This window comes from Setaria viridis, chromosome 5, assembly GCF_005286985.2.
Source record: "Setaria viridis chromosome 5, Setaria_viridis_v4.0, whole genome shotgun sequence".
NCBI classification, from domain to species: Eukaryota; Viridiplantae; Streptophyta; class Magnoliopsida; order Poales; family Poaceae; genus Setaria; species Setaria viridis.
Genome location: NC_048267.2, coordinates 2,116,885 through 2,185,666, shown reverse-complemented (window position 1 = coordinate 2,185,666; position 68,782 = coordinate 2,116,885). Strand labels below are relative to the sequence as shown.

The 68,782-nt window shown below is 46.8% G+C and overlaps 7 protein-coding genes across 12 annotated transcripts; 3 read left to right on the top strand and 4 right to left on the bottom strand.

The window, feature by feature from the left end:
- Window positions 1-10,408: 10,408 nt before the first annotated feature.
- LOC117855595 (acyl transferase 4) lies at window positions 10,409-12,150 on the bottom strand. Its single transcript, XM_034737976.2, has 2 exons — window positions 11,594-12,150; window positions 10,409-11,512 (listed from the first exon to the last, which is right to left on the bottom strand). The coding sequence occupies exons 1-2, from the start codon at window positions 12,041-12,043 to the stop codon at window positions 10,655-10,657; spliced, it is 1,308 nt and encodes a 435-aa protein (XP_034593867.1). The 5' UTR covers window positions 12,044-12,150; the 3' UTR covers window positions 10,409-10,654.
- An 18,462-nt stretch (window positions 12,151-30,612) lies between these two features.
- Window positions 30,613-35,911, top strand: LOC117858554 (CBL-interacting protein kinase 1). Its single transcript, XM_034741636.2, has 13 exons — window positions 30,613-31,130; window positions 31,288-31,350; window positions 33,467-33,538; window positions 33,653-33,760; window positions 33,920-34,000; window positions 34,093-34,146; window positions 34,234-34,359; window positions 34,447-34,653; window positions 34,753-34,854; window positions 35,100-35,216; window positions 35,305-35,376; window positions 35,465-35,539; window positions 35,645-35,911. Exons 1-13 carry the CDS (start codon window positions 30,942-30,944, stop codon window positions 35,768-35,770), a joined length of 1,392 nt encoding a protein of 463 aa, XP_034597527.1. The 5' UTR covers window positions 30,613-30,941; the 3' UTR covers window positions 35,771-35,911.
- A 1,631-nt stretch (window positions 35,912-37,542) lies between these two features.
- LOC117859328 (uncharacterized) lies at window positions 37,543-39,028 on the bottom strand. The gene has a single exon (XM_072293662.1). The coding sequence runs from the start codon at window positions 38,841-38,843 to the stop codon at window positions 37,707-37,709; it is 1,137 nt and encodes a 378-aa protein (XP_072149763.1). The 5' UTR covers window positions 38,844-39,028; the 3' UTR covers window positions 37,543-37,706.
- Window positions 39,029-46,236: 7,208 nt separating this feature from the next.
- LOC117858553 (nuclear envelope-associated protein 2) lies at window positions 46,237-50,316 on the top strand. Of its 2 annotated transcripts, XM_034741634.2 has the most exons (6): window positions 46,240-47,720; window positions 47,802-48,001; window positions 48,069-48,176; window positions 48,840-49,301; window positions 49,394-49,495; window positions 50,009-50,316. In XM_034741634.2, exons 2-6 carry the CDS (start codon window positions 47,804-47,806, stop codon window positions 50,180-50,182), a joined length of 1,044 nt encoding a protein of 347 aa, XP_034597525.1. In that variant the 5' UTR covers window positions 46,240-47,720; window positions 47,802-47,803; the 3' UTR covers window positions 50,183-50,316. The 2 variants fall into 2 exon arrangements, with proteins under 2 accessions (XP_034597526.1, XP_034597525.1); XM_034741635.2 differs by having other exon boundaries at window positions 46,237-48,001; window positions 48,084-48,176.
- Window positions 50,317-50,665: 349 nt separating this feature from the next.
- Window positions 50,666-55,589, bottom strand: LOC117858552 (pto-interacting protein 1). Of its 3 annotated transcripts, XM_034741633.2 has the most exons (9): window positions 55,403-55,588; window positions 52,998-53,101; window positions 52,599-52,846; window positions 52,396-52,522; window positions 52,008-52,281; window positions 51,796-51,928; window positions 51,592-51,678; window positions 51,057-51,171; window positions 50,666-50,884 (listed from the first exon to the last, which is right to left on the bottom strand). In XM_034741633.2, exons 2-9 carry the CDS (start codon window positions 53,080-53,082, stop codon window positions 50,880-50,882), a joined length of 1,074 nt encoding a protein of 357 aa, XP_034597524.1. In that variant the 5' UTR covers window positions 53,083-53,101; window positions 55,403-55,588; the 3' UTR covers window positions 50,666-50,879. The 3 variants fall into 3 exon arrangements, with proteins under 3 accessions (XP_034597524.1, XP_034597522.1, XP_034597523.1); XM_034741631.2 differs by lacking the exon at window positions 50,666-50,884 and having other exon boundaries at window positions 50,891-51,171; window positions 55,403-55,589; XM_034741632.2 differs by lacking the exons at window positions 50,666-50,884; window positions 55,403-55,588 and adding an exon at window positions 55,082-55,277 and having other exon boundaries at window positions 50,891-51,171.
- Window positions 55,590-58,489: 2,900 nt separating this feature from the next.
- LOC117855532 (squamosa promoter-binding-like protein 1) lies at window positions 58,490-63,940 on the top strand. 2 transcript variants are annotated; one of them, XM_072294277.1, is made up of 12 exons: window positions 58,490-58,912; window positions 59,016-59,663; window positions 60,558-60,739; window positions 60,847-61,059; window positions 61,155-61,219; window positions 61,308-61,382; window positions 61,485-61,592; window positions 61,746-61,863; window positions 61,955-62,096; window positions 62,174-62,315; window positions 62,391-62,996; window positions 63,324-63,940. In XM_072294277.1, exons 2-12 carry the CDS (start codon window positions 59,134-59,136, stop codon window positions 63,783-63,785), a joined length of 2,643 nt encoding a protein of 880 aa, XP_072150378.1. In that variant the 5' UTR covers window positions 58,490-58,912; window positions 59,016-59,133; the 3' UTR covers window positions 63,786-63,940. The 2 variants fall into 2 exon arrangements, with proteins under 2 accessions (XP_072150378.1, XP_034593799.1); XM_034737908.2 differs by having other exon boundaries at window positions 58,493-58,912; window positions 61,152-61,219.
- Window positions 63,941-64,684: 744 nt separating this feature from the next.
- Window positions 64,685-67,748, bottom strand: LOC117855533 (S-adenosylmethionine synthase 3). 2 transcript variants are annotated; one of them, XM_034737911.2, is made up of 2 exons: window positions 67,593-67,748; window positions 64,685-66,151 (listed from the first exon to the last, which is right to left on the bottom strand). In XM_034737911.2, the coding sequence occupies exon 2, from the start codon at window positions 66,139-66,141 to the stop codon at window positions 64,951-64,953; it is 1,191 nt and encodes a 396-aa protein (XP_034593802.1). In that variant the 5' UTR covers window positions 66,142-66,151; window positions 67,593-67,748; the 3' UTR covers window positions 64,685-64,950. The 2 variants fall into 2 exon arrangements, with proteins under 2 accessions (XP_034593802.1, XP_034593800.1); XM_034737909.2 differs by lacking the exon at window positions 67,593-67,748 and adding an exon at window positions 66,657-67,556.
- Between the last annotated feature and the right edge of the window lie 1,034 nt (window positions 67,749-68,782).

Genomic DNA, 68,782 nt, shown 5'->3' with positions numbered 1-68,782 from the left:
TATACCCACTTGGGGACCCACCTGGCAGTGTCCCGGATGAATGGCGGTGCGAGGGGAGGTGCCCGTGGGTCCCCCCCAGTTCTGCCGAACCCTTGGTGATGCCCCTCGTCTCCAGCTGCCATGTCTCACCCCCAACCGACATCCAGAAGGCGGTTAGGGAAGATTCCCTAGCATATTCCTCCTCGAAACCGCCTCAAGACCACTATAAATAGAGGGGTAGGGGCTCTCTTCCAACACACACCAAGAAGAATCACTCTTTCCCTCATTTAGGCTCTTAGCTAGTGGAGTTAGGCTAGATTAGCCCTACTCAGGTTCCAGGTCCTCTTGGAGCTGAAAGTATGGCGCATTTATCTTTATTTTCTTGTTTAAATTTATGCTTATCAATAGAATCATCTTGTTTATATAGTGTTGTGCTTGGCTCATATGCTTCCTTGCTAGTCATACACCCTTGTCATATTACTATGCTAGGCTTATATACTCTTGTGATAGTCATATGCCCTGGCCATGGTTTATATGTGTTTCATATGCAATGCATGTTGAGGCTAGTTGATCTATGCCACGGCATCGGTCCAATGATTTTTATGGTTGCTCTGGCCCTACGCTTTGCCATTGGAGGATGGGAGTCCTAGGGGGGTTAGGGTATTGTTCATCAATGCAACCATGGTGCTTCGGTTGTATGAGTGCCATTGGATATGAGTTTGCCCCACGGGCTGCTAGGGGTAGGTGGCAGGTGGTTACAATCTTATCCGTTCTTTGTAATCCCCGACGTTCGGGTACTGTCTCCTCATGTGCGCCTAGGTGCATAGGCCTAGCCCTAAATGTGTGTATGTTGTGTATGCATACTAGTATAAGCTGTGCAGTATATAGGAATTACATATGAACCTAGAGCTATCTCTTTGTCTCTCTCCCTAGCCTTAGCATATATTATCTTGAGTTTGGTTCTCTTGTGTGTCACACTACCCTGCTATTATCCTTACCCCCTATTTGAGCTTTGATCTATTCAATTAAGATACACTCATGAACATAGTACTCTTTTGACCTACCCGCCTTCCTTTGGGAAATACGATACCCTTGGATAGGTAACCAGCAGGATCTTCAGAGTAAGGCTCCCACAAAATTAGAGTGCAGTTTCCAACAAGTATAGTTATGATGGGGTTTATTCATAATCCCGTGTGGATGCTGATCAGCTGTGTGACCATCCTATACTAACTCATTCTCTGAGCTACGGCTAGATTAACGTGGATCACATTATTTATATTTTTTTTCATGAAATATGTGCTTGTGTACGTTCGCAAAAAACTAAATGAGATAGGGTATGTGTGCCAGGTCACTTCCATGATAGCTGACACATTTGCATCCGTTAGATGTTCATACAACAGCTTACATTGATCCTAACAAAATCGCTCAAAGCAGAAATATTCCGTCTGTACCAGCCCGTTAAGCACTATTGGGTTGTTTTTGCCCGTGGCAGCCCAACTCCGTAATGGATCTATTCTCAGGCGGTTTGTGAGCCGCCTACACAGCCCACTGTTTATTTTTGGCCTGTTGTCTGCCCGTCCGACCCATTTGTGGCTTGTCTAGTTGTTTTTTCTCCCTACGATGTATCTTTCAGCCTACTGCATATCCATCTAGTTTAGTCATTGTACCCCCAACAACTTCCCATCGTAGATGTTATTCAACATTTTTTATACTTAATTCAACAATCTACAAACTCTTTTTGATCAATATTTCAGAGGGGATTATATTAGGTATGCATGTATACACCTTGCTCCCTCCACCTCACTTAGGTTGTCTCCCACCTGATGCATGTTTCAACATTTTTTATAACCAATTTAATATCAGCGGGCCTGATTCAACATTTTGGATAGGCTAATCCATCATTTTACGAGGATCATGTATATATATGTATGGTTTGCTTGAAGGATCAGGTACAACGCAAGCCCATTAAAACGTTATTCACAGACCCCCTAGACACACATGAGCAAATGAGACGAGCACTTCCTTCACGACAAATCGAGACTGTAAAAAGACAGACTTTTTCTTCTCTAGTAGGAGAATAGGGAATTAAAGCACAGCACACAACGTGATAGTTTCAGGCCCAGCAGGATGGTAGCTAATGGCCACCAGGCCCGCTGGGCGGGCTGAGGCCCTGCCCTAAAAAGCCCGACCCTAACACAGTCCGGTACGAGGGCAATAGTGCCCGGACCAGCCCAGCCCTATGCACGGAGGCAGTGCAGGCCGCCGCGTGGGCCTACGCTGTGGGGGCAGGGCCGGCGGCCGCGTGGACCCCCTATCGTCCATTTATCTATGGGCCCACCAGAAGGTTTGGACAATCCTAAATATGGGGCTGTACAGCGAGACGTGTTAGACATGGAGACTACGGTGCAGGACGGCGTGGTCTACGTGGAGGACAAGAACTAGTCAAGGATTACGGAACTACTCGTAGCAATTAGAGTAGAACTCACTAGTCGAATCCAACTAGTATTTTTGTAAACAACTAACCTGTAACCCTACCCCTGGCAATATAAGGCGAGGCAGGGACCCCCTTCAAACAATTTCAATCAATACAAAACAACCAACACACAGGATGTAGGGTTTTACGCGATCTAAGCGGCCCGAACCTGTCTAAATTGTCTGTTTGAGTTCACATTCGAGTTCCTGATCTCGGCGAGCCCCACGCATAAAACACTACCTCGGGCACCCCCTCGGTAGGTTGCCGGTTCTAAACACCGACAGCTGGTGCGCCAGGAAGGGGCTCTCGTTGAGAATCCACTAGCGAACTCGATGGCTCAAGTCATCATCAAGCCTACCATTGCGTTCGAAGCGGGCGTGATATTCATCTTCAGCTCCTGGGTTTGCGTCACAAATGGCGCTGGAAACTTCCACCACCACATTGCGCCGGCCCTGGAGGAGAAGCAATACGACATCAACCTTCATCGCCGAGCTCTGCAGGATTTCGTCAGGAAATTCAATGAAATTTTCAACCTATTTCAAGGCTCGGGGGACGAGTTTGAGTACAACTTGACTTCTCCCATTAGTCGAATTGGTTCCCACGAGTTGTCGCTTAAGCCATCGTGCGAATCGGTCTACAATACAAGGCGATTCCCGTTCGGAGTCGGGTGCTGCCTACCAAGCTACCCTATCTAGATCACAATCCAACTCAGATTTGATCGATGACCTCAACTACTAGTCGAATCCGGACGAGGAGACTCCATTATCAGGTTCACAACAGGGCTTAGTGATTACATCAATTCCACAAGACATATTCGTTTACTAGCCTAACATAAAGCCACCTGCTCTCGCCAAGGACGACGAATCATGCCTTGTTGCCTACCCTGACACTTTCCCGTACCAGGAGGGAACCCCTCTGTCACCCATCTACGAAGAAGACGGCTCCACAGAGGTCATCACATCAAGTTCGGGAAATTTGTTCTCCGAAGCGGGAACTATTCACCCTCTTGACCGCACAAGAAGGTGACGGTGAAGATCCCCGAGAAAGGAATCCGTGACGCGAAGGTTATCCACACGACATCTCACAGGATGAGCTCACCGCCAACATAGAAGGAGAAGAAATTGAAGCTCAAAGGAATCGACGGCAAGCAAGAAACGCTGCAAGAGCAGAGCGTCGCCGCCGCTGGTAGCTGACCTACCCATCATGAAGTTGGATCATGTGTTTGAAGTAGTTCAGACACGTCAACATCATACTCCTCTTGCCACCATCGCATCCATTGATATGATTACTCGAGCAATGCCACAAAAAAAGTACACTAGGTAACTGGCTCAGCTGGCAGAACACGCATACGAGCAACTCGATCAACAAAGTCCAATATACTCAGTTCGACATACCTCATCCCAGCATTGCAGTAGCCATAGGCGACCAAGTCAAAACGAGGGTGCCAGAAACAAGGGCGCCAGAATTGAGGGCACCAGACCAAGTCAAACTGGAGCAGAGGGTAGTCGGATGGAACCCTCGTGAGGCCGTGGCCACCGTGGGCCCCACACAAAGCCTGAACCCCCACTACGTGACCTTCATCAGAAGATCAACAACAGCCGCGATGCTCGTACAATCATTGAAGGGTGCCGTTGCGAGCGCAAACAAGAAGTAGAGTACCTAGGAGAGGATTCTGATGGGTTCCCTGCCTTCTCAAAACGAGTACGAAAGACAGTTCTACCCGACAAATTCAAACCTCCGGGTATCACCAAGTACGACGGCAAGCAGGACCCAGTCCAATGGCTGCGGTGCTACTCGTTGTCAGTTCAGGTGGTGGGAGGAAACGACGACACCAAAGTAATCTATTTCCTCATCTGCATGGAGGCAGAGCCACTCGCATGACTCGAGTCCCTAGCGAAGAACTCCATCGACATGTGGAAGCACCTCAAGGAGGCATTCACAAACAACTTCACAGGGGCAATGAAGCGTCTTGGCAACAGCATTGACTTGTCTCAAGTCAAGCAGCAATAAGGCGAGACCCTGCACAGTTATCTACGTCGTTTCTTCAACAAGAAGGCCACTATCATGGACATCACGGAGCGGGGCGTCATAGATTGATTCCAGAATGGTCTCTATGATCGCCGGATGTTCCAAGATTTTTGCAGGAGATGCCCGGAAGATATCAAGTCTCTCAAGGTCATGATACAAGCCTGGGCAAATGAAGAAGATAAGGAGATCGAGAGGTTCGAGTCTAGCTGTAACAGAGGCCAGAACAATAATAATCAGAGTAATAGTCAACGCAATGACAAGAACCATAATGATTGCCCCAATAATGACAACCGAGGCAACTACTCAGGTGGTCAAAATTGCAAGAGAAAGCTAGACAATACTGTCACGATGATGTCCCAGTCTTCCAAGAAAGGCGGCGGGAATCAAGAAAGAACTCCGTTCAGAGAGCTTCTGAAAAAGCAGTGCCCGTGGGAGCCACACTCTAATTAAGCACCCTTCGATGGATTGCTATAATTTGCGCAGAGTCATGAAAGATTTGTCGAAACCTTCTGGAACAAAGAAGAAGGGCAAGGCCAAAGAAGACGAAGACGATGGCGACAACAGCAATTTCCAAAACCCGACCAATACCGTCAATGTCATCTTTGGCGGCACACCGGCTACTGCTATGAAGCGGTCCTAGAAATTAACCCTCCAGGAGATTATGTCCATTGAACCAGCAACACCAACGTTCCACAAGTGGTCCGAGGTGCCAATCACCTTCTCCAGGAAGGATTAGTGGACTAGTTTCTCAGACCCGGGACGCTACCCTCTCCTCCTGGACCCAGTAGTCACAAGCTCTTGACTCACAAAAGTACTCATCGATGGTGATAATGGTCTTAACGTACTCTTCGCCAAGACTTTGAGGAAGATGGGCCTCGACATTAGGGATATGCTCACCCAGACGAACTCTCCATTCTATGGGATTGTCCCAGTCAAGGCGGTTGTACCCCTTGGCCAGGTGATTTCGCTAGTTACCTTCGGGATCCAAGAAAATTACCAAACAGAGTACATCCGATTCGAGGTAGCTAATTTCAAAATTTTGCATCACGCTATTCTCGGAAGATCTGCATTGGCTAAATTCATGGCCATCCCGCATTACATGTACTTAGTACTCAAAATGCCGAGACTCAAGGGAGTACTCTTCTTGCGTGGAGACTTGAAGAGATCATACGACTGTGACACAAAAGCTGTGGAGCTAACAATGACTACTCAACTGCCAAATTCGACGATGCAAATCTTCGCCCTACACGAAACTGTCCTCGATAGAACTCGAGATCCCAAAGAAAAAGTTGGGGCAACCAAGGTCAAGCCGACAAGTGAAGTCGATATCAAAGCCATTGACCTTGAGACTGGTGATAGCTCCAAGACAGCCCTGATTGGCTCAGGGCTGGACCCCAAATAGGAAGATGCGCTCGTCAGCTTCCTCTGGGCCAATCGAGACATCTTTGCATGAAAGCCATCAGATATGTTGGGGTGCCTAGGGAGTTGATCAAGCACTCGCTAAATATGGATCCTAAAGCTACGTCAAAATGGCAACGACTACGTCGATTCGCCCAACACAGAAGAGAAGCAATCAAAAAGGAGTTGGCCAAACTACCCGCAGCTGGCTTCATAAAAGAAGTCTATCATCCAGAGTGGCTAGCCAATCCTGTCTTGCTGCGAAAGAAAAATAACAGCAAGTGGAGGATGTGTGTCAACTATACAGACCTTAACAAGCACTAGCCAAATGATCCCTTAGGGCTCCCTAGGATTGATCAAGTCATCGACTCAACAACTAGATGCGCCCTACTCTATTTTCTTGATTTCTACTCGGTGTATCACCAGATAGCTCTCAAGGAAGAAGACCAAATCAAGACTGCGTTCATCGCCTTATACGAGGCTTTCTGCTACACTACAATGTCCTTCTGGTTGAAAAACGCAGGCACCACCTATCAACAGGCAATCCAGGAGTGCTTCAAGAAATAACTACACCGCAACGTAGAAGCGTACGTGGATGACGTGGTCGTAAAGACCAGAAATCTCGACAACCTTATTGCGGATCTGGAAGAAACTTTCGCAAGCTTGTGAGAGTTCCGGTGGAAGCTCAACCCAACAAAGTGTGTGTTCGGTGTTCCCTCCGGAAAACTACTCGGTTTCATCATTAGTCACCGAGGAATCGAGGCTAACTCTGAGAAGATTGCCGCTATCACAAATTTGCATGCCCCATCGTGCATCAAGGATGTCCAGAAGCTAACTGGATGCATGGCGGCTCTCAATATATTCATCTCACAACTTGGAGAATGGGGACTACCCTTCTTCAAACTACTCAAGCCGTAAGATAAACTCCAACTGATCGAGGAGGCAGATCAAGCCCTTCAACAGTTGAAGGAGTTCCTCTCAAAGCCACCGTTCTCACGGCGCCAGATCCCAATGAAGACTTGCTGCTCTACATTACCGCGACTACTAATGTCGTCAGCACGGCGATCGTGGTCGAAAGACCAGAACCAGGCCATGTATACAAAGTACAGAGGCCCGTCTACTTCGTTAGCGAGGTGCTGTCGGATTCAAAAGCTAGGTACCCGCAAGTCCAAAAATTGCTATACGCAATACTACTCCCCTCGCGGAAGCTACGCCATTACTTCCAAGAACACAACATCTCTGTCGTCACAGACTTTCCCTTAGAAGAAATTATCCACAATCGAGATGCGGCAGGAAAAATCTCCAAGTGGGTAGTAGAAATTAGAGCATTATTTCTGGAATTCAAGTCAAGGACTACCATCAATTCATAAGCACTAGTAGATTTCATGGCAGAGTGGCGATAAAACAAAGTACCAACACCGGCAGAGCGCCCAAAGCATTGGGTCATGTACTTCGATGGATCACTCAAGCTCAAGGGAGCCGGCGCAAGAGTACTCTTAATCTCTCCTAAAGGCCACGACTTCCATAGTCATCTTCTACGCCTCTGTCTCCTCCCCGGCTACCTGTAATCCACCAATGTCATAATGAGTAGACATGACGGTAACGAATTGACTTACAAGTACTCGGTCCTCAAGATCTTGTCCTTCTACGAATGTGATTACCGAAGGAGGGACTTCATCGGCGGTGAGCGGCTTCTTCGCCACATGCTTGACGGTAACAGTGTACCTCTTCTTCAGTGGTGATGCTAGTCCGACTTCCAGGTCATCTTCAGCAGTGCGCTTCGATGTCCTGGAGGAAGACCCAGCCTTGTCCGACAGCCGAGCCTTGATGACAAATTCTTCAACAGCCTCTGAGTCAGAGCTGTTGAAGGAAGAGAAATCCTTCGACTCCTCTTCCTCTTTAACTACCCTCTGTACATCGACAGTCATATGTACATGAGGAGCGGCATCAGAGCCATCCGATCCAGGTGAAGGAGGGGCGGAGCAAAATAAGTGAACTTCTTCCTGCAAAAGACGACAATTCAGAAAATCGACAAGTACAAAAATTAGTACTCGGAGGCTGAAGCCATGGGTACTTACACTACTTGGCGGGTTCATGACGCAGAACTCCCGAACAATAGTCGGGATCATTCTAGCGTGCTTGAACAAGTGCCTCAATCGCACCATGACCTTATCCACAGACAAGTCATCTGATGTCATTCGGGATGGTTCGTTGGGGCCGGAGTAGTCGTATCTCCATGTGGATCGCAGCTGTAGTGGTTGGATCCGTCTCCTCATAAAACTGAAGGCTACCACAATTCCGATCAGCCCTTCCTGCTTGAGTACGGCGATCTTCTCCAGAAGCTCGGGTAGCTGAACGCTATCTCCATGGGTTGGCTCGTCCAACCACCGGTTGTTCCAAAACGGGTGGTGACCTGTCACCTTGGGTAGTCGTCGCTCATGATTTCCAATATAACACCATCTCTCCTTAAAGCCAGAATGGGAGTCAATTAGCTCATAATCCAAGTACAAACCTTTGACCTTCTCCCGCAATTGAATGCCTACCCCCCCCCCCGACTATTTTGGTGTGATCCATCCTGGGCGGGGGCTTGACTTTGAAGAACTTGTGGAAGAGTTGAAAGTGCGGCTGGATTCCGAGAAAAGCTTCGCAAAGATGCACAAAAATAGCAATGTGCATAATCGAGTTGGGGTTGAGATGCACTAATTCCAACTTGTAGTATTCCAACAAACTGCGGAAGAAGTCCGAAGTGGGCAAAGTCAAACCAGGCTCAATGAAGTGTGTGAAGATTACCGTCTCATTGGTGTAGTCCTCCATTGGCTAGGGTTTGCCGCAAGCTTCTATCCATATTGATGAAGTCTTGGTCTTAGAGCAGATTGGCATCTACTAATGTTTGGATGTCCGCCTCCTTCAACACAAACTTATTCCAGGCACACGTTTGGGTTGGCGGGGCCGTCTAGTCAGTCTTCCCATACTTTGGCGCTGGCAGCTGGATTTCCTTCTTCGCGGCCTTCCTCTTCTTACTCTCCGCCACCTTGTTGGAAGTTGCCTTCTTCCCCATTCGTGTTGCCACAAGGGTCTTCTTGTGCATGCACTTGGGGGCTAAGTGGTGGGGGAAAGTGGCGCTCGAGCTCAAGGATCGGGCAAGTGGCGACGCTAGGGCTACAATGTGGAAGTTGAAAGAGCAAATGGCTCGGGTGAAACGGAAGAGATGATTTCCTCTGTTATTTATAACCGTGGCACAGTTAAAACAGAGGCGAGATTAACGGGAATATTCTATTTTTAAACGTCCGAAGTTATCGCTTGCATTTTCTAATTTTCTCGGCAAAAGATAAGGTTACCGTTGGCGAATGACCACGTTGACTAGTGGTTAACCCTTATACCCAAACTAGTCATGTAATGGCTCGGGGGCTGTGTGCCACGTGCCCATCAGGTAAAAGTTTTTCTTTGGGTTTTAAGCAAAAGAGATGTGAAATTACAAGATTGACCCTCAGTCTGATTCTACGATTCAACCTAAGACTCGGGTGCTACTCCATATGGAGTGGGATTTTCATTGCACTCCCATATAAGATTCAAAATTGAAGATTCAAGATCAAGTTAAATGAGGCTTGAACACATTCTAGCCGCATGGTAGTACTTGAGTATGTTCGAAGTCTCAATTCGATGGAGTACTCAAAGAGCACCACAAACTAGTCGGAGATGGCTAAAAAAGTACTCAGGACTGCTACATTTGACTAAAAAGTACTCGAGGGCTTGTCGTTCATACATCTATAGGCCTACAAGAAGGTTTGGACAGTCCTAAATATGGGGTTGTATACTGAGACATGTCAGACATAGAGACTACGGTGCAGAATGGCGTGGTCTACGTGCAGGATAAGAACTAGTCGAGGATTAGGAAACTACTCATGGCAATTAGAGCAGGAATCACTAGTCGAATCCGACTAGTATTCTTGTAAACAACCGACCTATAACCCTGACCCTAGCAATATAAGGAGAGGCAGGGACCCCCTTCCAAACAAGTTCAATCAATACAAAACAATCAACACACAGGACGTAGTGTATTACGCGATCTAAGCGGTTCGAACCTGTCTAAATCGTGTGTTCGAGTTCACCTTCGAGTTCCTGATCTCGGCGAGCTCCACGCATAAAACACTACCTCGAGCACCCCCTCAGTAAGTTACTGGGTCTAAACACCAACACCCCCACCTGGCAAGCGGCCACGCGAGCCTCCGCCATGAGGCCATGGCAGGCGGTTCCGCTGGCTTCCGCCGTGGGGCAGGGCAGGCGGCCGCATGGACCCCCGCCTGGCAGGCGGCCACGCGGGCCTCCACCATGAGGACATGGTGGCGGCCCCGCCGGCCTCCACCACGGGGGCATGGTACGCGGCCGCGTCGGCCTCTGCCGCCATCGGGTACCACGGCCGGGAGTCACACCGCCCGTCGCCGATGGGGGCACTGATGGGGATTTGTTTTGTTTGATTTGTCTGATATGTGTATATTCATGTGGTGAATTTCTTTGATTTTGGCATCTTGATTCGATTGATACTCTCTTGATTTTATTGATCCTTTCTGGTTTGTAGTGCCGGACCTGACACTAGCACTATAGTGCCAGCCAGGCTATCGGCTGGCCGGTACTATCAAATGGCCATAGTGCCAGGCCTGGGCTAGCAATTTGGCACGCAGTGCCAGCCCGATCCGGCACGAAAAAGCCATCGGACCTGGTAGTGCCGGGCTAAGGTCGGGAGCCCATCTGACCATCTATAACGGTAGCAGAGAAGAGTCATTCCCGTGGTGCCTTCATCTCCTCCCTGAACGCCGGCATGTGCTCCTCCTCAACGCACTGCGTCTGGATCCGGACGCCCATCCTCGGCGTCGGCGGCGCAACGATGAGGGCTACGGGCATGAACTGGAGGGCCGCCAACGGCGCGACATGCAACGGCGTGCCCCACCCGTAGTCCGCCTCCAGGAACCCCAGCCGCCTCCAGTCCGAAACGAACAGCGGCTCATGCCTCCACCACAGCTCGTACGGGTCCTCCTCCTCCGCGAGTTCCCCTGCCGCCCACCTCGCGAACTCCGTGGCCAGCTGCGCCTTGGCGTCCCGGACTATGCCAACCACGCCGGCAACGTCCGCGCGCTCCACCGCCCCGGCCTCGGCGGTCACCGTGACCGGGTAGAAGCAGTTTCCGTAGAACCCCGCGGCGCCGGCGCCGTCGTCCTTGGGCAGGACGTGGCGCGCGTTGGCGAAGAAGCAGAGCGTCACGGGCACCGACGGGTCGGGTAGCCGCAGCGACCGCGTCCGTGCCTGCCATACTTTGGCGACGGCGACGTCGAACGTGGAGCAGCGCTGCCCCGTCGCCGCGTGGAACTGGGACCTGACCCTGTCGACGCTGTCGGAGGTCAGGTCCACGGTGAGGTACCGGAACTGGGACGTTGGCGGGCCGGGAGATGGCCCTAAGTGCAGCAGCTTCCGCGGGCTCGGGACGAGCTCGCGTGCCCAGATCGGGCTTACCCGGGGCTTCGGGAGGCCGCGGGCGTAGTCGGCGATGGCGTTGATGAACTGGCCCGCGCCCAGGCCGTCAGTGAGGGTGTGGCTCGAGCTCAGGCCAACCACGAAGCCGCCGCAAGTGAACTCCGTCACCTGCAGGTGGTAAAGTAAAATCATCGGATCCAACAGTGATGCCAGAAATGCAACAACCATGGAACTGGCATGGGCATGTACCTGCATCATGAGCGGGATGCCGACGGGCTGCACGCCCGGCGCGGCGTCCGGGAGAAGATCATCCGCGGGGATGCCGAACGGGTGATGGTCGAGGAAGGCAACGTCCTCCAGGCTGCAGGCGGCGACGGCCTCCACGAACCACGCGCCCTCGCCGGTGCACTCCACGCGGGCGGTCGCCGGCCCGCCGGCGCCGTCGACGAGCCGGCCCGCGAATGGGTAGTAGTCCACCAGCGCCTTCGCGAGCGCCTCCCGGACCACGCGCGCCGGGGAGCGCTGCTCATCTTCCTCCTCGCCGCGGACACGGTGCCGGGGCCTGAACACGTGCAGCGAGCGCACCATGTGCCGCATCCCCACAACGCGGTCGACGGCGGAGAGCTCCAGCGAGCCGGACGGGGTGTCCGCAGCCGGGCGCACGTACGACCTGCTCGTCCTCCGCACCGTTGACTCCATGGTCGTCGCTAGCTATCCGAATGCGTGCTCCTCTCGTCTCTCGATCCACAGGCGAGCAAGATCGAGCGTACGAGCTCTTGTAAGTGTTGGAGGGATAATGACTTGCTCTCAGGATCTTATACTCGGATAACGAGGTCCCGTTTGTTTCTTTAGTACCTCCTAATATTTCTATCGCATCGAATGTTTAGATACTAATTAGGAGTATTAAACATAGACTAATTACAAAATCAATTGTACAGATGGAGGCTAATTTGCGAGACGAATATATTAAACCTAATTAGTCTATGATTTGATATCGTGGTGCTACAGTAAACATGTGCTAATGATGGATTAATTAGGCTTAATAGATTCGTCTTGGGAATTAGCCTTCATCTGTGTAATTAATTTTATAATTAGATCATATTTAATTTTTCTAATTAGCCTCCGAATATTCGATGTGACATAAATTTTAGTCGGGACTAAGATCCAAACACCCTCTCAATATTCTCGAGTTAGTGGAGGGAAGTCATATGCCGTGTAAGGTTGACCTTCGGGCTTAGCACTGTGATGTGTCAGACACACTAACAAAAAGAGAGACTCGAATGTGACGCTATTTGTTTGACTTTTTGGCTCTTGTTACCGTTTAACAAACCAAATTCAAATGGCTCGGGTAGGGACGTCTATATTTTGTGTCAACAAAAACGGCCGGATTAGCAAAGAACTTCCTTAACTGACTGCAAACCAAAACAACAAAATCTACGGCTTTTAAAGAACCGTCGGATAATAGTCACCAAGTTTCAGTCATTCATTCATGGATGCCGTTAAACTGCCATCCGTTAGCATAGAAACTGACTATTTCACTTTTTGTTTTTTATAAATGCCAATAGAAATTTCTTATACAGTTTTATTTAGGGGAACATACTAGCTTCATCACTGGACAAAGCTGCTGCAATGAGGATCAAAACGAGATGATGATCAAGCATGGCAGTCGCTAGAGATGGTGGCTCTTCACTTCTTCGCCTCTCATGGATGATCTTTTAATTTACGGATTGGTTTTTAACAATTTTGTTGCTGTCTTGAAATTAAGTTTTTGGAGCATGTAGTGTGTTTAACTGTTGCGTGTAACAGTTGTGTAAAGTGATTCTCCCTTAACGAGGGGTTTGAAGCCGTATACTATTTCCATTATCAAAAGAAAGAGAGTAAACTTGATTAACTAGTTTTGGTGGAGTTGTGCATGGCAAATCAATGACCACAAAAACGACTAGCTGAAGGGGAAACTCATATGGTATGGCGCAACTAACAGTCCACACTATTCCTCCGGAGATTGACATTTCTCAAGGATATATTTGTTTTGCTTTTGTGAAACCTCTCAAGGACATATTTGTTCAAAACCTACAGGCCCAACAAAAAAGAAAAGAAAATCAAATCGTTAGCACAACACACGTATACATACGCAGCCTCGATCGATGTTTGCTTCCCGTTTCAAACTTCAAAGCCTGTCATTTTCTGCATGGTACGCAGGCACCATGCATGCGTGATGAGCTAGAAAATGGTACGCATGATTGTGTATACATCTGCCAAGTTCTGAACTGGTCGTAGCAACAGCAAGTAGCAATATACAAAACACCATGCGCACATGCCGCCAATAAGAAAGACAAGACTGGGCATGTGCAATAGTTAGCTTCCGGATAAACCGTTTGTTTCAGTACGCAGGAATTATTTTTCAAAGGAAGTACGCAGGAAGCCAGCGTTGCGTAGAAGAAGAACCTTGCCGAAATTCCTAGATAATGCAAACTTCATAGGCTACGATGATTATATACTGTCTCTTACTACATGATTTTAATTTGCGCCGGACTTGACTTTGACCATTGGCTCCCAATAGTTTTAGGGGGAACACCCAATTAAAGTTTAACACCTGTCACATCGGATATTTGGATGCTAATTAGAAGTATTAAATATAGGCTAATTACAAAACTAATTGCACAGATGGAGTATAATTCGCGAGACGAATCTATTAAGCCTAATTAGTCCATGATTTGACAATGTGGTGCTACAGTAACCATTTGCTAATGATGTATTAATTAGGCTTAATAGATTCATCTCGCGAATTAGCACAGGGTTCTGCAATTAGTTTTATAATTAGCTCATGTTTAGTCCTCCTAATTAGCATCCGAACATCCGATGTGACACTGTTAAAGTTTAGCACCTCGTATCCAAACACCCCCTTAGAAAACAGGTTTTCCCTGTATCCTTCTTTTTTACAGCTCCTTAAGGGCTTTACTAGATTAGTTCGTAGCGTCAGCGTGATTATTAACAATATTTTAGGGCTTGTTTGGTAGAGCTCCACGCAGCACCAGATCCTCAAAAACAGCTCTGCTCTAGATTTTTTCAGCCAAACGGTTTTAGATCCAGCAACTCCACCACAGATCTGCTCCACGAAAATAGTGGATCTACCCCCAGATCCATGGATTTGGTGGAGCACCTCAGCGGGTGCTCCACGAAATCAAATTTGGTGAAGTTGGAGGAAATTACCCACCACTGCCACTCATTAGTGGAAAATGACCGGTTCGTTCTATTTCTTCATAGCTTCCTTCTCTGCTCGCGCTGCCATGGCCGCGCCCCACTCGCCGCCGCCCCGCCGCGCCCCGCCCGTCGGAGCACCGCCCCGCCCGCCGAAGCCCCACCCCGCACCCGGCTGCCTGACCGCCGGCGAGGCCACGCCCGCCAGCGCGCGCGAGGTCGCCTGGCTGCCGGCAAGGCCGCGCCCGCGAGCGCGCGTGAGGCCGCCTGGCCACCGGCGAGGCCGTGCCCGCCAGCACCTCAACCGTGCGTGCAACAACGCCAGGAAGGAGATTTTTTTTATTCTGATGCATGGTCCCAAATTGCCAGTGAGATAAAGACATGAATGGAGCTGTAACAAACACTTTTTGAGATATTAGATCCACGGTGGAGCAGCTCTATGGTGGAGCTAGCTGGATCTATGGATTTGAAGCTATTTTTTCAGAGCTAGAGCTCTACCAAACAGGCCCTTATTGTTCGGAACATTGACGGCTGACGTGGAACTAGAGCACTAGTCGTGCCGAGCCCACCAGAGCGGACCCGCGCCACTCGAGCCGAGCCGCGTCAATCAGAAGCCAACGCGACAATTCGCTCCTCTCCTCCCTCTGGTCTGTGCGTCACAAGAACTGGAGATTGGAACTGCGTTGATGCACCTAAACAACGATGATATTGAGGTGAGTAATCGAACCATAGCGTATCAATTTGTTCCCAAATTTGGTTTGCGACTTCTAGGGTTCTGTTCATGCGGAGTCAGGAGATAATTAGTTCGCGAGATCGATTGATTCAAATCACGGAGGGCTTTACTCGCATGAGGCATAGGGGAATTTGATCGCGACATGGATTCCCCTGTTGTAGCGCATGCGACGTTTACAGACAAGAGGCTGGGCTTACTTGGGTGGCTTGCCTCTTGCAGTCCTATAAGAAAAATGGTCTTCTAAGCTATGATTGTGATTTTGGTGATTGAATGATAACATTATCATTATGACTAATATGTATATCAAGAATGAGCACTTGTAGAATTTTCATAGGTTACATGGATGCAATGCAAAGAAAGATACCGAAGCCAGGACAAAGAGAGAAATGAATTGGACTGGTCCCACGAATAATTAATTTTGGATGGATCAAATGTCCTGGATATTTGCAGAATCATTTAGAATACTTCACAAGCTTTCCATAGAGTTCAAGATCATCAAAATCGAACTTCAAAGTAGAAAGTTATACCCAAAATAAGATGTGCTAATAAATAGGCATAGGAAGATCCGATGGTACCATCGGACCAAGCAGGGGAACATCCGATGGTTACAAAAATGCACTCAACAAATAACTCGATGAACATATAAGGGCATGCACCAGATCATCCGATGCTACCATTGGATTTTGCATATTTACTTTGACAAAATCTCCAGAGAGGTTGGCAAATGGATGAGAGGGGTACCTGAAGGTTCGACGCTTGAAAAATTGTATGCGTCAAACATTTAGGTCATTCATCCGGTGCTAAAAGTTGATCAAAAGGTCTGGATTTTTTGGTAATCATGTGTAAAATTTCACAAACTTTCCAACAAGTACAAGATCATCAAAAATGGATTCGGAGTAAAAAGTTATGACCAAAATACGAACAGTAGCGACGTGATGACCGGAAGGTCCAATGGTACCGTCGGACTTTGTGCATTCATCCGATGCTCAAAATTTAATTGAATGGTCTACATTTTTTGAGAATGCTGTGTAGAATTTCATAAACTTTCCGACAAGTACAAGATCATCGAAATCGGAGTTCGGAGTTGAGAGTTATGGTTGAAATATGGAGGCAACGGCTAGTTGCACCGGATGTTCCGATGCTACCCAAAAACACACCATCAGAACATCCGATGGTACACTTTAACTAGCCATTGGAGCAACGGCTCTTTGATGCCTTGGGCTATTTATACCCCACCCCACTCCACTCGCCCATTTGATGTTGCTGGAGTGTGAAACTCACGCAGTCTTTTCAGATCCAATCTGAAGGTCCACCCGAAAACACCCAGTTTCCGGACTGTGGCAAATTCCAGGTCCCCCGCATCGTCCTAACTCCAAACCCTTATGGAAACGATACCACGCCAGATCGCGAAGCCTTCATGGTCTCCGCCGACGATCCACCCAAGGATGGTGAAACCTCTTCTCAGGAAGCAGGCCGCAATGCCAAGAACCAGGAACATGCAGTACAACACCAACAGGAGCAAGCCAACACCCAGCAACACCGACAACCTAACACGGGAGCCGAGGCAGCAAGCGACCAGCGCCAACCACCGCTAGCTGCCAACGCCGACCCACCACGCGTCAACGATGGTGACAACGCCAATCAGGACGGTGCCCGGGGCAGACGCAGGCGCTGTATACGCACCCACAATCGACAAGCCGACCTAGAGGAGGCCAACCGCTATGTTTCCACCACACCCTAGGCTAATCTGGGGGCTGCCTCCGCCAGCCTGGAAAACCTTCTAGATTCGGAGCCACTTCGACGGATCCGGGCACGTATCTGCGTCGCCAATGCCCAGATCAAAGAGTAGGCCCGAAGCCTGTCAACACACTCCTGGTCTACCTCTACCCGGCATTCTCCAAGCTGATCCGCTTATAGCAGATCCAGTCTCCACGGATACGACCACGGTAACCGCACGGGAGACGGGCTTGGAAGGTCGGCTGGAGCCCATGTTCATAGAGGAGGTGGAATCCTCCCGACTTCAAAAAAGGGCCCCCAAGGTCCTCACTGCCGAAGCCGATCCCGCCAGACCAACTACCGTCCTTTGAGAAGAGTTTGATGACACCATGAATGCTCCGTGCCTCTTTCATAAGGACGCATGCCACAATTTCTAGGACTACATAGTTGTCAAGAAAGAGCTCGGCGTGCTGGTGAAGTACAAACGACCTCGCCGCAACAACCACTACAGGGACGACAATCACCATGACAACCGCCGCCGTGATGACCGTGATGCCCCTTTATCGTCTGAGGGGTCACCCAACCAGGCACCTATTGACTCCAATGGTGGACGACTCAGGTGTCCCCAATCCGTGGAACATCGAGCACCTATGGCACTTCTATCCTTAAGGCTTAAAAGCTATGTATTCTATTTTCTCTTTTTTTACTGATTGAATAAAACCTCTGAGGTTCTTTGCGTACCTACTGCCTTCTTGTTCCTTTGCCCGATCTGTTCCTGACGCTCGGGGGCTGTCCGAACTGTTCAACAGTCCGTCCGCTTTCAAGATCGGGGGCTTCCCCCAGGCGCCAACCTCTGGGTCTCGCATCCTTCTCCTCCCCCTCTCAAGGCAATACAACTAACTCGTGTGGTCGGCGTCCTAGCTCGCGGGACCTAGATAACCTTGCGTTCACCCCTCCTACATGCTCTCAGCAGGGCGCTGGTCAGGCAAGGCTAGGCGCTTAGCGGCTACAGGCCTTGGCTACACGTTGTCCTGTCGTATACACCAAGGGAGGGATGGAGCTTCTTCTTCTCCATATACGATTAAGTCAATTACATCACATATCCTGTCATACAATTTAATACACCACAGAGTTTCATTTTTACAGGTCCAAGTCATTGACAATGTTTTCTGCTATATCATGATACTGGTTGACCAGTCCTGGAAGCACATCCGCATTGAAGTCAGCTGCAACCCCTGTTCCAGCACGCTCCAAGGGGATCCGTGGGAAGTGTGTCCCCAACACCGACAAGGCGTTCTTGATGCACTCTACCGTGGTGTCCTTCAACAGGTCCCGATGACGGCGGTGCTTGACAATGACTCCGTTGCTCGGGGAAATCCGGCGAGCGCGCGGTGAGTGGGGAGAGAGGTGGAGTGGGGCGGAGAGTAACGGGAAGGAGAAAATAAAACTACAGCGGAGTGGGTGGGGCCTCCTTGGGGAGTTAATGCCAGATGGGTTTGGTCCGGGCGTGTGAGGGAAGGGGAGACGGTTCGCTTCCGAGTGCAGTTGCACGCGTGATTAATTGGCTGGTTGGGCCGGTTGGCCAGACAGGGCGCGCTAGTTGGCCTAGGTGCATTCCGTATAAAAAATACACCCAGGTGCAATATAGATATACAGTGTGTGGTGTGTGTACATACACACACGCAAAAGACGCGTGATGCGTACGCAGCCTGTTGCTTCCCGTTCCAAACTACCACCGCACGCACTATTGCGTGATGTGCTAGAAAATCATACGCATGATTGTGTACACGTCTGCCACCACTCTGTCCTGTCCGATACTCCGCGCCCATGCCGCCAATTAAAAAGAAATAAACAAAACTGTATACTGCATGCCATGTGCTAGGTTCCGGATAAACCGTATAATCTGCGGCGCATTATATTATATATGCGAGATCATCGCAACGTAGAACATACGTACAGAGAGAGACGAATGATTATCTCCATCGTGGCCTACATTATCCATAGGTCAGGGAGTATGCAAGGATCTGCATCTCCCGTGATACTGTCGCGGCAGGCGGCACGCACGTTAGCGGGGCCGGCCGGGTCATCGGCAGGCACGTACCTTGTCGATCAGTCTGCCGGTAAACCCATGTGCTGGTAGTAGAGATCTAGCGCCATGCAATGCAAGCATGCATGCATTATTGGCCAGCAACAACAAGAGCTACTAGATAGAAGTGGGGTTGCCTGGTTGCAACTTTGCAAGGACGTCGCTAACACGCGGGCGCCACCCCCGCCCCGCCGCCCGCCCCCGCCCCCCCCCCCCCCCCCCCCCCCCCCCCCCACCCAACCCCCCACCCCCCGGCGGTGATGTAGTCCGGTCGTCCTTTCCTTTGGGCTGCAATAATTCTCTCCGCTGGTTGAAGAGACTCTTTTATGGAAGATGGCGCCGTGCATGGCATCAATGGCATGGCCAAATGCTAACCTAACCATGTAGATATGTCCGGCCGCCGCTTGTTTGACGAAGCCCCGGAAATGTGCGACGTGTCTCCTGTCTCCGTGACACGTTTGATCTGACGAAATGCCTGCTATACGACGATCTTTATAGGAACAAATCATACAATGTCCAAACAAACAACTGTGAAGGATGGGAGAGCTATCTAGATTGATTGTTCGTTAAGTTAACACACGAGCTAGCTGACCGATTCCACAATGTCTGTGTGCAAGTTGTCGCTCGCTCCAAGTGCAGGAACACAGTATATATATAGCTTCACGTTCCAGTCAGTCAGTACACTGCACGTTAGAGAAAGTCTACAATGCAGGTTAGCTAGATGTCGCCGGCACACTTGGCATCGGCAGACTTGTTTCGTATGTACGAACCGCGGCAAGGTACACACGCAACCTCGCAGTCGCGGCACTCGTCACAGGTCAACCAATGCAAAGAAGCACTAATCAGTCACGTCCATGCGCTATGTAGCAGCAGTAGTTTTGAATGATATGCCCATGCATGGCCAGGTGTGTCGGTGTTATTACGCACTTGTACGTCGATCGCGCCAGTGCAGCGCTGTGCTCCTTTTGTTTGACCTGTATCTGACGATTACAACACCTGAAAACTTAAACGACCTATTTTGTTTGTCTTGTATCTGACGATTACAACACCTGAAAACTTAAACGAGAAACGACCTATTACAAACGCTCATGATCAGATAGCTAGCGAAGAAGCATGCGCTGCGCTGTCGGTGCTACTTCGTTAGCTTGACCCGCGAAATCCGTCAGAATTCAGACCAAAATCACTAGTATATATGATTTTTTGTTTGGACACTTGAACACTAAACTGCCACCTAGCGCGTCCGCCTAATTCTCACTTCAAACTACATGGTTTGCTCTCACCGATCGATTTTCACGTGGGGATAATTCGGCATGCATGCAACGTGTGTACGAGGAAATTGAAGTGTGAACGTCATGCGTGTTGCATCCCATCGGTCTGACCTGAGTTATGTGCGACGCATGCTTGAAAGTCTTCACACGTAAGGAAGGGAAAAGATATGATCATGATCTTCCGGTGGAAGAAGCCATAATATATTGATATATTGTACATAAGACAGCCTTGTGCAGCCGTGTGTTTGATTGATTTCAGCTCAACCAACTCCGGCCATTAGCTAAACCACGTGTTGGGTTTCACGCACTTAGGTTAGATGGTTAACACATACTAGCTAGGGCAATAATGCGGTAAAAGCTACCGAATGATAGATGCAGCCAGCTAGCAATGCAAGCCGACGAGAACTTGTCTAGCTGCGTGGCATACCAAGCATGTGGATCGTGTGCCATACAGTATATATTGGCGAACGCGCGTCCTGCCTAATAACCACATTAGGACACAGTTTAATTTGCTTATTTTACTTACTACTAGTATAGATTAACCATATGCACTGCTTCAGTCCAAGTCTAGCTAAGAAATGGAGGGTGGTGCTCGATTATTATTGAGTAACCCTTTCTACCTGCAGAAAGAAGAGAGCAGCTCCCTCTGATCTGAAATGAATAATATAAGTCGCGCATTTAGAGTATTGACTTGGTATATGTAAAAGACGGCACGTTGACTTGTGGGTTTCTATCAAAATGATATTTTCAATCAAATTAATTAATGATATACTTGGAAAGGATTTTTCATGATGATTCTAATAACATAAATCTTATGTTGCCGATATCCTCAGTATAATGTCAAAACTCAAAAAGTTTGGCGGCTGGTCAATCTAAGAAATCAAGTCCTCAATATTGTGACAACCATTTTCCGTAGAAGAATATTGGATTATATCCGACCAGTATCAACCAATCAGCTGCTACCTAGTTTCAGATCTTAAGAAAATTAAACTATTTTTTCTCGAATATGTATGAGAGCCACATATCTTTGTATTGAGAAAAATAAATAGTTTGAATAAACCTAGAAACTATATACTATCACTAGTGTACACTCTAAGATAAAATTCTAAAGAGGCATCTCTCACATCATTGACTGTTTGGTGGCAAAAAAATAGACTCATTTTTTATGAGCTCCTAATGCACTCTTCAAATCTTACACTTGTTATTTTGTAATTTGCCTAGCAATAATAAGTACAATATCTGTTTTCGTCGTGCTGCCTACTTGTTTTGTTTGCTTGGGACATTTCCAAGGTAAACTATATGGACATGCTGAACTAGAACTATAATTAATTATTAACTGAGAACATAGCCATCTTCACTTCTTGTTTGCTTTTTATTGGGAAGCTTACTTTGTTTTTGTTGTTTCAGTTTTGCTAACTGTAGCTACATAGGAGTATATACTATTGCCACAATATTTTTCTCAAGTGAGCATTTTTTGTCTAATAGTTGGACCTATGTTCGTTTATATGATATATATTTTACGACTCCATGCTTCGGAAAGTTTGTTCCCCTTTGTTATACAGATAACCACACAAAAATGAAGTTGGTTACATAGGAGCACTAGAAATAATCTATCAGGATGTATATTAGGCCACGCATGAAAGGCAGTTTGACATTGTGAATTTATTGTTAAGTTTAAGACTTCACTTACAGAATTACCGGACTATATATATACTGCAATTGGTCCGTAATAAAATATAAATACTGTTCCACCTAACGTGTCTGGATCATGATGGACACAATCCATCTGTAGTAGCTAGTATAACCCAGCGTCTGTAGAGTGCCAAGGTATGCATCGTGAATATTTAATTTGACTTGAACAAACTCGCTCTTTGCTTGATTCCTCATCATTATAGTAATCGATCGAGCCGCCATTCCGTTGAGGCGTTGAACCTTATGTATGGCCTAGAATTCCATCAGGATTCAAGAACTCCATGTATACACATGCATGATGAATCAGCTGCCAGTCAATTCATGGAACGGTCTTCCGAACGCGCGCAACGACCGATGAACTCTTCTGTAATTTCCGGGTGATGAGGTTGCTGTCAAGTTCCTTAACTATGTTTTGCGTGACGAGGCACATGCATAGTTTACTAGCTAGGCAACGTAAGAGGAAGTGTGTTTTTCTTATGATAAGCTCACCGCACAGCCGCCGACCCTTCAGCAAATGGCCACGCCGGGTGACCTCATGCTAGTAGAAGGGAGTATCTAATTCAGCACAAGGAACCTGAAAAAAGTACGTTTTTTTTTCGCTTAGCATTTAGCGAGTGCTAACGCGCGGGTGCTCATGGTCAAACAAGAGGATGTGTGGTTCATCGGGGTAGTTGGAAAGAGAGGACGGAGGGAAGAATGGAAACTGGCGCTCTCTCTCTCTCCCCCCAAGTAAGATGCTTGTATTTGTATGATGGATTTGGTTGAAGGCATGGGCACACATAATCACTGTTCATAGACTCGGTTCACTGTGCGCATGGGTCCAAGATACTACTCTAAGCATGCATGTATCACGAGCGCGTCAAGCGTCAAGCAGCAGCAAACCTACAAGAGCATGCGCCACGAGCAAAACGAGACTTCCAATCGTGTCTCTTTTTGACGCGGTACGAGTAACGAGTGCCGATGTTGGATCCCAAAGTGGTAGCCCCACGAGATGTTTCCACGTGTTAAAGTTTAGCACCTCGGATGTTTGGATACTAATTAGGAGTATTAAAATAGACTAATTATAAAATTAATTGTACAGATGGAGTCTAATTCGCGAGATGGATCTGTTAAGTCTAATTAGTCAATGATTTGACAATGTGATGCTACAGTAACTATTTGCTAATGATAGATTAATTAGTCTTAATAAATTCGGCTTGCAAATTAGCCTAGGGGTTCTACAATTGGTTTTATAATTAGCTCATGTTTAGTCCTCCTAATTAGCATCCGAACATTCAATGTGACACGTGCTAAATTTACACCTGCTATCCAAACACTCCCTCGGCAAAGTGGTATCTATCGTTGCTAGCTCCAGAACTTTGTGCCGCCTGTGCGGGTGCGTTTGCGGTGTGCCACTGTGCCGCCTGCAGCAGATAAACCTCTGGCCACTATGCGTGCGTGCCCAGCCACTACTTTTACAATTTCCTGTGGACGGGCACGGGCCAGGCGGCATCTCTCTCACACACACACACCGGCGAGAATCACAGAACAACGGTACAGCTTCCTGTCCACGCAAGATCTTTTCGTTCCCGGCCCGCTCACCAAGGGGCAGCAACAGCAGTCAGAATCACACAACAAGATCACGATCTTCCGAAAACCCACACACAGACGCGCGCGGCGCCACCTGTTGCGCCGCCCGGGCGCGCGCCCGCGTCCACCACCCGTCTAGTCCCCGAGCGAGGAGCGCGATGGGCTTGGACGCGCGCCCGGGCCACCGGCGCCGAGACAACCCGCGGGCGCGGCGCTCTTGCGCCGTCTCGTCTGCCTGTCGTCTCCTCCGCCTTGGATCACGGACGCAGACGCAACCACGCATTCCTCCTCCCGCGCGCACCGAACACGCGGAACGCGAGCGGGGCCCGCCGGGGACAGCAGCCACGCACGTGTCCCTCGCGGTCCGGCAAGTAGGCTCCTCTTGGATATTCGTGGCCGGCGGGCGGCGGCAGCGCAGGTGGTCCCGTGGTAGTGGAGGTCTCGAGGACCAGATCACGTAATTACCAGCGATGGGGATTGGGGAGAGCGAATCAGACAGTGAATGAAAATTAAAACCGGTGTGGCGGTGGTTGGTCGCGGTCGCCACGTCGAGGACGGGCCGGTCGGCGTCGCGGAGCTGGACCGGACCGATCCGGGACGGCCTGGCCTCTCTTTCGCTGTGCTCAGAAACACAGGAATAACATATACGTCCAGCCTAGCCGATGTCACAGGCGGCGACGGCCCCTCGCGAGCCCCCTGGATGGTGATCACTGATCGATGAGGCAAGGCTCCTCCTCAGCGAGAGGGAGGAGGTGGCTTCTGGGGGCGGCCCGGCCCGGGGGAGGGAGACCGATGATTGACGGCCCCGCGGCCGCGATGGTTAGGGCCGGGGCTTCCTTCCCCTGTTGTGGTTAGCAGCAACCAGCAAATAATTTAATCAGCAGGCAGCCCTCCGTCGTGGCCTCATCCGGCGCCACCGCTACACGCCAGTCGGCAACTGAACTGACGCCCATCATCACTCGGAGCCGTCGTCGCGGTAGTAGCAGATGCTTGCATTGTCTGCGAGCGGTATGGCTTGCATGCCATCCCTGACAACCACCCCGGTTTATCCGGCCGTCCCGCTTTCCGGTAGGCGCACGGCGCCATGCAGGCTGTGCGGTGACAATGGCAAGGGCCCGGCGCGGCCGCGGCGACCCGGTGGCGACCGACCGGGCCGGCGACGAGCCGGGGGCGGGGAGCTGTTTCGCGTAATCAAATCAATCAATCGATAATCGTTTCGCGTAATCGCGCGCAGAGCCTCGGAGCCTGTGGGAAAGGAATATTGTACTCCGTAGGCACCACCGCACCAGCTTGCAGCTTGCCTCTGTTAGTTACAGCTGGGCCGCGGAATGCTACGGAGCACGTGCGCGGTCAGCTGCACCTAATCCTCCGTCGCGCCCCGTCAGATTCATTTTCCTCTCGCTCGGCACCTAATGCCGTGTTATTAGTTACTAGCCCACATACCCGTGCGTTGCAACAGCCACGAACTGTAGCAGATTTGATTGTGTTTTCAGGCTACAGTTTTGCTTCTTGGTTGTTTCACCATCTACATTTATAAATGAGTACGACCTAAAAATTTTGCTTGATAAAAATGAAGAAATCTCTTCTCATCATAGCTCTTAGTAGTGACATTGGGACCGTCAGATATCTTTCCATCGTAAAATGTAACACCTAGAATTTTAATTTGCTTATTTTTTGATGTATTCTGTTTTGCACATGGAGAAGGTGCTTACCGTAGCGAAGCATACCTAATTAACCTCTCAAAAAAGCACTTCGCCCCAAGTTAGCATTGTCAGATACCTACAGAATCACATTACACGTCAATACATCGCTTCCAAAAGGAAAAATTTTTGAAATAAAAGGATAATCAACCGTATGTAGCTTACTTTGCTTTTCATCGGAGCAGGTAATAAAAAAAGCCTACCTAATGCCAGGCAGCTGCAAGGGAGTTACGGTCTCACACTCGTTGAGCTGTGCAGTTCCATCGATAACCAGCAACTCCAGAAGATTTGACTTTTGGACTTCTTCAGCAATTGGCCAATACCAAAAGCAAATCTGTCCGTCAGCACACCATACAACCTGAAAGAGCTGGAAATTGTGCAGAGAATGCATTTCGTTCTCTGCAGAAAATACAATTGATTTTGCCTCGCGTTGCAATAATTTGGAAGCTCAAAGTTTTTGTGAAGATACGTCAACTCTCGCACATACAGGATCTGGCCAGCTTGGACTTGGATTTATTGCATGCATTACCGCGTGACACCCGGGGCTCGTTCGAGGTCTTCAACCCTTCCTCCTCCGCCGTCGACCCACCCTCCACGTTCCGCCTGGCTGCCGCCGCCAAGTCCACCTGCTCGCTCATTTAGGAAGTAGCTGGCGGCATCGAGTATGTCGGCAAGCCGACTCAACAGGCGGATGAGTGGGAACTCGTGCAGATCAACCAGCAGACTGGCCGGCCGCACGGCGTGTCCGCCCGCCCCTCCGGCGGTGGGCAACAGACGCCCTGCGCGCCTAAATAGGCAAGGCCCTCGGGCTGCAAGCGTAAAAAATTCAAGACACGAAGCAAATTGTGAGAGATTGGAGTCGATCATGGGATTTTGTGACGAATTCCTTGGCAGAAGTTGCAGCGAGAGGGGCCTCAACATATCCTTGAAGGACGCCGGTCGCGCCTGGGCGTGACGGCGTGTTAATCTCGAAGACGACGGCGGCGTAGCCGACCTTGAGGCGCATCGCGGCGTCGACCCACACGTCGTTGGCGAACCGCACTTTGGGGCCCTCCATCGTCGCCAGAGCTATCGGAGAGGACGCCTCGCACATATCCAATTCCAAACCGATCTCTCTGATGGCTCCTTGCCGCCTGGGCCTCACGTCACGTACGAGCTCACGTATTTGACTGCAGTGCAAACGTGTAGGATCGAGTCGGTCGAGTTCCTTCTCCTGCCCTGACGAAAGCCCACTCCAGGCCAGTACGGACCAAAATTTTGCCAGGATGACAACGGACAAAGAACGGACGCGTTGCGACTTGCGTGCGAGAGGGACGGACTGCGGGTTGATTACTGAAAACTTAAGGGGGGTTTTCGCAAAATTACCACGACAGTTGAAGGATTGAAAGAAACATCCTCTCTTTAATATTAGGTCTTTAATATTAGGTATAGATATAGATATAGATTACCAGTATTAACTTTTTTAATAATATGCTCATCTTTACCTATTATTAAAGCAAGTAACGTTTCTGCCTGGATTTTTCGTCCGTCGGGCTATTTTTCAAAAAACCCCCTGACATTTCGTGATATCAACCCGCAGTCCAATTCTGAGTATAGGGGGGCTCGAGTGGAAAAAATAGGAAAATGAGGGATTAAAGCGAAAAGAGTTCCGCTCCCTCGTTCCCCTCCCCTCCCTCGGGGGATTGAGATCCGCCGCACTCCGTCCGGCTCCGGTCCCGTCCCTCGGGGGATCTAGACGCCGCCGCTCCGTCCGGCCCTCCACCCAGCTCCCTCGTTCCCCTCCCCTTCCTTCGCCGCCCTCCCTCTGGGGATCTAGCCGCCGCCGCTCCGTCCGGCCCTCCACCCCATGTCCACCGACGACCTCCCGCCATCCTCCGACATCGACGTCATCATCCTCCGTCGACTTCCCGCCGCCGCTCCGTCCGGATCCGAGGCCTGCGGTCGGTTCCCACCTTCGCCCTCCTCCCCATGTCCATCGACGACCTCCCCCCGTCCTCCGACATCGACGCCATCATCCTCCGTCGACATCCCGCCGCCGTTCCATCCAGATCCGGGGCCTGCGGCCGTTTCCCACCTTCGCCCTCCACCCTTGGTCCCGGGGTCGGATGCGCCCGACCCCTTGAGGGTGGAACTCCGCCTCGCCCGACCCCGAGTGAAGCTCCGCCTCGCCCGACCCTGAGTCCTGGGGTCGGGAGTGTCCGACCCCTGAGCGGAACGTTAGAGTAGTCCGAGGCGAAGTCGAATCCGATGCGTAGTCGAACTCGAACTGGTTGACTCTGAACGTCTCCTCCTCCTCCACTTCCAGGAGGAGGCTCCCGCCCGTCGAGAATGGCCACGGCAGCGCAGGTCTTGCAAATGAAAATTCTTGTTCGAAGTTCAAAAATGGTACGAACAAACGTATAATAACGTGACAGCAAGTAATGACCCGTAGCAACGCACGGGCATTTCTGCTAGTTTTTTTATAAAAACAGTTTGTACTTTATAATACTACATATAAAGGTTTTGAAAAGGAACTGGTACCTGCATACTACGACGTGCTTATTTTCCCAGATACCGTATATCAAGACCAAAGCATCGTATCCGCCTAAACCCTAAATATATGGTAGAGGTAGACCTACTTCATCTGTCCTTTCGCTAATCAATTTGGACCTCACTTATGGAATCAACCACGAAATCTGGATCGATGTAATGTCACTCCAGCATATAACTCAAATGCGGCTGTATCATTGCATCTCGCAACCACGTGGAACGCATCCCGGTCCCGTAGAGTAACTGATTTGGTGAACAATTTTGATTTTGTTGGGGTTTCGAAAGTGATGTTGATGTATTTTGAGAGAGCAAGTTGCAAGCTTGCCACACTCTTCGTCACTTCTTTTAGATTTTGACTATGTTTATAGGAAAAAATTACCAACATCTATGATACATAATTCATTTCATTAAATCTACCGTGAATATGTAGAACAAAACTGAAATATCTTATATTTTAGAATAAAGAGAGTAAATTTTATATATCCTTAGTTTAAATAATCTATATACTCTTAGTATACCATATTGATTTTGTCGGAGGATATGTTTTCCTCCCCATCTACATCTCGCCCTTAAAAAACCAAAGAGGGCACACCACAAATATCACATTCGCATCCCTTTGGATGCAATAAATGATATAGGGACGGATACAATATCAACTAGCCTCACAATGCAACGTGCGCATCAAATGAAGAAAGTGATCTCAAGGTGTATATTATTTTTCGTTTTCATACCCAACATATCGATATTCATTGAATCACACTTTATTGTTTTGGTCCACAGGTCTCAGCTCTCTCGTACGTTAATTTAGGTTGTTCGTCTCCAAACTCCTACCATGCATCCCTCTACACCCGAGAGCTACCGAATTCTACGAAATCCAGAATCCCTACCCAAAACTTTAACCCGCCGGAGTTAATGGAGGTTGCTGGACACGAAGAACAAGGGGCCAAGCAAGTCAGGAAAAGAAAAATCAATAGTAGCTAACTATGTACATGGACTAAGCCACAAAACATCAGAACTGACAGCAAAATCCTCTTATTCACAGCGTGCATACACATATTGATGAAAGTTCGAGAATGGAACAAAAAAATCCTTTTTTTTATTTACCACGCTATTGGCAGCGTGCCTACATAGAGGAACAGCTGTTGAAGGCCATGCAAGCGTATAGTATGCGCCTTACGGAACAAATAATCATTGTCCGAAAACCAACTGAAAATGACGCGACATGAATTTGACCAAAACTTAATCAATTCTGACGCTAGGATCTTGACGTACATTAGCCAGTAGGTTCCTTCAAATATCCGGTTACCAGAGGGCCCCACAAATCATGAGACCCGAATCTTCACAAAAAAAGTTACGAATCTCCAATTTAAAAATGAATGAGCAAGTACAGATGCGATCACCGTACACAACTCAATCAGCTTAACACCAAATTAAAGATAATGGAAGCTTCGCCAACGAGCAACGAGCTAAGCAACGATCAGGCAGCACCAACAAAACACGCCATCCATTATATTCGTCAACCACTTGGGTGTTGTTTGCTTGCTTGTTACTGGATACAGGTACGCCTGTAATGTGGTTCGTCTCAATCTCTTCGAACACGAACATAAGTACTCTCTTCGTTTCAAGTTGTACGTCATTTTAATTTTTTAATCAGTAATTGTTTGTATGCATCTAGACATACATTATATTTGGATGCATATAAATAGCTATGAAATCTAGAAAAGACAAGAGGACATGTAATTTAGGACGGAGGAGGTATATAAAATTGCAAAATCGATTCATGGCAGGATATATACGGGCACGGACTGATCCACGCGCGGCATTATATATAGTGTTTCTGTGTTTCGTCGTACCTAAAAAAATCGAATAGATGCCGATGCGTGCGAGAACAAATGAACGATGTTGTGAATGTCAAATCTACAGTTCTGTTGGCAGTTATTGCTTCAGTCCACCCGCTTTTTTTCTTGCCCTTCCTCTCGTCGACTGGCCGTCACGATGTCCATGCAGTGAGATATTGTGAAGCGCATCATGCATGTGCAGAAGCAAACAAATGGTAGTGATGCATATGAGCGCGACGACTGTGTCATCAACTTCCTGCAGATTTTGCAGCGCACCACCAAACCGATGCCACAAATGGCCGTCACGATGTCCACAAAAATTAGAAAAAATTTTGATTAATAACAATGCCTGACGGTACAGATTTGATGCCAACGTGAAGGTACATACCGACCACGAACTTAATTATCCCGCCGCACAAATTACAGGACGGTACGCAAGTACTCGCCGAACCATTTTTGTTTAGCCAGCCGGCCGCCCCATTGCCGTTGCACGGTTCACCGCATCGACAAAGCGTGCGTGCATGGAGGCGCACGGCTACGAAGCATCGCCAATGGCCAAAATGGCCAGGACGACGGCCTTTGCATTGATCGTCCGGCGTGTCCGGCTGCCTTGGCCTTTCCACGTAGCTTGCCTCCCGGGGCAGCAAAGCCCCGGCCGGGCGTGGGGCTCACCAACAACCGATCAACTACTAATCTGACGTGGATTAGGCCAAGGCAGCGTGCGTCCGTGCGTGGTTGCTGATCGCTTAATCCTTTTTTAATTTGGTCACAAACATCCGCTGATGGCACGTACGGCCTGCTCTGATGGTGGATGGATGGGATGGATCGAGGAAGAAACGAGACAGCGAACTGGCCCATCCGGTTAATTAATCCTTGACAGAGTCTTTTGCGTGTGCGTTTGCTTGTTGCCCATCCGGTTACATCTCACGGAACCTCAGCCTCAGGAGACAGGGAAGAAGCAAAGCAGCATCACATCGCAGGAGACAAGAGGGAAGAGGAGAAGAGTAGACGACTGAAGGCTAGCAAGAAGAAGAGCAGGAGCTCCTATAAGTACCCCCTCCCCTTCCCCTCTCTCTCTCCACCTCCCGGCCTCATCCGTTCCTCAGCTCTCAGCTCTAGCGGTACAGAGAGACAGGAGATCGTCGGAGCCGGCGGCGGTGTGTGGCCGTGGAACAAACGACTCTCTGCGCGCGGATCGAGGAGTTGGGGCTCGTCGCCGACCGTCAGCTTCGTCGCGAGGTCGGGCGGCGCGCAGTTCCGTGTTGTGAATGGTGAACGGCGAGGCGGAGGCGGAGTGCACGCGGGCGTCGCTGCTGGGGAGGTATGAGATCGGGCGCACCCTCGGGGAGGGCAACTTCGGCAAGGTGAAGCACGCGCGGCACCACGCCTCCGGCGCCCACTTCGCCATCAAGATCCTCGACCGCAGCAAGATCCTCTCGCTCCGCTTCGCCGACCAGGTGAGCTTGAGCACGCGCGCGCGCGTTTCCTTCTGAATTTCCCCTCTCCATTTCCTTCCTGGCTCGCCGCCGCTGGCCGTGGCTGGCCTGACCGACGAGCACCGCCCGGTTTAATTTCTTGCGCTGATGTGATGGTGTGATGATCAACAAACAACAGATAAGGAGGGAGATCGGGACATTGAAGCTGCTCAAGCACCCGAATGTCGTCCGCTTGCACGAGGTGCGTTGCGTGTCCCGCCCAACTTCAATCCCCCCTCCTCATTTCTCGAGTAAAATTTTTCTTGTCGGATGCTTCTCCTCTTTCCTGGACTCAGTTTTTTTCCTGGATTAATTAATTGTCACGATCTCATCTCCTGGAATTCCATGGGGTTCTTGCGGCACTAGAAACCTACGAACTTGCAGTGCTCCATAAGAGATTATTGATTGTAGACTAGTATCAAGATGTGCTAACTTGCAAGTAACGGAACGCTTGGCTTTTTCTTGAAACCACGATAAGGATTAGCCGTTTTGCTTGCGCGGACGAAATTCTGCGATAAAGAAACATTTCTCCTCTGCTCTCGTTGCTTGCTTCGCAAATGCTGTTCACGCGGAAAACACCGGGAGCGGGAGGGGGAGGGGGGCTTTGCCTGCAGCACCGGCGAAGTTTTCGCTGCTGGTTCTCGCGCGCACGCCAGGGATAACCACCGCCGCCGCACCCGCACGGCATCTCGCCGCAGTTTGCTCCGGCAGCTGTCCGTTTCGGTTCCACGAGCCGTCCTGGACGCGGTCTATTCACCAAGGCTGGGCTCAGCGCGGAACGCGTGCCTTCGCCTCGCCACATGCACGCAGCTGCTAGCCTCCTAGCACCATAGTCCATAGACGCCGGCCAGGAGGTTCACGGGCTCTTCTTCCCTTCAAAAGAAAAAAAGGAATTTCACGGGATCCTTGAAGCTCTGAAAAAAATTGCGCGAAAACGTTGTGATTCGCTCAGATTTTTGTGAAATCTTTTGTAACACAAAAAAGGAATATCTTCATTCTTGTGAAAGACGTTGCATTTCAACCGACAACCGAGACTTGGCTCTCTATGTTTAGGGTGTTTGGATACCTTTTGCTAAACTTTAGCACATGTCATATCAGATGTTTGGATACTAATTAGTAGTATTAAATATAGTCTAATTACAAACTAATTGCACGGATGAAGTATAATTCACGAGATGAATCTCTTAAACCTAACTAGTTAATGATTCGATAATACGGTGGTACAGTAACCATTTGCTAATGATGGATTAATTAGCCTTAATAGATTCATCTCGCGAATTAGACTCCATCTGTATAATTAATTTTATAATTAACTTATATTTAATTCTTCCCATTCGACCGATGTTACCTACTAGCACCTGGAATTCGATTCCTGAAACCATCGTCATGCTGAAAGCGTCAGATACGTCTCTGCGGAACTCTCTCGGCAAGCGAGCCCAGCCGACGACGGTTTCCGCTCCCCACAGTACTACGACGAGTAGCACGGAGGGCCGGGCCCACCTGGTGGCACGCATATTATATGCCTCTTGGGCTACCTGTCGAGCCATCTGGCCGGCTCCTAGGCGGGCCCCGCCGCCTGCCCCGCACGCAGCGGCCCTGCTGGAGCCTGGGCCCCGCCGCGTCGGCCTCACACCGGCCCGGTACATCTGGCCAGGCAGGTCTATCTCTACAGTACACACGTACCCTCTCGAGCCGTTGCACCAAGTCATCCACAAATCGCGTGGGCCCCGCTTGCGACACTTGTCAAGCGGGCCCCGCACACGTGTTCGGCGGCCCACAACTCTGCTTGCCTCTCTCTCGCTCTCTGAAGTCGGGAGTCGGGACGGGATGGTTGAACAGTGTGGCGATAGGTTTGGAGGGGCAAGAGGCTCGCCAGCTCCGCCACCTAACGAGAGCTTTTCCCCTTCCTCCTCGCCCTCGCGTCAACTGACATCGAGTACGGCTAGTACCAGTAAAGAAGACCTCAGCATTCTTGCCAATAATTGCGATGAGCCTCACAATAGATGCGGGGAAAAGAAGACGGAATTTGGGAGAAACGATAGATGCAGGGAAAAGTTGTGGGTGTGATCGTCCACGCCAAATTTGTCTACGCGGCAGCCGGTTGTTGCTGTCACTACTCGCTATCTCTAGACCATTATCTGGTCCTGCAGTGCAATTTGCAAGGCCCATGTCTCATCCAGGACATAATTACTGAAAAAATATCAGAATCCAGTCCGCTGGGGGGGTTATAAGAGCAATAATTCGTTGATCTGTGTGGAACTGGAAGGTCGGAAAGGAAGGATCTGTGATTGATGTTGGGATGAACCATTTTTCTGCAGGTTGCTGCTAGCAAAACGAAGATTTACATGGTGCTTGAGTTCGTCAACGGCGGCGAGCTTTTTGACAAGATTGTAAGCCACCAAAACCGCATCGAAAATGTTGCTCCTTTTCTTGTAAGAAACTAAAAACCAGCACCACATGTTAGATTCTAACGCTCTTTTCTCCTTCCGCTGCTACTATGAAAGGCTATAAAGGGAAAACTGTCTGAGAATGAGGGAAGGAGGCTTTTCCAGCAGCTGATTGATGGCGTGAGCTATTGCCATGATAAAGGTGTCTACCACAGGGACCTTAAGGTATTCAAAATACTTAATCTGTAATTATATTCGAACTGTAAACGCCGGAACTGTTTATCAGTTTGAATGCTCTTGCATCATATATGTACCAGCATGGAACTCAAAGAAGGATTTGATTCCTCTGTGACAGCTGTATTCTTCTTTACTCTACTATTACAGCCAGAGAACGTTCTCGTTGATCGGAAAGGCAACATCAAGATCTCCGACTTTGGTCTTAGCGCTTTACCTCAACATCTCGGGGTAAGATGATATGATTTGATCAGCTGTACTCTGTACATAATTATGGCTCTATTGCATAATTTACTGAACGACGTGCACTTCACAACTTTCAGAATGATGGACTTCTGCACACAACATGTGGCAGCCCCAATTACATCGCTCCTGAGGTATTAACCAACAACAGAAAGTAGTACGAGACAAGCAATTTCATTCATTTGTCCTGTAGGTGCTAATTCTGCGACAAATTCATGCAGGTTTTGCAAAATAGAGGTTACGATGGCTCCTTGTCAGATATCTGGTCTTGTGGAGTAATCCTATATGTAATGCTTGTTGGTTCCCTTCCCTTCGATGATAGGAATCTTGTTGTTCTCTATCAGAAGGTTGGTATTAGTACAATCAGCTTTGAACTCTGCTCTATATAAAAGTTCAGACCATCCTGATGGTGCCAAATTATTATGTTACTCTAGATTTTCAAGGGGGACTGTCAGATCCCGAGATGGCTTTCACCTGCTGCACAGGACCTTCTTAGGAAGATTCTTGAACCAAATCCGATGAAAAGGATTGACATCACGGGTATCAAACAGCATGAGTGGTTTCAGAAGGACTACATTCCTGCTGTTCCATACGATGACGATGAAGATGTACTTCCTGGTTTAGTTCTCCCAATCAAAGAGGTATATACAGTTAGGAGAGAACTTAGGAATAGGATAAAGTAGTCAATACCTTCTGTTTCATGTTCATTGAAGCTGACCTTTGATTTCTTGTTCTTGAAGCAAATTGATGAACCAGCACAAGAAAAGCGAACTCATATCAATGCTTTTCAGTTGATCGGAATGGCTTCGTCCCTTGATCTTTCTGGTTTCTTCGAGGAAGAGGTTTGTATCTTTACAGTTTCTTTTCATTTATTTCTTCTATGTCATCCAGATCTCAATCAAAAAATATTTTGTACAGTTCAATTAACATCACGGCAGTATTATAAGCCAGCACTCGTCTCTTGTATCTTGAAATAATTGTGGGCACTCATATGAACATGTCTGGATACCTGCACATTCAGAGTTGTGTGTTGATAACGAAGCCTGAATAATTCACCTGACTTTTATGGTTGATGGATTCATTGCAGGATGTCGCTCAAAGAAAGATTCGGTTCACATCAATGCATCCACCCAAAGATTTATTTGACAAGATTGAGAATGTCGTGACAGAGATGGGATTCAAAGTTCATAGGGGACCGAGCAAGGTAGATAAGCATGGGATTTTCATCATAACATTGTTCTTACAGACATGGTAGGAGAGCTGAAATGAACTAAAAGTCTGGTGTTTTGCAGCTCAAAGTATTGAAAAATTGCAAAGGTTCCAAGAACTCCAGGAATCCCTCATCATTTTTGGTGTGCACTGAGGTAAAATGATGCAGGACACCTTCCTTCTGTTCAATGCAGAAAGGAATAAATACCAGTTGAAACTTACAGTACAATTCTGACCTTCCAGGTGTTTGAGCTAGGGCCATCTTTGTATGTCGTAGAACTGAAGAAATCCCATGGAGACTCTACATTGTATAGACAGGTAACCATGCACACCAGTACTTACCATCACTGTTTATCAGATAAACTAGTGGAGTTGTATGTCCATTGCTGCATCTAAAAGTGCAACTGCGGAAATGTTTGGCAGCTATGTGAGAGGCTCTCAGACGAGCTGGGGGTGTGCAAGACAGAGGAGATTATGAGGACCGAATCGCTGGGTGACTCAGATATGTCCAGTGTCGACGGCGAAGCACTACCTTTGTCTGGTTTCTGATCATTGCTTCCCTGCGTGGTTTTAGGCACAGGGGATGAGGAACATACTCGTTCCTGATGCAGTTCTAGGTTAGGGTCATGTACAAAGCGAGTGGCGCAAATTGGCCACCGGGTTGAATATATACTCCTTCCGTTCGCGAAAGTATGACGTTTCCGACCGGTTCGGGGAAATTAAGGAACCGACGAATTTACTCTTTTGCCCAAACACCGCTCGTCAATTCGTCGATGCAGCTCCGACCTGAATAAGATAGCGCCGCCGCGCTCCTCGTGGGACGGCATGGAGCTCAAAATTGGGTTCCTCACCCTGGACACCTCCTCCACACAGTCTGAGGCCTGAGGCCCTCCCCGTCCACCCTCCCTCTGCCACGGCACCGGTGCTGCATCCAGGCAAGGCGACGCCGCCGACATGGGACGTCCTCTCCTCGAGCCAGCTTTGCCCAGCCATGGCCCATGATTCCTCCCGCACACCACGCCTCTGTCTGTCCTCGACAGCTCGTTGGTCACTTATCCCCTGACGCCGGACCATAGCAGGTCGCGGAGCAGCGCCATCAACAGGCAAGTTTTGAAGGATCTGGGCAGGTCCCAATCTGATCCGGGCAGCGTAGGTGCGGAGGATGCTGCCTCACACGGGATGCAGTCATCTTGAGCTGCAAGATGTGGAGGTTGGGGGCAGCACGCGGGAGTTGTGGATGGCGGCGGCGACGCGGGAGCAAGGACGATGCGCGGGGTATCGGAGGTTGCGAGGAAGACGCGGGAGCAAGCACTTGAACTAAAACGTCATATATTTGGTGGTCATTCTAATTTGAACTGGAGCGTCAAATGAAAACGAACGGAAGAGTATATAAGAAACGATTTGTTGTAGCCTGTCTCTTCCCCGGATCCTCATTGTGATCCATAATTAATTACTGCAAAATCATGTTCATTTTTTAAAAGGACGCTATTGCTAAATCACCAGCAACGGATGCTGATGCAGAAATCTGGTTGATCATGATGTGAGAAGCAGGGTCCAGTACTGTTCACAGTCATAGCAATCAAGTACAGTCCAAAGTAATTTAGTAGCTCAAGAAAACAAATTACTACTTCCTTCAAATCAGAGAAACTGAGCTAAGGGCAAGATTCACAGAGGCAGGTGGACTAAGCAATGGAGGAAACTCTCCAGACTGATAAAATGCACTCCAGTTGTAGTCATTTCATCCTGTCAGTATAAACAGATACAGCACACTTCAATGCAAGCAAAATCTGTTCAAAAAACATTGCAAGGAAAAACACACAACAACTGTATGTATATCTAGATAACTTCAGAAGCTTTATCTCTTGGGGGTTTTGAAGTTTAAATCTGCATATGGCATCAAGTTTAAATCTTGCAATGTTCAAGAAAACAAATGACTGCATCCAAATCAGAGGAACTAAGCTAGAGAAAAAGATATGCAGAGACGAACAAAGCAACGGAGGAAACTTCAGATTGATAAAATGCACTCCAGTTGTAGTTATTTCAGCCTGTCAATATAAACAGATATAGCACACTGCAACATTGCAAGAAAAATCTGTTAAAGAAACATTGCAAGCAAAAACGCACAACTGTATGGATATTGAGATAACTTCAGAAGCTCTACCTTTTGGGAGTTTTGAAGATTAAATCTGCATATGGCATCAATTTCAGAATACCTGCACCCATTACATTGTTCACTGCTAAATTGCTAATAGCATCATACATGGCAACATGGAATGTCAAACCAAGATATACGATACGATACATGTCAGACGAACAAACGATTCAACCAGAACAGATCTCAACTATAATTCTGGGGCACACGAATGCAGCATATGTACCCCATATATCTGAAATCACTGACCAAGAACTAAACAAGTTTTGATAAAGTATAGTAAGGAAACACCTCCCTTCAATTTGACGACATCAAGCTCGATCCAGAGCATCGTTACATCTCCTCATCATCATCCGGAATCTTGTCCTGGAACAGTTGCAGCGTCCTCTGCATCTTGGGGGGCTTGGGGCTGGCGCTGACCTTGTTGTCGGCCGGGAATAGCTGCAGCGTCCGCGGCGCCGGCGGGGGGCTGGCCCTGGCGGCTTCGGCGGCAGCCATCGCCATCTCCTTGACGCCAAACAGGTCCAGCGTCCGCGGCGGCGTGGGGTTAGCCCTGGAGGACTCGGCTGCTGCCATCGTCACCTCATTGGCGCCGAACCGCGGCGGCGACCATGACGACCACGGTGGCGTGTGGCTGGAGTCGGCGCCGGGAGCCACCGCCGCCGCCGTGGCGCACCCCGTGCCAATGCTCAGCGCGGCCAGAGGTGGCATCGTGCGGTGGTGCACCAGAAGCGCTTCCTCCTTGTTCGCCTGACTACCTTCTCCAGACGCGGCCAGGTGATCCTCGTGCGGCGGCGGCGCGTCCACGATGTTCGTTCCACTGCCTTGTTCCGGCGCCGCCAGGCGATCATTCCCGGCGGCCTGCAGTGGCACCACCGGCCGGGGGTGCAAGTTCCAGGGCGGCTCCTGCCCATCGAGGCCGAGGGCCACGCTGACGGCGCGGTATGCCCTCCTCCGCGCGACCTCGGCCTCCCGGGCCATCCGCTCCGCCGCGGCGCTCGCCGCGGCCGCTTCATGCTTGAGGAGCGCCAGCGCCGTCCGCGCCGCCAGCAGGAGCACCCTCGCGGCGCGCGTGTCGAGCGGCACCCCGCAGGGCGGCGCGTAGGTGAAGGGCCTCCCCTCCTCGGCCGCGGTGCAGGCGGGGCAGACGAAGCCGCCTCCGTCGGCGGGGTAGAGGCAGGCCAGGTGCGCGACGGCACTGCGGCAGACGCGGCAGGTGGCGGTCGGGGCGGGCGGGGCCATGAGGGGGTCGCCATCGTCGTAGTGGGACGACGGCGAGGTGACGATGAAAAAGCAGCAGCAGCAGTAGAGCGAGCGATCGGAGAGGAGGATGCAGGAGCTGCAGAGGCGGTAGCGCTCGCCGCGGCGGTACGCGTGGTGTAGTGGCCAGGTGTCCAGGTCGGAGGCGCAGCCGTTGCCGTTGCAGCCGTGGGGCTTCCCGAATGGCCCCGACCTCGACGAGGAATTCATCGGAGGCGCTGGGCCGTCGGGAGAAGAGGAAACGGTGTTAGTCGATTAGGGTTTCTAGAGAGAAAAAAAGGATGGCCCCCCAATATTTCACAAATCAGCAAAATCTCAGCCCAAACTAGTGCAAAATCTCCATAGAGGTAGAGAATACCTGTCAGAATCTCTTTCCCCTTCTCTTTAGCCATGAGAAATTTCTTGATAGGGCCACTACTTGTCGGCGAAGGAGATCCGGCTACAGCGGTACGACACGGGTACAGAGGATGAGCAATACACTAAGATTGAGGGTCCACCGCAATTTCCACAATAGATCTTGAGTACACGGATAGTTTATCTATGACGCGCACCGAGAGATAGGTGCATCGTTGAATGTGGAAGAAGGTGGAATGGCTGCGGCTAGGTTTTAGAGTGTGGACGGGTTATTTATGGTAGAGTGCTTGGACCACGGAGGGAGAGGGGAGCAGGTGGCGGCTAGGGTTTCGAGACAAGGTTGTCAAATCCCAATCATCATGCTTATGTCATAGTAAAAAAACCCAACTGGTTCGCTGGTTCAACAAGAAAACCAGGAACCTGTGACCTCACTAGTCAAATTCAACTAAAATATCAGCCAAGCAGTTGACCAATAAGAATGAATACTACAAAATATCAAAAAAAAAGTTAATGCCCTAAAGAGGGAAACAAACCCACGGTGCTCCAGGCCGATGTGCATAGTTGGATGCACATCGAACGGTGCAGCTTGGGAGCGCTTTGGACTGGGGCTGTGATTTTGAAAAAGTATGAGGGGGCTAAAATGCAAATTGCATCTCCAATAGTGCTGTGAGTTGCACCGTCCGATGTGCATCCAATGATGCACATTCGACCACGAGCATGGGAACATCAGCCAGTGCAGGAGCACAAGAACTTTTCTCATGTACATCATTATCGAATGTGAAGAAGATGGATTGTTGGTGGCTAGGTTTTAGAGTATAGATGGGTTATTTATGATAGACCATGCATGCCATGGAGGAGAGGAGAGCGAATGGTGACTAGAGTTTGGGGATAAAGTTGTCAAAACCCAATCATCATTATCACATTATGATTTCGTAGTAAAAAAACATGCCAGTTCTCTAGTTGAACAAGAAAAACAAAGAAACGGTGACCTCACTAGTTCGATTGAACTAAAATATCATCAAAGCAGGTGGACCAATAGGATTGGACAGCACCAATGGTTGAGCTACTATAAAATAGATTTAAATGTGGTAAAGCTGTAATCAAACCAACAACCTCAAGAACAGCACACAAGAAGCTCACCAATGCTGACAAAACCAAATATGCTTAGTTATTTTGCGAAGATAATGTGAAAAAAATTCTAATTTTACATTATATTTCATAGATATGTTACTTGAAATAATTAATTTGTTACTTTTTTATAAATGGATTGTACGGTTGTTAAACCAGCTCATCGGCTCTCATTCGGTCCTTTTTTCTATGGCAAATGGTTATCGCCAAATTTGGAGCTAGAGATGAGGGTGATTGATGTATCCAATTGAACTATTATGGTCTTATTTTTTTAATTAAAATCGATATTTGAGCTATTTATTTTTATCCTATACACTTGAAATCTTACACGGATCTCAAAGCTAACAAATACTTGTTGAGATCCTAGTTGAGCCATAATGAAGCTACCCGGATAGTAAGATCTAGCCAATTATGATTTCAATGATCTTACTCAAGGAAGATTAAATCATAGACGACGATTACATATTACATCCAAGAAAGGTCTGCAATCTCTAATGAACAAACATGCTCCATTCCCTCTCGCTTTTATTTGGCCATGCCATCAAGTATTGCGGGCCTTTAGATCGAGGTATAGCTTGATCTCTACCGTTTATTTCGCTGCCTTTCTAACGTGATTCTAGATAACGCATGGCTCTTGCTGATAGATCACGGAAAGGCTCGAGTCTAGAGCCGTGACTCTCCGAAGCTAGCACACGCCGCTCACCCTCCACATAAACCTTCCTCTAATGCTACATCTCCCTCTCCACCTCATTGGTGCAATGGGACCCCAACACATCGCTCTCTCCCACATTCCAAGAGGCGATGACGACCACCATTGGGTCGACCACATGAGGAGAGAGCTTCAATGACGGATCATGGAGGCTCGGGCACCAGCACCAGTAGATATGAGTGCGCTACCACTGCAGGTGAACCTCCTCTTTGTGCACTGGCTCTTGCACCCCCAGTCTCATTCACAAGGTCAAGCTGTTCAATACCAGGACGATGTGGGCCGCAATGTTGGCATCACCGTGTATTTTTACCACAATATGACTTCTATTTAACCGGCGGAAGGAAGATGGAGAACAACAAAGAAGATAGTGAAGAAAAATAGAAGTGGAGCTGCAGGATGTAAGGCAACAATTGCAAATGCTAAATTGAACGCAAGAGATGTCGAACCTTCTACAGACGCTTCCTCATCTAGCGTTATATCCAAAAAAGCTTCTGGCATTTCTCCAATCAAGACAAGACAAACTATGGCAACAGTTTATCATTTTGTAAAAAAGGTATTACCCCTCCTTTTGCTGTAAAAATGGGTATTATGCAGCTGCATCTAATTAAGTGCTTACTCCCAACCGGAAAGACACTAAGTACCTACTGTAGGATCCATTAGACTAAAATTTACATTACGGGAGAACTGACCTTCCATCCTATTGCTTTTGTCCCGGTTGACTTTGGACCCGGGATTACCTTTAGTTCCGGGTCAAAAATGAGGCACCGAAGGCACCAATAGGAGGCGCTTTAGTCCCGGTTGTAACGGCTAAAAAATCTGGCACCGACGCCCCTTCCTTTAGTCCCGGTTGGAAGCCCCACTTTTGTCCCGGTTGCCCCCTTTTGTCCCGGTTGGCAACTGGGACAAAAGGGGGAGCCTTTAGTCCCAGTTGGTGGATCCAACCGGGACAAAACACCCTTCCCATGCGACCCCCCTCTCTCCACATTATCTTCTCCTCACACCCTTCCTTCCTTATCCTCGCGCAACACTCTCTCCCTGCTTTCTCCTCCACCGGTGCCTCCTCTCCCTCTCCTCCTCTCTCCTCTTTGCGCCGTCGCCGCCCCCTCCTCTCCTGCCCCCCTCCCCCCTCTGCTGCCCCTCCCCTTCCCCCTCTGCTCGTGGCAGTGGGACGAGGGCAAGGTAGTAGGCGTGCGGAGGAGCGGCGCCAGCCAGCCGGAGGTGGCCCCGCGAGCTGGCGCGGGCGGGTGACGGGTGGCTGAGCAGCGGCGGGCGCAGCGCAGGCGGGAGGGCGGTGGAGGCGGGTGGTGGCGGGCGGAGGTGGAGCTGAGGCGGGAGGTGGGCGGGAGGGCGGGGGGCGAGCGAGCAGGCATAGGCGGTGGGCGGAGGCGGGCGGGCGACAAGCCGGCGCTGGTGGCCCATTTTTTTTTATTTTTTTAACCTTTTTAGTCCCGATTAGTATTACCAACTGGGACTCTAGGGGGTCTTTAGTCCCGGATGAATGACCTAGAACTAAAGGACCCCCTTTTATCTTGAAAACTTAGTCCCGGTTGGATTTTTGGGATCTATGACCCTATCCAACCGGGACTAAAGTCGCGTTTCCTAGTAGTGTTAGCATTTAGTAACTAAATTGTGTTTTTTCTATCAGTTCCTATGTATGTATACTCCAGACAATGTGTTGATACCTAAAAAGACGGTTAAGAAGGGCAACGGGCTAAAAAAAATAATGGCAAACCTGCAGTATTGCGTGGCAAGGCCGCGCCTGTAGTTGTAGTAGAGTATAGAGATACACGATTGGTCTGAGTTGACAAAACAATTGGCAACAATTGTTATTTTCCTATAGGCATGTTGGACTGGGTTGGGATCTAGCACATACATACTTTCACACAACTTTTACGACTGCACCCATGTTAGATCGAAAAACTCATCTCAAATAGATTCATTACTTTCCTAATCTCAAGTAACTGTGCCTTGAAGTAAATGGTTAAATAGATATCATTTTAAGTACTTCATATTTCATGATCTTGTTTTATTCAAATAAAATTAGAGCTCGATCTTAATAATCATGATTTTACTATTATTTCATTATGCTAAATATATTATTTAAACAATAAACATACCTAATTTTTTGTTGTAAAAATGTTTTTCTTTGGAAAATCATCATATTAAATTATTTTTTGAAAAAATAAACTAATTGTGAATTCATGTTTTGTCTGTCCAAAACAACATATATTAGTGGCTGAAGGGGTTATTTCCCACCTGGTTGAACCGTCTAAGATACTAGTTTTGAATAAGGCGACCGATGGAAGGGGTGAAGGCAAGGCGGCTATGGGCCTTGAGATTTTGCAAGACAATTTTTTTTCATAATGATCATGTTTGGATATTTATTTGGATTTATTTTGAGTAATGAAAGGGTCTTGATGTCACCAAGTGAGGGGTGAATAGGTGATTTTAGAAAAATATAACTTAGCAGTGGATTAGATCAACAGATGTTCCCACACCTTATCATCAAAGAATCCGATACGGGTAGGTTCCGAAGATTCCGATAACATACTGGATACACTGAAAATGGCAATGCAAAGTACTGAATATGAAATTAAACTTCGCCTATAGTGAGTTCTAGTTCAAACCACTTGGAGACCTGTATTCCAAATGATGATTCCAAGTACATCCACGTAGCACCTACACTCAAGATCACATGAGCAAGTAGATCAGGCAAAAACAAAGTAAAGAGAGCAAAAACTCAAGAATAATAAGAACAAGAAAGTGGACACATGATTTGTTTACTGAAGTTCAGCTATTTCCAAAGAAGAATTTAGTCTTTGTTGAGGAGCTCCCAAATAAAGGAGGCGGGTCTCTTTCAATCACTTACCCTCAGGTGTATGTACCCGAACTCCCAAAAACCTAACCATTACATTCATCTTAGTTAAGTGTCAGATATTCTAGCTCTGTGTCGGAATGCTCCAGCACCCACAATAGAAACCAGCCAGTACCGTATCGGATACTCCAACATATTGCCAAAAACTCCAGTAATTTCAACACCGAAAGCCTTGCTAGAATGAGGGTGTTCTGACCTCATGTTGGATACTCCGGCAAGCAAGAGAACCGACACCAGACTCCTAGCACCGGAGCATTCGGACACCCTGAGAGAAATTTCGGTACAATCAGCCTGAAGACCTCCTGAAATAAGGATATTCCGACACACCCAGGTTATTAGGCTGAGAGTGAGTGTTGTGCTATATATGTCTCTCTAATGTTAACACTTAGGTTGTTTTGTTAATTTGAGAATGAGATTAGTCAAAACATTCAATGTCACATCCCTCTTGATAGCGCGACATACCTATAGCGGAGATTGTTTATTTTGCTGCTTCATTCATTTGTTTTTGGGCAGAGCTGCAAAAGGGAGAAGACATGATGCAGCTGGAGGAGGGAGCTGCAAAAGGGAGAAGACATGATGCAGCTGGAGGAGGGAGCATCAGCCAGGATATTCCTAGATCATTGGTTCATTTATGTACTTAGCTAGCACTACAACACCTAACATCTCGTTTGCTGTGAGCAAACTAAGCCGATTTGTTTCAAATCCAGGAGATGATAATTGGAGTGCTCTTGAAAGAGTGATGTGCTATCTAGTGGAATTGTGATGTGCTATCTAGTGGAATTGGGACTACGGAATTCACTATACCGGGACCCAAGGGTAATAGGGGGGCTATAGTGATTCAAATTGGATCTCTTATGCTGATAAGATAAAAGCCACGAGTGGATATGTGTTTGCACTTGGAGGAGGCGTTGTTTCTGAAAGTCTTGCAAGGAGACCATCTTAACGAGATCAACAATGGAAGCAGAACTCAATGTATTAGATACCACCACTGTTGAGGCTGAGTGAATTCGTGAACTTCTAATGGATTTGTCAGTTGTTGAAAAACCGATACCGGCTATCCTAATATGTTGTAAGAATCAAACGGTAATTGTCAAGGTGAACCGTTTTAGGGACAATATGAAGTCATCAAGGCACGTGAAGAGGCGGCTGAAATATGTCCGAAAAATGAGGAACTTCAGAGTGATAGCATTGAACTATGTCCAAATGATTAAGAATTTGGCAGATCAGTTCAAAAGGGATTTTCACGAAATGTGATAGATAATGCATAGAGGAAATTGGACTTGAGATCCTGTATAAAATAGGATGGTGAAACAAACTGAGAGAAGAGAACCTTTGTATAAATTGCGGAGGCACTAAGAGCAGCCGCGCTGAACTTTAATCCTCAAGAAGCTATGGTCGATGATGCAGGAATTGTACTACTCCATTAGAAGACAATCAGGAACCAAGTCTATGGAAAAAGAGGTGATGAGAAATGAAGGGAGGGAGGAATGACTTTGCTGTTAAATCTTCAGTTTAATCTCAGAGAGGTGAACGTGTGCAGGGATACAGACATGCAAAGGACTAAGTGCCCAAAACTCACTCAAAAAAGCCAGCTCCAACAGCTGACCAAACCGCCGTTGCCCAATATTCCGGCACGCCCAATCCTACCAGCAATCCGAGCCATTTTTGCGCTGCTCGCTGGCACTCCCAATCGCCGAATTGAGCCGGTCCCACCGATTTCGTCTCCCTCGCGTCATTTGTCAACCGTTCGTCGGCAGCAACGGGTCCCTCCGCAGGCGATGCCAGCATAGAAGTGCCGCTGCCCAGGCTCCCACGGCTTGCAGGTGAATAAAGGTCGGCAAAGAGGTGCGGATTGAGTAGCTACCACTGTTGGCTGCCGCATTTGCTTGAGCAGAGAGAGGAGGCGCATGGTGCTTGCTCGGGAGTTGCAGCTTCTGATTTGTTCGGTGGAGAGAGCAGCAGAGAGAGAGAGAGAGGGAGGGAGGAACTCAAACTGCTTGGATTCAGAGGAGAGAGATGGCGTGGGTGGGTGGTTCTGGTTCTTGGCTTACTGCTTGGATTTGGAAGTAGTGCAGAGATGAGTAGACATCGATGAGGAGCAACCTGGGAGGAGCAGACATGCTTGTTTTTGATGGATGTGGAGCTCGGATTGGAAAGGAGGAGGATAGCTCCTAGCTACCCAATGGTGCCTCGGTTGACTTGAGAGGGAAGGGAGAACGCTGAGCTCAGAGGAGAGGAAGGTTAAGCTGCTGCCGATTTGCTTCGTGGAGAAGAAAGAAGAGGGCAGGGAGGAGGCGGCGGCGGTGGCTTGCTGGGGAGCTTGACAACGGAGGGGAGAGAGAAGAGGGGCAATTTAGGAAATATTTGTTGGTCTAGGTTTAGTGGGTCACGTGCAAAAGATGAGTGGGACCCACATATTGGATGACGTGGCAGCAATTAGATCATTTTTTGTACTATTTTTGGAACTGTTGGGTGAATGCATTTTTGGGTACTCTTCGAGATGCTCGAGACACCGAAGCTGCAGCCATCGGTCTCCACCCTCCTGCTGTCCTGCATCTGCTGCATTCAACGCCGCGCGCCCCGATCCGTTCATCGACCTCTTTATCCACGTTCGCCTCCGCCCCCTTTCCCGCCCGCGTTCCCGAGCGGCGCCGCCACCGTCGCCTGCCTCGCCCGACCCTTCACCGTCGACGGACGCCGGCTCGACGGCCCCCAATTCATCCGGGACGCCGCGCGCCGCTCCTCCCACTCCGTTGCGTGCCGCCGATCTCGCCCCAGCGATTTCGCGTAGATCTCCGGAGTCCGGAACGAGCCGCCGTTAGGTACCCCCACGACTGTCGTCTAGCAATGCATCATGCATCAACTCTTAGCGCATGGAGTGACTGGGGAGGCTCTGCATATGTCTTCATCCAGATCAAGCTCATGCAGAGAAAATAACCTACACCACCGCCACCATGGTGATCGACGGCTCATGCAAAATGCACCGCGTATGCGGGATGAGATTGTAGGATTATGCCTATCGGTCCCTAGTTAATTGCTACTGAAAATTTGGTGATTTTCCTGAGCGCACCCAAGGTGCATGACGAAATGCTTGACAAGGGGTTGAAGGAGAGCACCGTGTGAAATCTGAATGCATGTCAGCTGTGAGCCCGTGACATTAACATCGCCGGGTTTTGCGCTCATGGGAGGGTGCACGAAGCTGAGACGTTTGTGGAATGGTGACAAAGGAGATCAAGCATGATGTGGGAGCGCTACAGTTCATTGATTCAGGGTCTATATGCTGGGGTTGAGAGGTTGGCCCAGGCGTCAGGGGATGCACGAGCAGCTGCTATTGTCTGATTTGAAGCCAACTGTGTGAACCTTTGCACACTTCACTGACGCCACGTGTTGGAATGAAGATGAGTGCAGTGGACTTAGTTAGGTTGATGCAGGTTGCAGGCTGAGGGCAAGTGTGTAAAGCAGTGATAGCATATCGTAAATGGGTTCTGCAAGGTCAACAGGGATGCTGAAGAGCAATGCAAAACCTCAGGAGTCAGGAACATACATTTATTTCTTTGGGTGGAATAGCTGAGCACCTCTGGGCAAGTGGATGATGCGCTGCTTGTAAGGGAACGCATCAATCATTATAGGTTAATGGATCATATGATCAGTATACTAGTATGTTTTTGCTCTCTCATCACCACCACAGGAATATCTGGAATGGCTAATGAAAGCAACATGTCTGTCATTTACTTGCAGTTATCTGGCTCCACACAAGTTCGTGGCCTTGATGCAAAGAAAGCGAAAGATCTTGGTTCAGAAGCTTACTCAGCACGTTGCATATAGCAAGCAAAAGGGACTGTTTCCTTAGCATATTATCAAACAAGATTAATCCTCGTGCAGCAAATTAAAAAAACTAAAGAACTGGACCACAGTGGCCAGTGGAAGAGGAAATTAGGGTAGATTCCTTGCAGAATACATTCATTTGGTCAAAGGAGAGCTCCATTCTCTTGTTTTAGTCTTGCTACCATGATGCTGTGAGGTCTCATGTTTGCTCTGCAACAGTACTTGTAACTTTAAAGGACAGTCTCTTTAAAGTTCAGCCATTTTCTTTGGTTCTTAGTGATGCCGGTTTCAGAGAGGGCAACGATTCCTTCATCGTTGTCTTCTTCACTTGAGTTGAATCCACTGCTGAGGGATCTTGTTGAGAAGAAACTGAGCTTGAAGAGGAGTGTGACTTCAATGGCTGCCGAGCTTAAGGATGCAAGGAACAGGCTTGCTTCAAAGGAACTGTTGTATGCTCAGGAATTAGAGGCCAGAAAGGTATGTTTCATTCTGTGTATTTGGGAAGTTTTGGTGCTCTAAAATGGATTGGAAAATATATTGAAAGGTTGCTGAGCTAAAGGCAACAGACTTGGAGGATGAGGTGAACAAAATGCAGAAATGCTTAGAGGACAAAGAAGAGCAACTGCGTGCATCCCTAAGTATCAATGAACAGGTGTCCTTCTCCCCTTTTGCTCTCTCCCTTTGCTTCCGCAATTACTCCCTCCAGTCACAGTACGATGATGTTTTGGGTTGCATTTATTATCTAAACTTTGACCATCAATACCTTTTTCTGTATTGAGATTGGAAAATTAAAAACGGTGCGAGTTTGATTTGCCTCAAACAGTAGTTTCATGATATTATTTTTTTTTCCATACCTTTAAATATGTTAAAACAGAAATTAATGGCCAAAGGTATGCCTTAGAGACAGTTTCAATGACCAAAACAGTCACTTATTTGTGATTGGAAGTTTGGAACGAGTGTTCTGCAAGATTTTTCCTTAAGAAAGTTTTCTGGCTCTCAAGCTATGTCTTGCTCCTCTTTGCCTACTGTTCTTGATGAACTAATTTTGCTGTTTCATTTTGTTATCAACATTGTTCTGCTGTGTTATGGTTCTGCACATCTTTACGCACATATATCTTTTCATTTGCTTATCCAGAAGTTTCACATAATTCAGTGATCCTATAACTTTTACATTTTCATGACCTAATAATGGTGGTGTATTGACCTCCTCATGCCAGTGTCCTATTTTGGTCTATTTGGGGTCCTAGCCATTTCTCAAGTTGCAATTCAAATCAGCTGATAACTCCCCATAGTGAAAACTTCTTCTCTTCTACAGTGTCGCAGGAAGTTGGATGATCTCAGATCACAACTTTTAATTACCCAAACTACTGCAGAATCCACTGCTGCATCAGCCAATTCAGGGCTGCTGCATTGCTCATCTTTGTTGGAAAAGTTAAATGACAATGAAAATTCGCTGAGTGAGGCCACATATCCGGTGGGCAATGTAGCAGAACAGCTCAATCATTTTCACGAGTACCTCAAGAGCAGGGATCCCTCACGAGGACATATCAAAGATTACTATTTGACAACTGAGTCTGACATCATGAACGCATTTGCCAAAGCTGGGGTTGATAACGTTAATGAGCTTATGAAGATCATGTCTGATGTTTCACCAAAGAACAGCGAGAACATTAACGAGGACTTGATTTTTGAGGATGATGGTAACGCCAATCTGAGAGAGGGTATAAGGGTACTATCTGCACACTGGGAAAACAAAATCAAAGAATTAGAATCACAGGTAGACGTTACTTTGAATCATGAATGGTGCTTCAGAGTGTCTTGCTTGCTCTTAGATGTCTTTAACATCTGAAACCTGTTGGTCACAAATAGTTGGACAAGCATGTGGGGATAGTCCAGGAGCTGAAGAGGTGGATACTGAAACTTGAATTCTCCCTTCAAGAACCACGATCTCGGTTGCGGAAACTCCAGAGGGTAATAATTTTTTTTGTCAGTTGTTACTCCTACTAATCAAGGAGCATTTGTTTCATAAAATGTCTAACTAAAAAAATGCAAGTGTTACAATTAGCCTGAAAAATCACCATATCATGTGAAACACATATATTATGAAGGTTGAAACAATCACCAGTAAGAATTTTTAAGCCAAGTCAAAGCTGACATGTTATTAATGACAAATGTGCTCTGCAAAGTCACTCTTTATTCATCTATAGTATTTCTGTACCATCAGATAAAAATCCAGACCATATGGTAGAAACCTACCTGCTTTTACTGGAACCCAATTGTAAATACTGCGAAGGTTCAACTATTCAAGTGAAAATGATAAACTATGCACGGATGCTGCATGCTGCAGCAATATTAACTGTTGAAACCTTGGAATATGCATGTGATTGATTTCCACAACTTGTCAAATTTAGCGCGGTCACTACTGCAAGTGCAAGGTACTTTTCGTAATACAGAAGGGTCTTTGACTGCACTTTCTCTGCGCAGGTAAGAGAAAAAAGGTCCAAGGCCCTTACTCTTAAAGAACTACGGAATCAGGCGGCCATGGAACAGCCCAGTGGTGGCGGATCAGGCGACAAGCAAAACCTTGGGAAGAGCTCAGGCTTCAAGCTCATAGCTTCCATGTCAATGCTGGTCCTATTTATACTGGCAAAGCGATGATCTCGCGACCAGCTGGTATCTCTTGTGTACAGATAATACAGACAGAGATGTAGCAGTGTCAGAATCAATAGCTACTTCATGATTTCGAAGATAAACACGGCATGGGGCAATATAATCCAACAGTTTTTGCGTCATGGTCCCGGACCAAATTGCTGTCATTCGCTGTAATTTTGTAGTGCACTCCATAGCAGATCGGTGCGTCTGCGCCGTGTAATCTACACCATAGCCTGAATGCGCCATTTGAGGTGGGGAAGTATTGAATTACAAAATTATGTTGACCCCATCTTTGTAAAGATGACCTCTAGGTAAACTACGCATTTAGCACGTTCGTTTTCATCTTATGGTGACTGGAAGCCCGGAGACCAAGCATAAACTTTCAAGCTGTAACAGGTAAGGAATTCCACAGAATCACCTCGAATCAGAGGCTGGAATGAGGAAGTTTACGGAATCATTTCTCAAGGAACAGAGGGGCACCAGACGGAATGCAACCAAACAAATGGCATACAGTTTATACTTGTATACGCTAGGGCCCTCTCAAGGTACAGAGACTAGTCGGAAACATCCAGGAAATGCCAAGGAGTTATCTCATTAAGGTCAAGTGCATTAAGCCAAACACCACAATTTTGTCTTAATACAATGCTACATGATTGTCTGAATCAGATACTCGCGTCAGGTACAAGCAAGAGCAGTCATTCACTCATCCTGCAAATCAGAAGAATCAATGAGGTACTACTAAGGCAAAAAGCAGATTACAAACCGAATCTACATACAGCCAGCTTCCCGGCTACTACTTGAAAAAACCCTTGACAATGCAATATTCTGCACCACGAATGGTACAAATGGTGAATCGAAGGTTATGATCCAGAGTGTTCACCAGGGTTGTTGGATGCTCGCGCATTTAGCAGGGGCTGGAGCGCCTTCACCACAATACTCATGTTTGGTCGAAAATCAGCCTCATATTGAACGCACAATGCGGCAACTGCTGCAAACTATTTGAAGGGTACAAGGAATAAATAAGTATTTCAAAGTTCAATGATAAGTGTGGGTAGACAAAAAAAATCAATGAAGAAAATCAAGTACTATGCCACTGCTATTGATATCATATCCAAACATTGCTAGCCACACAATATAGCCATTTCTTATGGCCTTTATTTAGATATAAAAAAAAATCGACCAACCTAGGTGGAAGTAGGTAGCATTATTTATAAGTAGCGATGCAAATTCGAGTCAAAGAGGACTTGAACCTGGGTGGTGGGGGTGTACACCCACACCTCCCACCAGTTCCTGGCCTTTATTTGGATATCATTCGCACAGATGTAATCTCCCTTTGGTAGAGACTGAGAAAAGATTTTATTCCTAAAAGCTTATCTAAAGACCAAATGAATTAGATTCTTAGCAATCTCTCATACCTTTGCAACAGATTTAGGAGGATATTCCCCTCCAAGTCTTGAGTCAACACACTGCCTGACTTTGTCTTCACTAAGCCGTGGAGTTGCCTACAAGCATTGAAAATCCAGTACTTTAATTAGTCAAACCAAAACAACGTAAAACATTCCATATATGCAAGGTAACTTCTTGATTACAGAATAAAACATTCCAATATAGATGTTTACCCATGTCACGAGACTCTGCTGTCCCCTTGGTAATGTATGATCCACGGGCTTTCTTCCAGTCAGGAGCTCCAGAAGAACAACTCCAAAACTGTAGACATCGCTCTTAGAGCTAAGTTGTCCAGTCATCGCATACCTGCCCCCAATGTTTTTTAGCTAATAAGTAAAAAAATTGTTGAAGCTGTTAACAGTACTGGAAAGAGAACTGCACATACTCAGGTGCATGATATCCAAATGTTCCAAGAACCCTAGTTGAGTGAAGTCGAGCTGCCATATCAGGAGCTTGGTTTGACAAGTCAAAATCAGCTATTTTAGATACATCATCATCAAATAGAAGTACGTTGCTGGATTTGATGTCCCTGTGTATGATATGAGGCTGCGCTTTCTCATGAAGATACTCCAAGCCTTTTGCTGCTCCAACAGCAATTTTCACTCGTTGTGTCCAGGACAGGACTGGACCTGGCTGAGCTCCTTTCACACCTTTCCGTCCTGTGTTGTTAAAATTCACACTCATCAGTTATTAGGAAAGAAGCTCATGGATAATAGATTTCAAACTTATCAGTACACTGGATTTCTACAATTTACAAGTAAACAGAGTCATACCATGAAGAATATCGTGAAGAGAACCCATAGTAGCAAATTCATAAGCAAGGATACGAGTGTTTCCATCAACACAGTAACCAAGCAACTCCACGACATTGTCATGCTTAAGTCTTGACACCATGGAGACCTGCAGGTGGACATACTTTATAAGAAGCAGAAAGGCTAGCAATGATGAACAATTCATTGATAAAATCGATGCACACCTGTGCCAAAAATTCTTGTTCCGGTTGTTTACTTGAATCTAACTTTTTGATCGCCGCACTTCTACCATTTTTAAGTACACCAAGATACACTCTGCCAAAAGAACCCTCACCAATCAAAACTTCATCACCAAAACCCTTTGTGACCTCCCTGATTTCTTCTACAGGAATAGTGGGAACAGCGATTGGCTGCGCTTTCACAGGTTGAGCACCTCTGGGAGTTGGATCAGCAGTGCGATAAGCATCATTCCCTGGAGGTTGGTCGTAATTCAGGAACATGTTACAGTCAGCTACTACTACTAAAGGCAATAGTTTGAAGTATGACAAATGAGGCTGGAAATATGCCTATGGATGAGAGCTGAAGGAATGCTAAGTAACAAATATGATTCAGTGGAATATTACTTGCTGGGTAGCCACCAGAGTATGGACCTCCACTATCAGGTGCTCTTTGAGTGTCTTCGCCGCCACAGCATGCCAAACAAGACATGTTCAAACTAAGCCAAGACCTGAGAGATGAAACACCTTCCTCTTATCAGCATTAAGCAGCAGAATAAAAAATGCCAAAAGTAAGGCACCTAAATTGTAAGTTAATAAATAGGGGGAAATATGTGAAAAGGCACTAGCCTCAGATAAATTTGTTCAAACTTCAAATGATTCTTTCCCTAAGGTAGACATTGGTAACCTGACAGACCTACACAACTAACCATGTCCATGCCTTCAAAAAGGTGAATACCAAAATAACAACAGTATACGGATTGCAAACAAACCCAATAAGTAATGTACTTCTCCATTAAATAAGTAACATAAACAAAGAATTTTCCAAATAACACAAGAACAACATTTCATCAAGCTATGTTAGATCAAAAGCAATTAATGACTGTTTAACTGTTTAGTATTAACTACTATCTGTAAAATCAGAGTTCCACTATGTTTTAAACTTACCTTCGTTTGATATATCACAAAGCATTAACAACAAAAGGGAGAGAACCTAACCAATAATTGTAATGGCAAGCAGGCATTGGAACAAAAAAACACATAACGCCACTCATATTAAAATTAGAGAAGAACTGGAAAATTAGTCTCTCCAGTTTTAGTTAAAATAAGGACAAAGATCATTAGTATCCTGGAGAAAGCCCCAGATATCATTATTTTTAGTGTAGCACATCGTAGCCCCTTGAAGAATTTTCCAGACCCTTAATGTTTACAAACATCCAATGGATAGAATTAGAGAATATAAAAATAAACATTAATCCTATCTTATCTTATACTCCCTCCATCCCAAATTGTAGGTTGTTTTGGCTTTTCTAGGTGCATATTTTTTGCTATGCACATAGATATAGTGTATGTCTAGATGTATAATTATATCTATGGATCTAGAAAAGCCAAAATGACATACAATTTGAAACGGAGGGAGTATGTAATAAAGATGAGTGCAAAAGAAGGCACTAATGGACGTGCCCCTTGTCATCTTCATTGCATGAAGCATAAATGCAGCTATGAAATCATTTATTAAATAATACATCCAGAACTCACTGTAAGTTTCTAAGGAATACCAAAAATAGATATTACCTACTTACAAATTTCTAAAGAACAAGATACCCTAACTAAACAAGCAAGGGTGCATCCAGCATTAGTTAATTGGCTACAATGATTTTTCTCAGGATTTTCTTTAGTACAACATGTTCAGACTAAGCAACAACAAAAATAAAGGTTTCAGCACCAAAATGTAGGTCCAGTCCTAGTTGCTAATCACAAAGGCAACAATTCCTAGACTCGTGGCAGCATATAAGTTCTTGAAGACAACAAGAACTCTATAAGTTCATCCCCAAATTATACATTGGCCCAATAAAATGTCAGAAGCTATAAAATTGCTCCCTCCTAGCCTCATCCTTCGTTGCCTGCTGCATTGCCTCAATAGAAAGGTGAACCACACCCCCATCCTTGTCCGGACCTAGTAGTAATTGCAATACTTGAAATGGGTGTTGGTCACTCATGAAATCTGATTCTGTTTACTAGAATGATTGACCTTTGCGTTTGTTTAAATCACGCAAGCCTTACCACCCATATATGTACCTAAGTACAAGACATGCCGCCATGCCAGAAATGTAAAATATGGCAGAACAAACAAGAGGGAAACAAAAACAAAGAAGAAAGAACTGATTAACAAAAAATGCTTCCTTGCATACTTAAAACAAAGAACAAACAGTAAGAGTTGACTGGCAAGAACAGCCAAAATCACGCTTCACTTTCTAAGTATTTATAAATCAAAGATCTAGCTTTGATTAAAAAATGAATCGGAAATAGCCACTAAAAATTAAGCTTGACCTTACTTCTTTGGACATGAACGGAAGCTACAAGTTATCGCACCCCAGATTACAAAATTAAACATGCGTTTTGGTTTAGGTATTAGGTAAAAACTCTTGGAAATAAGAAGAAAATCAAATAGAAAGCTTCTGCCCCCAAGGAGGAACAGACGGAATTCCTACCTTCTGGACGCCAACACTTCGATTTTGAGCACTTGAGCTCATATTGACATTCAAGATCCATTCCCACCCACCATCCCCAGCCCGTACGCTATTCCCATCCTTCGCAACCGAGGCCGCGATGCCGCCTCTCCTTCTCCCCTCCCTCCCTAAGCGCCCGCCGCCGGGGCTCACCAGGCACACCGGAGGCAGCGAAAGACCGTGGCGCACCGGGGAGTCATGCGGACGGGAGGCGTTGCCCGCCACTCGATAAATGCGTTCGATTAACTTTAGCGAGCACTGGAAAGGAGGGGGAACACGAGAACGGCGGAGAAAAAGACTCACCTTTCGGCTCCCGGAGGGCGGCGGAAGGGCGGAAGCGGGGCGGTGGCGCAGGCTAGCCACGGCGGCCGGCGCAGGGCAAGAAAATTCGCCGCAGCACGGCAGCAGCGAGAGTAGGGGAGAAGGGAGCTCGGTGTGTACGGGTTCCGAGTCTTCGGTCTTTCCTTGGAGCCTTGGAGAGGTTGTCAGTTCACTCGCGGTGAGGATAAGCTCGGTTGAGCAGTTTTTTTTTTAACCCATTCAGCAGTTGAGCTCGGGCTGGGCTCATGCACACTGCTGGTCAAACTTGGCTCCTCACCCTGCTGAGATTATTGGTTTCATATCATCCGCAACACTTGAATGATTGGCTTTTTGGATGATATTTATGCTCCGAAAATTAAAAGATCTTAAGCACTCCTTTGATATAGCTTCTCTATCAATTTTATCATCAACTTCTGGAAGCCATACCAAAAGGCTACATCTGAAACAGCTCCATCACAGAAATGGAGGACGAGCCACAAAAGGGCTTCCACTAGACGCACAGAGATAAAAAAAAAGCTACTATCGTCTTCACTCTCACCATAGAGGTTCCGAGGCGAAAATGCCGTGCCTGTGTGCTCGACTCCATGGCATGGGTAAGGGCGACGGCCAGGAAGAGCGGCGGATGTGCGCGGCTTTGACAGAGATGTGGTGCGGCGGCAGGGGAGTAGCACAGCAAGGAAGAAGCATGGTGGGGGAACTGGGAAGCGGTGCTACGAGGTTGGAGCGGGGCCGTGGGAGTAGGGCGGAGGCGAGGACGGAGCAGAGTTGCGGTAGAAACGACGGTACAACGAAGCTGGATTGTGCCGCTGGGAGGATAGAGATGGGAAGGGAAATGCGTGGAACGAAAGAATAAGGAGCACCCGAAATAAATAAATAGAGAAAGGATCGGGAAAATGAATAAAGAAAAATGAGAGAAAAAATGTGTGTTAAAAAAGAAAAATCTCACCAGTTTTTTAGCAAGGCATTACGAAATATCTTTTCATTTTATATAAACTCAAATTATAAACTAGGTAGACATACAATTCATAAGTACAAGCAAATTAGATAGATAATAGGGTACATTAGACATTTGACATCCTCCATCAACTTATTAAAAATAGAAGTCATTTTACCACATATTTGTTAAAATGGTTTCAGCTCCATCAGAGAGAACTATAAATTGTTTTAGCAGGAACCGGAGCCCTGCGAGAAGTGATTGACATGCATAGAAATCAAAAAGGAGTTGACCAGGGTCCGTAAAATAGGTACCTTCCATGCGAGTAAGTGCAGAAGGGAGTTTGTTTACCTATCACAAATTTAAAAGGGAGACCTTTGTAAGATATGTAGCATGGTGAGCAATGGCCACAAAATGGTGACATAAGCGCCCTAAAGATAAGAGAGGAAGATATGGCACCCGAGCAAGGCTAAGCGAGGTGGTTTGAGAAGAAGTGGAGAGAGAAAATGACAGGTTGGAAAAAGAGCTAGAGTTTTTTTAAAATAAAAAAGGGCTAGAGTTAGAAGACGATTTGTGAACCACTGGATGGCTTAGGCTCAAGTGTTTTAGCATCTTTTTTCTAAAGAAGGAAGCTTTTGTTTTCTATCTTCTACTATAGTTTCCTAATGAAATATTTATCTTTTTCGATGATGATATAGCATCAAATTTAAGAATAGAGAAAATGAAGCAGTTCCTTCTAGAAGAATTCAACTAGACACGGTTTTTGATGTTTTATGAAATGAAATTCCTTGTAGAGTTTATGAAATAATAATCTTAAATTATACATTGCAACGTTAGTTTCAATACTCCATTGTTTCAAATAATATTAGTATCATTTTATTGCTTTCTTGTTGATGAACCCTGATTGGAACTAGTCTAAAACTATAAAATAAAACAATGTATGTAATGCGCCATTTAACCATCGACCAAATGCATACATATGCTTAATGATATATCTCGTAGCTCGTAAGGTTAGCTTAAGGACTAGTCTAGATTTTTTTTGGAAGTCTAATCTGGATTATTTTATTACTCAAAACAATTTAAGACTGGACGCTTCACCCTCTTTCCTTGTTTTTATTTTTTAAAAGAATAAAGAGACAGTGAGGTAGCTGCACAGTTTGCTTTTACAGAATTACAGTGCCACTGCATGCCAAAGACTTGTTCATCGCTCCCTTCTTTCTTCCTCTGGTCTACGTCCATCATGCTGCAGCTCGGCTTGAACCCAAATGGCACTACACGTTGTTGAATCAAACAGCTATGGTTTCCACCCTTCGTACTCCCAACGGGGAGTACCGTTTTACATTTCCATCGAACTTCGGTGCCGATTACGTTTGCAGTTACATCATTGAGCCAAACATCATTAATAAGCCCCGCCAGCATGAACTTCGTACTCCCAGCTCTCGTCAGCCTTCGCCGGCATGGACTAGAGCTGGAATGCATGCCTAGAGCACAAATTCTCCATGAAGTATAGCCTTTTCGACAAATCAGCATTAATAAGGGAAAAAAGATTATTTGGATGGAAGTAAATTGCACCCATCTTACAACAACTATGACCATCGCTAATATAATTATAGCAAAATGAACGTGATGCTTTCTTTTAACATTTTCTTATTAATATAATAGATATATTTGGCACTTGGGTACATATTGATCTAGCAATTTGTAAAATACTCAATTTAGTAAAATAACTTGCACTAGGGTGCAAAATAATTGTATTTGGACATTGATCGTGATGTGTTGCTTCTCAATTCAAACATTTCTATCTTTAACTACCAACTTATAGAAATTGTATGTTTCAGGAACGTAGAAATTATATATTATAAAGGTATTTGTCGTGGTGAATCTAAAAATATAAATCTTATAATATTAAATTATATATTTTTAAAAAAATGCTTTGCATTAGCACAAATGATACTGTTATGCGGAAGAGTACTATCGAGACTGCAAATTCAGTCGCGACGAACGATCGGGAAACGGAAATAAAAGGACCGGCTGCTGTAGCTCGGCCCAGGACCGGAAGGAAGAGGTGAAGAAAAAGCCTGCAGCGCAGGCGCAGCCGGAACATGGAGCGGATCACGAAGGAAACCAGAGAATCGCCAGTCTGCCCTGCGTCATCCTCTGCTCTTCCAACTGAAGCCTTGGTCGTGGCGTCGCTGTCCGCGCGACGGACAGGGGAGATGAAAAAGAGGCGGCGGCGGTGTGAATATGCCGGGGAGAGGATGGGTCCTGCCTCCCCAGGATACTTCGCCCCCCGTTCCACCACCGGGAGCCTCCTCACGCCCTTCCATTCCATCTCTGCTCCGCCGCTCCAGGGTCCGGGAGAAGAAAAGTAGTAGCTCCGCCTCCGCCCATGCCAGTCCTACCTTACGGTACCCAAAATTCTTGACTCGCTCGCTCCAATCGCTGTGACGAGTACTTGCTGCTACGTTTCTTCAACCATTTCTCGCCTCTCAGTTCCAGCGCGTCGCTTGTGCCATGAATAACCACGGCATCGTTCTAGCCGCCGGCACCGAGCTCAGGTAGCTGTCTTTGCCGGCCTTCTTCCACTCATTTCAAGATGGTCCCGAGGTTGGTAATTTCTTTGTGTTCGTGTCTGATTCTCCGTGTTCGTTTCATCTGTAGCTGGGGATGTAGCTGAATTCTGTAATCTCTGGATGCTCATCATACGTGCCAAGAACACGAGGATCAATCCCCTCAAACGAGCAGCGAAGGAAGTGACCAGGCGAGGGAAGCAGAGTAGATGGAAGCTGGGTTTCTGTGGAAAGAGAGCGGCGACCAAGCCGGTGCGGCGAGAATGTCCGGCGGGCACAACAAGAACAAGAACAAGAGCCTCGAGTGGGATCTGAACGACTGGAGGTGGGACGCCAACCTGTTCCTGGCCACGCCGGCGGCGGCCGCGCCGTCCGAGTGCAGCAGCAGGGAGCTGAGCCGGGCGCAGGGGGAGATCGACTTCGGCGTCGTCGTCGACAAGAGGAGGCGGCTCTCGCCGGAGGAGGACGGCAGCGCCGGCTGCAGCAACGATTCCGCTGTGGCGAATGGAGACAACGGCCATGTGGTGTCTGTTCAGAGGAGGCGGAGCAGTGAGGAGGAGAGGCCCAGGAAAGGTGCCAGCTCGAGCACCCCACCGTCTTGCCAGGTTGACGGGTGCCACGCCGATCTCAGCGGTGCCAGGGACTACCATAAGAGGCACAAGGTGTGTGAGGCGCATACCAGGACGAGCGTGGTCTGCATCAAGAACGTAGAGCATCGGTTCTGTCAGCAGTGCAGCAGGTTAGTCAGCAATTCCTTTGTGAGATTACCATTGCTGATAATGTGACCTTGATAAATGCTGGACTTAGTAGTTTTATGTCCCTTACAGAATCCCACTTCATGCTGATCATGTATCTTGAGAAATGCCAAACTTAGCGGTTTTGGCATAACTGTATTTTTATGGCCCCTTACAGAATACTAGTTGGTATAATGTATAGGTGCTTTTACGTGGATCTGTGCTATGTTTACAGTATCGTTCTATGATTATCTGAATTATTTTGTTCTCCCTTGTGCTACAATTAGAATGCATCTGACAAGGAAGAAAGATATTCTTTTGAAATAAATTATGAATATTTGAATTTACTTGGATTGTACTACCTCTGTTCTTTTTATTTGTCGTTCCAGCATTTGAAAAATGTTCTGTTTACACTGTCAGATTCAAAAAAGAGACATAGCTATATGTGCCTGGTTCACTTAGTGTTTACTGCATTTAGTCTTTGTTCTTTGGACGCCATGGTTGGAGTGATGGTTTCAGTTAGCCAGTACCGGTATTTGGTGAAAGAATATATAGCTAAAGGTTCACTTTGTGACGTGGTATCACAAATTCTCACCTCAATGTATCAGAAAACAAGAACATAAATACTAACTCAATGACAGTGGGGCCATCGCTAGAATGGTGTTAACTCTTTTTATTAATGAAGAGGCAATTTGCTGTAGAAGTTGATTTATAATTATCTTGTAAATTGCAACATTGTGACAGGGTGGAAACTGAAGTTCGATGCTAAATTTAAGATGCATGTAAAAGAAGAACAATGAACATAGTTGGAATTCAGATTTTAATATGCTGAACAATATTTCCGTATATTTTCATTTACACATGAGTTGAAGAAAAGGAATTATTGTATGCCATGTTAGGTTTCACCTTCTTCAAGAATTCGATGAAGGGAAGAAGAGCTGCCGCTCACGTCTAGCAAAACATAATGGAAGAAGGCGGAAAGGTCAACCACAGGGTGCTGTGGTGGGGAATCCCACAAATGAAAATAAGTCTCTAAGCAGCGCCTTATTCCTTTTGTTAAAACAACTTTCTGGGCTAGAGTGTAAGTTCTACTTTCTAAAGTTCAATCACTAACTTTAAATGCAGACATTTTAATCCATACAAAATCCAGCCACGGTCATTCTAACTGTGTTCTTGTGTTGATGGCAGCTGGTAGCTCTTCGGGGCAAATCAACCATCCTAATTATTTGGTTAACCTTATGAAGAACCTTGCTGCTGTTGCCAGCACACAGGCATATCAAGATATTCTAAATAATGCAAATTCAAATCCAACATCAAATGCTGGTAATAATGCTGCAAATGGATCTACTATGCATGAACTAACTATACAGTCAATTCCTGTCGGCAGTGAACCTTTAGCTGGTAAAACATTTTATTGTTTACTTGCTACTGTTTTGTTTGTCAAATACCAAATCTTTAAAAGAAAATGATGTGTGAATAACTTGTGTTGCCAGAAGGGCCTCCAGTGAAAAAACGAGTACAAGATTTTGATTTGAATGATGCTTGCATCGAAGAAGTTGAGGTAAACAATTTAGATTGGTTCTCCTAGATGTGTTCCTGACGTTGAATTCTACTTTGCTCAGTACCTCTGATGCACATAACATTTGCAGAGACGAACAGATAAAATTGTGTTCAAGCTCTTTGGAAAAGAGCCGAAGGATTTTCCTGTAGATCTTCGGGAACAGGTCATTTATCATTTTACAAACTGGTATCTTGTTTCTCTAATACCATAAGAAGATATTATGTTGCTAATACAAAATCTTTCATTAAATGGTTTCAATTTACAGATCCTAAACTGGTTGTCACATTGCCCAACTGATATGGAAAGCTATATTAGGCCTGGTTGTGTTATTCTAACTGTTTACCTTCGCCTCCCTAATTGGATGTGGGATGAGGTAGTGTATTACTACATTAACAGTGCTTTAAATATGTATGTCTACTATGAAAGTATATGGTGCGAAATCTAAACTGTGAACTTTGGATAATGAAACAAATTGCTTACTTACTGTTATTTTCTACTTACTGTAATTTTCCTTTTTCTTACAAAGCTTGATGATGATCCAGCTCCTTGGATAGAAAAGCTTATTAGCATGTCCAATGATGGCTTCTGGAGAACAGGATGGGTGTATGCTAGGGTACAGGAATGTCTGACATTGAGTTGCAATGGTCTGTTCACTTTATTTGGAGTAACTGTTTTGCCGCCTCCTTTCATATTCAAGGACCAAGTTCATTTGTGTTGCTTTCCTCGTTTTTGCAGGTAGGCTTATTTTAGCATCTCCCTGGCAACCAGTAATAGGTGACAGGCTTCAGAGGCTCTGTGTAACCCCTATTGCAGTTGCTTGTTCTTCAACTGCAAAATTCTGTGTACAAGGTTTCAATATAGTTCAACCAACGACAAAGTATGTATATTCTGTCACATCTAATAGTCTCCACCGATCCAACTTGTATTAACCGGTAACAACAATTTCCATTTTAGATTACTTTGTGTGTTTGGTGAGAAATATTTAATACAAGAAGAAACACAAACGCTACTTGAAGATACAACCAGGCAGCAAGGCCGTCAATGCCTGACCTTCTCGTGTTCCTTTCCTAGCACAAGTGGAAGAGGATTCATAGAGGTGTGTACTTCATATTTCTTTGTCTTTTTTCATTTTGTGCTTTATATTACAAAATATCTGGACTCCCTTTCTCAGGTTGAAGATTATGATCAAAGCAGCCTTTCTGTTCCCTTTGTTGTCACTGACAAAGATGTATGTTCTGAGATTCGAATGTTGGAGCATGAATTGGATTTAAGTTCATTTGATGAAACCTCAGAAAGAATAGGTGATCTGATGGCTTCTCGCAGTCGGGCCTTACATTTTTTACAAGAAATCGGATGGCTTCTTCAAAGGAGTCACATGCAGGCTACCTCTGAGCAGCGACAATACAGTACAGAGGGTTTCTCTGTTGAAAGATTTAGATGGTTACTATCCTTTGCAATTGATCAGGAGTGGTGTGCTGTTGTAAACAAGCTTCTGAACACCATGTTCCGGGGTGATATTGGTCTTGATGTCCCCTCACCAGTCGAGTTTGCCCTAGGAGAAAATTTACTGCTTACCGCTGTCAACAAACGATCAAAGCCTTTGGTTCAGTTCCTACTGAGATACACAATAACAAATTATGCTCCAGATATTGATCCAGTTCAGTTTTTGTTCACTCCTGACATGACTGGCCCGTCAAATATTACACCTCTTCATATTGCAGCCACAATCAGCGATACTACTGGTGTCTTGGATGCTTTAACTGATGATCCTCAGCAGGTACCTACTCTAAAAAACTGCATCTATGTGCAAAGTAGCTTAAGATTTCTGATTCTTAGTGTGCCTATTTTGAAAGGAGTACTAAGACCGCCATTTAGTGTAAGGAACTAAGTCTACACATTGTAACGTCTTATATTAAATTCATTTTCTATGTCTCGAGAATAAAACTTAAAATGAGTACTGTTAAAACATGGCTTGTGTGGTCGATCTATCGATCAATTGTTAGTAGATCTTTTAAGGTATATCATATCATTTACTCTAGAATTTGTTGCAAATGGTGAAACTATTTTCTCTTTTGTTTGGCTTTTACCTTGTTAAATGCCATAGCTTGGAATCAAAGTGTGGAAGACTGCTCGCGATGATACCGGCCTTACTCCAGAGGATTACGCTCAAAAGAGAGGCCACATATCCTACATTCAAATGGTTCAGGACAAGATTGATCGAAGGCTACCGAAAGCTCATGTCTCTGTTGCCATCCCCAGTAGACCATCCGCTACTGATACCATCACGAAGCATGCTAGTCACCTGAAGTCTACTGATCAAACCGCATTTGATGTGGAGAAGAGCGCGCGAAGCATCATCAATCAACCATTGAGCTGCGGACAATGTGTCCATCAGCTCGCGTATCGACCCCGGACAAATAGATTTTTCTCGACTAGGCCAGCGATGCTGTCCTTGGTTGCCATTGCTGCGGTGTGTGTCTGTGTGGGATTGATTATGAAGAGCCCACCACAAGTTAGTTCCATGAAGCCTTTCCTCTGGGAGAAAATCACCTGGGGCCCAAATTGATAGACTGCACATGCAACAGAGCCAGTTCAATTGTGTCCGTGTATAACAAAGCACTGGTGCTGACCACGAAGCTAAATTGTTGTATTGTGCATACTTTTTTAGACTGAATGCAGTTCTGTTTTATTGTACAATCCACGAAATGCTCAACTTGCCTAGCTTGGAACTCCATTGCATTTGCATCCTGTTTGAGATCGAGCTTTTACTTGTTTTTGATTGAGAGGAAGAAAAGGTCAACAAAGGCACTGCTGTTGAGGTTATGTTCATCATGAGCAATGATACAGTACCTGAAGGAAACCGAGTAATATTACTGTCATCACAAATCACAATTGCGGAGTGGTATAGTGCATGAGGTTCTAGATCATACTAAACTTTCGAGCCAGAGATATGCTTTATCCGACTTGACATTAATTTTTTTTGCAAGATTGTTAATATCACATTAAAAAAAGTTGGTAAGATCTAGGTTGAGAAGCATGGTAATGGTAGGCAACCAAACTCTCACCTTCCCATTTATTTTTCTCGATGGTTTATTCGAGAAAAAAAAAATCCATGGTTGATGTCATTGGTTTGACAGCCTTAGTGGAGACCAAATAAAGGGCACTAGTTTTTCTTAAGAACATAATGGTTCCAGATTAACGACCAGAAAGCTGACAAGGACACACCGGCCTCTGGGTTACCAGCCAAAACCTAAGGCTGAAAGTACAGGTAAGCCCACAGGCCAGAAGATGTTGCAATCAGACTTCAGTAGCGCTCCCAGGTCAAGATGTTGCAACGTTGCAAACAGAAGAGTGGTATCAGAAGTAACATCACAACTTGATGTGTTGGCAACAGACATACGGATGATAGCTAGATATTCAGAGAAAAGACATCACGCTGGACTGAATTGCTCTGCAAACAGGTCAAAGCGCAAAAAGTAGGAAGTTTCATTTCTTAGGTAGTTTCCAACTTTGGCTCGACATTACAGGAGAAGGAAAAGAAGGCGTTGCAAACCCACAATACAAGCTCCTTAAAGAGAAAACATCATGCATAAGATATCCCTCACACATCTGCTACTAGAGCAGTGAGTAGAGAAACTGGGAAACTTTGTAGTGATGGGTATACTATCAGCAGTAACATCACAACTTGATGGATAAAAGGTTCAGAAATGGAGCTGGTTGCAAGTCTTTGGTCAGGCTGAAGGCGTCTCCCACTTGAGGGGCTTCACCACCTCCCAGGTGAAGTCCGGGTCGTCCCTGCCAAAGTGCCCGTACGCCGCCGTCTTAAGGTAGCGTCCATTTCCACCTCTCTTCAGGTCAAGGTGGATGATGATCATCCCTGGCCTAAAGTCAAAATTCTCCAGCACAATTTTCAGGATCTCTTTGTCGGGTACCTTGCCTGTGCCATATGTGTCAACAAACACTGAGAGCGGCTCAGGCACGCCAATGGCATATGAGACCTGGACAATGCAGCGGCGGGCAAGGCCATTAGCCACAATGCTCTTGGCCGCTTGCCTTGCAATATAGGCTCCACTGCGGTCGACCTTGGTTGGGTCCTTGCCAGAGAAAGCGCCACCACCATGGGCACCCCAGCCACCATAAGTGTCAATAATGATCTTCCTGCCAGTGAGGCCGGCGTCACCATGAGGTCCACCAATGACAAAGCGACCAGATGGGTTGAGATGGAAAATGGTCTTCTCATCAAGGTACTGCTCAGGGATGACAGGCTTAATGACATGCTCCTTCAGATCAGCAGCGATTTCATCATTGGTCACAGTCTCATCATGTTGGGTGGAGATGAGCACAGTGTGGACACGAATAGGGACCATGGCCCCATTGTCGTTGTGGTACTCAACAGTCACCTGGGTCTTCCCATCAGGCCTCAACCACGGGCAGGTCCCGTTCTTGCGGACCTCAGTGAGACGAGCACCAAGCTTGGTTGCAAGAACATGGCTGAGGGGCATCATTTCAGGGGTCTCATCAGTAGCATATCCAAACATGTGCCCCTGGTCACCAGCACCAATATCCTCAGGGCGCTTGGTGAAGTTGCCATGGACACCCTGTGCAATGTCAGGTGACTGCTGCTCAATGTTGACAAGCACCTTGCAGTGATCAGCATCGAGCCCTACATCATTGGACACAAAACCGATACCACGGCAAGTATCTCTGACAATCTTCTCATAGTCAACATTGGCTTTGGTAGTGATCTCACCAAAGACCATGACCATGTTGGTCTTAGTGCAGGTCTCACAAGCAACCTTGCTGTCAGGGTCCTCAGCTAGGCATGCATCAAGCACTGCATCAGATATCTGGTCACAGAGCTTATCAGGGTGTCCCTCATTGACGGACTCGGATGTGAAAAGGAATGTGTCAAGTTCAGCCATCTTCTTTGACCTGCATAACGCGGTAACATTCACCACTCAGAAGTCAGAAAAAATATGGGCACCAAGAAATGATCCAGGCTGAATAAGGTTCCAAAGATTTTGAATGGACAAATTTGATGATTGACATATGCCCAAATTACTTTCCAATAAAACTGATTGAAATTAATAAAAAGATAAGAAAGCAATTGAATACACAAGCAGATAAGCTTTTCTGAAAATATGATAAAAGAACACAAGAGATTATCCAGTACTACTAGCTACACGAGAATCAGAAAAAAATTCTTGGAAAAACTGTAATTATCCTGTCCAGTGGAAGCAATTAAGTTGTGAAAGATGCTTATATAGCAAGCAAAAATTTTAAAAAAATGTACCAAGACATCATTCGGGTAAATCGATGGCGCTAGAAAGAACGGCTAGTGAACAAGCAAAATAAATCTCCATTTAGATTATTTACAGTTTGAAAAAAAAAGACACAAACTTTACCAAGTTACCACAAAATATCTTGCAATGCCTACCTTCCAGAATTCCCCCACAAGGCAAACATCCACAATTTGATGATTTGCTCAATCACATTATTTGGAATTATCCTTTACATCGAAAATGTGACCAGTGCTGCTCAGAATTGTAACTATTCTGAAGTGGACAACCTACAGACTGTGCCCAAAGTATTAATCGAATATGCCGGAAAGACAACTCTAGATTTATCCAAGTACCACAATATTCCATGAACAATAAGCTACCCAATCACACATCATAGAGGCATCCTAGTCACCACTCACCAGCTTTGTTCTTGGAATGACAGGATCCTAATTCCTAAGACCAACGGAATCCACCATTATTCACAGCACAAGTTGTCCAGTTGCGGTGCCAACTTCTCCCAGTTCACAGCGCACTCAATGCGCAGCGAATGAGCATATAAGAATAATGCCTTTCCACCTCGCAATGGCGTGCAGAATAATCAAAGTTGCAAACTTTCGGGACACAAGAGTAAGATTCCCAGACCTAAAGAAGCACGCGCACGCCATCACTCGGTGCTAATCCTTCAATCCAATTAATACAATACTAAAAGCAGAAATAACTCCACAACATATAAGACCGCCGCCGGAAGAAACAAACCCCAGATCTGGGCCTCCAATCAGTGAGGACCTGGCTGTGATCCACCCGCTACTAATCTAATCTTGCCGTCCAACACCACCTCAGCACTCAACAAGGCGACTAAACAACAGATTTGTCCAGAAAAATAGCCGCTAATCTAGCGCCCGGAAAAGCGGAAACAAAGCGGCCGTTTTTTTCCTGAGTCAACCGGACAAAACCCCAGGAGAGGAGACCCGGAAAGAAACAATGAATAGCCAATCTATCTTACGCAAGCACGGTAACCGACCTTGACCAAACGAGAATATCGCCGGAAGAAGGATCAGGAAGAACGGAAACGGGCAGAAGGGGCGCCTCACCTTTGCTCGCGGCAGCGGCGGCGACGATGCGAGGGGGTGAGACAGAAACGAAACGGCGTAGCAGTAGCAGTAGATCCGACCCGCTGTGCCGGCCGACGCAGGGCCGTGACCGTGCTCCCCGACGGTATTTATAGCTCTCTCCACGGGTCCCCCGATCTAGCCTACGGGCGTGGACCAGGACGCGGTGGTGGGAGGCGCGCGGATGGCCACCGGATGGGGATCGGATGGCGGCGGGGGAGTTGGGTAACGGGGTTAGGGTGGCCGACATGCGACGGCGACCCGTACCAACCAGATCGTCGTGGGGCAGGCAGACGGTCGTTCGCGTCGCACTCAATGAGTCGGGCCGGGCAAGTGTCTTGTGTGGTGGGTGGGCCACTAACCCCCACGGGCCCATTCCATGCGAGCCCAAGCCGTTTTGGTGATTTTCCTCGTCGGCCATCTCGGTCAACTTCGGCCCATCAACAACTTCGTCCCGTACAGATGGGGACCAAAGCGGAGATCTATTATCTATCTTCCTGAAAAAAAAATTCTCATGTACCTTCCGATATTTGAGATCGTATTAGCCCCCCTCAACGGTTGAGATGGTTCCGCATGTAGCCCGGCGGGCACAGCAGAGCAGCGCGGTCCGCGCGGAGCACCAGGCTGGTGTCCACGTGGTGAAGCTCCATTGGGGATCAGGATGATAGTTGCCAGGTTGGTGTACGGCGGACTTGCACTTTGCTTTTCATATCCAAATATTTATCTACTAAACCATTGATCCGTTTTCAAAACCGTTTGGATCATGGTGTTCGTTAGAATTATTAAAATAAAATAAGCTCAAATATCAGTGTGTTTTTTAATTATTGAAAATTCAACATTTATACTAAACCTTTTCAACATTTTACATAAAAATGTTGAACATGTCTTTACAAAATGTTGAACCAGGATTCAAAAATTCTTGAACATAGTGTTTCAAAATGTTGACCGTACAAGTTCAACATTTTTAAAATAATACTTCAACCTTTTTCATATGAAATGTTGAAATAGATTTTTTTTAAATGTTGAATCTGAGCCATAAATATAACGAACTAAATAAAAAAAATTAAAACTCACCTGACATGGACCTGAACCCCGAGATGAAGGTGTCTTCAACATTGCTCGCTGAAAACAGACAGGGCAAACGGAACGGAGTGCGGAACCATACTAGCTGG

Bases quoted from the DNA above. Each gene is read 5' to 3' on its own strand.
- LOC117855595 (XM_034737976.2), bottom strand. From the start codon at position 12,043: ATGGAGTCAACGGTGCGGAGGACGAGCAGGTCGTACGTGCGCCCGGCT. The intron at 11,513-11,593 runs GTACATGCCCAT...TACCACCTGCAG, and splicing joins GCATCCCGCTCATGATGCAG to GTGACGGAGTTCACTTGCGG.
- LOC117855533 (XM_034737909.2), bottom strand. From the start codon at position 66,685: ATGTTTGCCTTGTGGGGGAATTCTGGAAG. The intron at 66,152-66,656 runs GTAGGCATTGCA...CGCGTTATGCAG, and splicing joins TTGTGGGGGAATTCTGGAAG to GTCAAAGAAGATGGCTGAAC.
- LOC117858552 (XM_034741631.2), bottom strand. From the start codon at position 53,082: ATGTCTTGTTTGGCATGCTGTGGCGGCGAAGACACTCAAAGAGCACCT. The intron at 52,523-52,598 runs GTGTGCATCGAT...GTCCACCTGCAG, and splicing joins AACAAGAATTTTTGGCACAG to GTCTCCATGGTGTCAAGACT. The intron at 51,172-51,591 runs GTATGAGAGATT...CCCTTCAAATAG, and splicing joins CTCCTAAATCTGTTGCAAAG to TTTGCAGCAGTTGCCGCATT.
- LOC117858553 (XM_034741634.2), top strand. From the start codon at position 47,804: ATGCCGGTTTCAGAGAGGGCAACGATTCCTTCATCGTTGTCTTCTTCA. The intron at 48,177-48,839 runs GTGTCCTTCTCC...TCTCTTCTACAG, and splicing joins CCCTAAGTATCAATGAACAG to TGTCGCAGGAAGTTGGATGA. The intron at 49,496-50,008 runs GTAATAATTTTT...TTCTCTGCGCAG, and splicing joins GGTTGCGGAAACTCCAGAGG to GTAAGAGAAAAAAGGTCCAA.
- LOC117859328 (XM_072293662.1), bottom strand. From the start codon at position 38,843: ATGAATTCCTCGTCGAGGTCGGGGCCATTCGGGAAGCCCCACGGCTGC.
- LOC117855532 (XM_034737908.2), top strand. From the start codon at position 59,134: ATGGAAGCTGGGTTTCTGTGGAAAGAGAGCGGCGACCAAGCCGGTGCG. The intron at 59,664-60,557 runs GTTAGTCAGCAA...ATGCCATGTTAG, and splicing joins TTCTGTCAGCAGTGCAGCAG to GTTTCACCTTCTTCAAGAAT. The intron at 60,740-60,846 runs GTAAGTTCTACT...TGTTGATGGCAG, and splicing joins ACAACTTTCTGGGCTAGAGT to CTGGTAGCTCTTCGGGGCAA.
- LOC117858554 (XM_034741636.2), top strand. From the start codon at position 30,942: ATGGTGAACGGCGAGGCGGAGGCGGAGTGCACGCGGGCGTCGCTGCTG. The intron at 33,539-33,652 runs GTAAGCCACCAA...CTACTATGAAAG, and splicing joins GCGAGCTTTTTGACAAGATT to GCTATAAAGGGAAAACTGTC. The intron at 34,001-34,092 runs GTAAGATGATAT...CACAACTTTCAG, and splicing joins CTTTACCTCAACATCTCGGG to AATGATGGACTTCTGCACAC.